The sequence below is a fragment of the Hevea brasiliensis genome, chromosome 7, assembly GCF_030052815.1.
Source record: "Hevea brasiliensis isolate MT/VB/25A 57/8 chromosome 7, ASM3005281v1, whole genome shotgun sequence".
In the NCBI taxonomy this organism is placed as follows: Eukaryota; Viridiplantae; Streptophyta; class Magnoliopsida; order Malpighiales; family Euphorbiaceae; genus Hevea; species Hevea brasiliensis.
Window position 1 is genome coordinate 103,681,549 of NC_079499.1, and position 72,089 is coordinate 103,753,637.

General features: G+C 32.5%; 2 protein-coding genes, 1 non-coding gene and 1 pseudogene across 4 annotated transcripts; 3 read left to right on the forward strand and 1 right to left on the reverse strand.

Moving 5' to 3' along the window:
* The first annotated feature begins 13,184 nt into the window (after positions 1 to 13,184).
* On the forward strand, positions 13,185 to 18,037 carry LOC110673558 (terpene synthase 10). 2 transcript variants are annotated; one of them, XM_058150391.1, is made up of 7 exons: positions 13,185 to 13,491; positions 13,594 to 13,861; positions 15,143 to 15,518; positions 15,633 to 15,851; positions 16,750 to 16,888; positions 17,287 to 17,535; positions 17,644 to 18,037. In XM_058150391.1, exons 1-7 carry the CDS (start codon positions 13,267 to 13,269, stop codon positions 17,959 to 17,961), a joined length of 1,794 nt encoding a protein of 597 aa, XP_058006374.1. In that variant the 5' UTR covers positions 13,185 to 13,266; the 3' UTR covers positions 17,962 to 18,037. The 2 variants fall into 2 exon arrangements, with proteins under 2 accessions (XP_058006374.1, XP_058006375.1); XM_058150392.1 differs by having other exon boundaries at positions 13,212 to 13,491; positions 16,849 to 16,888.
* Positions 18,038 to 20,943: 2,906 nt separating this feature from the next.
* LOC110673547 (terpene synthase 10-like) lies at positions 20,944 to 42,594 on the forward strand (annotated as a pseudogene).
* Positions 36,896 to 37,002, forward strand: LOC131181750 (small nucleolar RNA R71). Its single transcript, XR_009150229.1, has one exon. It is a non-coding gene; the product is annotated as a small nucleolar RNA R71 (small nucleolar RNA).
* A 2,946-nt stretch (positions 42,595 to 45,540) lies between the features above and the next one.
* LOC110673560 (WAT1-related protein At5g64700) lies at positions 45,541 to 49,126 on the reverse strand. The gene is made up of 7 exons (XM_021836698.2): positions 48,804 to 49,126; positions 48,649 to 48,711; positions 48,419 to 48,535; positions 46,705 to 46,957; positions 46,286 to 46,444; positions 45,998 to 46,149; positions 45,541 to 45,858 (listed from the first exon to the last, which is right to left on the reverse strand). Exons 1-7 carry the CDS (start codon positions 48,974 to 48,976, stop codon positions 45,690 to 45,692), a joined length of 1,086 nt encoding a protein of 361 aa, XP_021692390.2. The 5' UTR covers positions 48,977 to 49,126; the 3' UTR covers positions 45,541 to 45,689.
* Positions 49,127 to 72,089: the final 22,963 nt, after the last annotated feature.

Consider the following 72,089-nt stretch of genomic DNA (forward strand, 5'->3'; position numbering starts at 1 on the left):
TGATAAAACTAGCAAAGAAAACATATAAAATATACTAAGAATAGAAAAACAAGGTGAAGAAGAGCCCAAAACTTTGAAAAACTGCTACTGAATGTTACTTGGCAGTAGCTCTCCAACAGAAATGATGTCCTTCCTTATCCTTTTTATTCTTTTTTTTTCCCCCTTTTTTCGTTATTCATTCTTTCTATTTACTTCTTCTTCTTCTTAGGGCAAAAACTAGAAAAATATGCTTTTATATGGTCCTAAAAGTTATCCTGATGTAGGTCTAAAAATGGACAAGGATAAATGAATGGATAGAAGATAAGGTATAAAAATTTCTATATTAGCATAATTTTTCATGTTTCTTAGTGTCTATTGATAGAGTTACTTAACCCTAAGCAACATCTTAAGCAAAGTTTCAGATGCTGCACTGTCTAACTGCACAGGGTAAGTAGGTTATTCAGCAAATCTCCACAGGTTTTGTATTGCAATGAATTTTTTACTATGTTTAACTTTCAGTTTAACCCGAGCCACATCTTAAACACCGCGATATACCCTAAGCAGAATCTTAAGTAATTTCTTATGCAAATTTCGACAGGTTTAGATTTCAAAACTAGATTTTTTTTTTTTATCTTTTTCCATTTTTCAAGTTTTCAAACCTTCTCAAATTATCTCCTAATACATTATAAACATTCAATTCACTATAAAAACCTATTAAAAATATCAAAACTTCAAAATTAAATATAAAGTAACTTAAATTAATAATTTAATTAAAAAATACTTAATTATAAGAGTGAAATAAATGTAAAATTATTTTAAAATACCTATATAAAGTGAATGCAACATAATTAAAAAGATAAAATGAGTAAGTTCATTTATTTTAGGATATAATAATAATAATAATAATAATATAATATAATATAATTACTCCACCTCTATTCCTTCATTTAAAAGATGTTTAATCATTTTTCAATGAAAGAGAAAGGGAGAATCTACGTTTACTGTGCTTTATAAGACTCAAGTAGATTATACTAGCTGTCAAAGAATTGACAAAGGCATTCAGCTATTGGGAAAATGATATGCATTTACATACATGAATCTTTTGCGTATTTTTATCACCGTACAGACAATTGACAAAGAAACACACATTCACCCCAGGAGAGAGTACGTAAGAGACAATTAGCCTTAAATTTTGTCTCCCCACACCTTCGGGAACATATATAAACATGTTAAATGTGAGGAAAAGAGTGATATAACTTTTGTTTTCCTATAATTTTTTTCCCAGAAGTCTGTCACTCTGCCAATATCTAGTTTTGATACAATCCAGAGCATACAAGCTTTTTCGGGGGGGAAAAAAAAAAAAAAAAGTATACAAGCTTTAAACACCGGGCATGGCTGCGGTTTTTATTTTTTTTATTTATTATATTAATATAATTAATAAAAATATAATAAATAAAAAAAATATTTATACTGAAAATATATCTAATTTTATTTAGTGATAATACAAAACATTATATATATATATATATATATATCTTATAAAAAGAAACTACCATATCAATAATTATTAAAATCATTTAATCAATTCAATTAAGGTAAAATTTTAATCATTCACTATATTGCATAATTTTTTATGTATATATAATTTAGCTTAAGATAAACAAATATTAATAATATAAAATTTATTATTTACTTATTAAAATATAATAAATAAAAAATAATTTTTTTAAAAAAATATTTAATTATATAATATAGTTAAAAAAGATAATAATAATACAGATTAAAAAAAATAAATTAATTAATCCATTGAAAAAACTAACACTACTATTCTTTTGGTAATAGGTTTAGCATATAAAAATAACATATATGCACATACTTTTAAATATTTTTTATTATTGAAAATAAATTAATATATTATAATGATATTAAAATTTAAGAGTAAATCAAATTTAATTATTTACTACTTATAAACTATATTTATAAATTTATTAGATTAACATCTCTAATAAATATTTTGAAAAGTTTATAAATATTATTTTTTTAATATTATGAGAGAAAAATTCTTGAATTGGACTATAACAAATAATAGAAGAATAGGTGACTTTATGATTTTAGCTAGAAAATACTTTTTAAATAAACTCAGTACTAAAAGAAATATATTCTTATATTAAAAAATAACAATTTATATTTTAATTTTTGACACTTTCTAATTAAAAAATTATAGTAATTTGAACATAATAAATAATTCATTCATTAAAAAAAATTAAAAAGTAAAAATAACAAAATAATTATTAATAAATGGAAAAAACCATTGATTTGAAAGTTGAGTTTATTTTTTTTATAAATATTATTTAGTTTACTATTTTTATTTTTCTAAAATTTAATAAGTTTTTAAGTTGATAAAGATATCCCTTATGAATTGAATATATATATATATATATATATATATATATATATATATATATATATATATATATATATATATATATATATATATATATATATATATATATTTTACTTTTCTTATAAATATTTGTTTTTAGTACAATTATTTTTTTTCTTTTGTCATTGATTTCTTTTAATTTATAAAAATAATTTTTAATAATTATTGATATTTTTAAATTAATAATATTTCACTAATTTAATGACATAATATTTTAAATTAATTTGTAAGTGTAATAATAACACTATTGTTCTCTCAAGAGATTTTTCACTGGCGTTTGTAAATCAAGTGTAAGAGCAAAAGGACAAAATGTCATTAGAAAACACTTTTACTGTTCTTTGAAAGAGTAAAAGTGTTTGCTGTTTTAGTATAATAGTATAATTTTAATATATTGTAAGCTTTAAAGATTCGTAAAAGAAAAAATTTATATTGAAAACATAAATAAAAATTTTATTTTCTAATAATATAAATTATTAAATTTATATCTTATAAATAAAATTATTATGTATCAATAATTATTAAAATCATTTAATTAATTTAATTGAAATAAAATTTTAATCATTTATTATATATAATTTAGTTTAAGACTAATTAATATTAATAACACAATATTTATTATTTATTTATTATAATGCATTGAATAAAATATAATTTAATAATAAATATTTAAACGTAAAGTCTTCTTGCGCAGAGTTTTTTCATCTGTATCATTTATGGAAAAGAAAGATTTCTTCATCAAACTTTCTTTTAAGCTTAATTTAGCAATATTAATTAAAAAAAATTAAATTAATTAACCTATAAAAAAAAGCCTAATGTTATTTTTATGATAAATAGGTTTCGTATATTAAAATAGTGTAAATGCATATTATTTTAAAATATTTTTAATTATTAAAAATAAACTAAATGTTTTGTAATTACATTAGAATTTAAGAGTGATATATGCACTTCATATAGTCATTCAGGTTAAGTTCATAGTCATTCTATCCATTTATTAGTCATTTTGAGTCAATTTTATTACTTATTTACTTAATTTCACATATTTGTCAAATTTTGGAATAATTTGTAACTTTGCTTTTGTTTTGTAAACAAAATGGTGTTTTGAGGGACCAAAAGGTAATTTTGCAAGTGAGAGTGAATTCCAAGGTCTAAAAGTGCAAAAATTGAAGCATAAAATTGAAGATTTTTGAAGACATAAGGAGTTGCATAGTCTATGCAGCTTATGCTCAGAAAATCAAAGAAATTGTTAAGTTGCCGAAAGTTGCGTAGCCTAGCGCATAGGCTATGCACCATCTTATGCAAGAGACCGGAGAAGCATTGCAAGTCTGCTAAAATGTGCATGGCTTCCTGCATAGCTTATGCACTTTCACGGAGGATGAATTCAAGCTTGTCAAAATCTACATGGCTTCATGCATAGATTATGCAATAGCTTATGCAACTGATCGGAAAATCTCACAATCTTGTCGAAATGTGCAAAACCTTTTGCATAGCTTATGCACCTTCAGTGAAACTCTCTGAAGTCTACCAAAACATGCATAGGGATGTGCATGGCCATGCAAACCTATCTTCACTCAATCTTTCCAGTTCTGACTATGCATAAGATGCTGCATGGGCAGAGTTTCACCCATGCAATTCCTCATTAATTGACAGAAGAGACAAGATTTTGTCACACGTGTACGACCTCACTAAACACCATTTTAGTCCATTTTTAGGGTTGATGTCAGGGTATATAAAAAGGATTATTACCTCATTCTGAAAAAGGGGGAGGAAAAGGAAAGAAAGATTGAGAGGGCAGGAGACAAAGGAGCCGCCAATCTCAATATTTTCCATCTGAAGCTCTAATTCTTCTTCTCCACCATTTTCTACGCTTCTTTCATCGGGTTTCTTCAATTTTAATTCTCTTTTTATTTTTTATTTCCTTATTTTGCTAAAATCATTATAGCAAACATGAGTAGTGAGTAGTTCTTTTTAGATTCTGGAGTTGGGTATGTAATATTTGAGATATCTTGAGGATTTGAGTTCATTTATCCAGATTTTGTAGGTATTATGAGGTTTTATCAATTTCTTGTGTGCCTAATAACATGCTTAGTGTAGGATCCCATTAAGTATTATTCTTAATCCTTGGTTGAAGCACTGAAACCCAGTGATAGATAATCAAGAAATTAGACTTAATTAACTTATATCTAGAAATAGACTAAGGATTAAGAGGATTAATATATTGATTAAGGAACCTAATGGGTCTTAATTAATTTCAACTCCACGAAAATAGGATTGAGTTAATTAAGGTACTCTTTGTCTCACGCGAAAGAGTATTTAAAGGATTTAAGAATTAATCTCTTCGAAACCTATAACTTCCATTTGTTCGGATAATCAATTTAAAATCCCAAAATAGCTTAAATATTAAACCCAAAACTCCGGAATCACCCTTTTATCATTGTTAATCGTTAATTTTTATTGTTCATTACTTTAATTCTTGCCTTATTTCATTTTGATGAATCTATTTCCTATAATTTCAGTTAAATTTTTCATATAGATAATTTCTTTGTTGAATTTGTAAATATACCTTTCAATTCCTAATCTCTTCATTTAATTACTTTTTGGTTTAGATTTAGTTAAAAGTAGTTTATTTCTATATCAAAAATTCAATCATTTACACAACTCTTCGAGGGAATATTATCTTATCTATACTACTTGTACGACCCGTGCGCCACATCAAGTTTTTGGTGCTGTTGCCAGGGCGTTGTTTTTTTAAGACTGAATTCATGATTATTTCAGCTGTTTATAGTTTTTATCTTTATTATCTTTTCATTTGTGTTTGTTTGTTCCTTTTTTTAGGTACTTTTTGATCTTTTATGAGAAGAGCCAAAAGCACAAGTGACACATCTCTATTGTTTAATCCTGAAATTGAGAAGTTTTGTAGAGCCAACAAGAAAGAAGCCAAACGAAGAAAAAAAACTTTAAGAGCAGCTGAAATTGAACCAGAAATGACTGAAGAAAGAGTTAGAATTAGTGGTGGTAATGGTGTAAACAATCGAAATAATGAGGATGAAGCTCATGGGGAAAAAGTTGTCAATGCTAATGTGCCTAGGGATAGTATGATGGATCATGCATTCCCTCATTTTGATGACTTGAGAGAGAGTATAGCAAGATCAAGGATTGATGCAAATAGTTATAAGATGGATTTTGGGGTACTGCAAATGATTTAGAATTCTCAATTTGGAGGTCATCCTTAAGAAAATCCTCAAACTTATCTTAACAAGTTTGCTATGATTTGTGATATGCAAAAGAAACCTAGAGTATCAGATGATGTAGTAAGGTTGAAATTATTTCCATTCTCTTTGAAAGATAGGGCACTAGATCTAATGAATGAAAGGTCCGAGGATTAATCCAGACTGATCTAAGAGATCGGAAAATACTCGACTTATTAATGAGATCAAAAAAATAACGTGAAGTAGAGATAGGCTAGAGCGCTAACAAGAGAGGTTGGATTAATCGTAATTACTCAAGTTATGACTTTAAAGGTCGGCCGAAATATGGTGTCTACACACTATATGAGGTTCAGATCAATTATGCAACTACTGAAAAGGAATTCCTAGCAAATGTTTTTGCATTAGAAAATTTTAGACCTTACATCACTGATTCAAAGGTGGTTGTATTTTCAGATCATGCAGCCATTAGGCATTTGCTCCATAAGAAGGAGGCTAAACGTAGGCTTATTAGGTGGATTCTACTACTGTAAGAGTTTGATTTGGAAATTAGAGATGAAAATGGAGCTGAAAATGTAGTTATAGACAATCTAAGTAGGTTGAAGGTGGATAATGAGGAAATGGATGCAATTCTTATTTATGAGTTTTTCTTAGATGAGCAACTTTTCTCTCTTGTTGCTAAATTGCCATGGTATGCAGATTTTGGTGAATTGTCTATCTTGTGGAGTGTTATCCCCATAAATGAAATGGCAAAAGAAGAAGAGGCTTCTACATGAAGCAAAATTTTACACTTGGGATGAGCCCTTGCTGTTCCGTAGATGTGAGGATGGATTGATAAGAAGATGCATCCTTGAGGAAGAAATTGAGAATGTCATGCATCACTATCATGCATCAGATTATGGAGGGCACTTTGGAGTTTTAAAAACTACTGATAAAATTTTACAAGTTGATTTCTTTTGGCCAAATTTTTTCAAGGATGTTAAAGAATTTGTGTCAAAATGTGATAAGCTATAAGGTTTAAAACTAATATTTTTCAAAAATTATCCAAACCAACTTCAAAAATTCTATAAACGTGCCTCGCAATCTTTAACGATTCTATTAAGCTATTGCAAAAGGAATCATAATTTTATGGCAACCCATGAATATTTTATAAATTTTATTCTAACCCGATATTAGGCAATTTAAAGTTCGGATTTATCTACGTCAATTTTGACACTAGGAATGCGTTCGGGGCATCTAAAAATGGTGAAAAGGATTATAGTATTGACCCACTTTTAAAATGGATCCAGTAGCTCATCTGTCCAGCCTGAAAATATAATACCAGTCACTAATAGAATTTTCGCGAAACGAGAACACCTACGTAAAGCTCACAATACCAGGAGTTAGAATATAATTTTTATTTAATTAAATAGACTCAATAAAGGCTCAAAAAAACACTACAAAATTCATGGGACCCACCAAAATTTTGGTATTAGAAAATTTTGAAATTTATGTCGTTGTGAAGCTCTCGCTGAGTCGAGTTGTTGGGGACTAGACCTAGTTCGATTGGCGGCCGAATCAGCCAAATTTGGTCCGGGAAGCCTTAAACTGTGCACTGCACAAGGGGGTCTTTTGGCGCATTTTTTTAGCCATTGGGGAAGGCGGCCAGTGACGAGGAAATAGGTCAGAGGGGAGCCAACCGAGGTGGGGGTGGGGGGGGGGGGGGGAGGGTGTTTGGGCGGCAATGAGGTGGTGCGTGCGGGAGAAGAGGGAGGGGAAAAAAAGAAAGTCGGTCTAATTCGACTTGTTCGATTCGATTGATTCGATTCAAAGGACCTGAAATTTAATTTTTTTAACTTTGCCTTCAGACCCAAAATAAGGCTTGAAAATTTTGAAAAAATTACAAAAAAATTCAAAAAAAAATTGTGGAGTCCAAATATATTTTTAAACTTGTCATGTGGTCTTTAAATTAATTTTTAATTTTAAAAAATTGACAAAATTAATTGTCTTGAAAAAATCGAAACAAGATTTTGAAAATCCAAAAAATTTTAATTTAATTTCTATAATATTTAATACAATAAATATTATAATTTATATATAAAATAATTATTAAAAAATTTGGGTGTTGCGAACAGACAGTATTAACTCACCCAACCTATAAATATAAAATAACATAATTTAGGGAGCTCAGCTCGCCCTCACAATCCTCAAAGCAAATAAATATTCAAATGGGAGCTCAGCTCCCTCATCCAAGAAAGTACTCATCTCATGCATCCAAGCATATCCATATAATAAGTATACAACACCGAAGGATTAAGTTATTGCAATCCAAGAAAAGGTTAATATACAACAGGTCCATGCAGAGTTCTAGAATATGAATCAAGGAAAATGAAATACAAATAAGCTACTGTTGGTAAACCTACAAGAAAGGAAGCAGGTTATTCATAAAAAGTCCACCTATCACCCTAGGAAAAATATTTGAATAGGGGTGAGCGTTTGACTCATAGAGTAAGATATTGATTTTAAATACAATTTCTATAATTATCTAGAACTTATGCATTGCCTGAATATGAAATGCAGCATAGTCACATAGTATCAAATAATTCAAGCAATATTCAAACAAAAGATAATTTGGAGCAAGCACCCACCCGAGTGTCACATCAACATATATATGTGGGAGTTGATCCCCTATATAGCTCTCTTAATTTCAATACCTGCCAAAGAGGTCAACTCAAGCCGGACTTTCACTTAAAAATCTAAGTGCAGGGGTTAGCGAGATCAACTCAAAGCCGTACTCACCCTGACTTATCCATATATATAAGGATCAGGTCCTAGTGAGTCAAGCTTCAGCCATGACTACCTATCCTACCCATATCCATATCCTCGCCACATGCAAGCTGACATACGCACACAGCTCCAAATTACCTTAGAACGACATCTATAATAATTTTATCAAATAATTATACAATTCAAGGTGTGCCTAGTATTTAACTATATACATATATTCATAAGTGAATACATGAGTATGCCTTGAACATATAATAATATTAAAATTATAAATAAAATCAATATCTACTCATAGATCAATTAAAAATCATTGTGGCAGCTATGCTGAGGAGGAAGGCTGACTCTGATCCCCTAAAAATTATATGTATGAATTTTATTAGTATTAATTCAAAACAAGAATTTAAAGAGTCAAGGACATCCCATTTTAAGCTTGAAATCTAGCAGAGTTTTCCTATACCTAGAATCTACCCAGCCTGCAAAGCAACTTAAACAACTCTTCAAATTCCAAATGCCCTGGCCCACTTCACAGCAACATCATATGGTCCTTCTTAGGCCCGCCAAAACAGACAATTCTCAAGTAACTATACAATTCAGCTATAAGACTTAAAATTAGCATTTTTCAAAAACCATCTAAACCAACTTCAAAAATTCTATAAACATGTCTCGCAGTCCTTAACGATGCTATAATACTATTACAAAAAGAATTACAATTTTTTTGCTACCCATGAATATTTTATGAATTTTTATTATAAACCCGACATAAGGTAAAAAAAGAAATTTGGAGTTCGGGTTTACCTATACCAATTTTGATACATGGAATGCGTCCGAGTTGAAAATGGTGGGAAGCACTGTAATATTGATCCACTTCCGAAGTGGGTCCAGCAACTCACCTCTCTGGCCCAAAAATGCAATATCGGTCATCGGTGGAATTTCCACGAAACTAGAATACCTATGTGAAGCTCACAACACCAGGAGTTAGAATATAATTTTTATTTAATTAAACACTCATTAAAAACTTGAAAAATTACTACGAAGTTCATGGCACCCACCAAATTTTCGATGTCGAAAAAATTCTAAATTGGTGTCATTGTGAAGCTCTCACCAACTGGAGGGTGCAGGTGGTCTCGGAATCTTGGTGAGGTTCATGGTTTGAGAGAAATCTAGCCCAAAGTCGAAATGGGCTAAAATTTCTCGGGCTTGATTTGCACAAATCGCCCGATAAAAATTGATGAAATAAGTGTTTATGGAAAGCTCTCAAAGAGTAGGACACAAAGAAAACTGGAACCGGTTCGATTGGTGACTCGAAAGGCCGGAATCGAGCTGAGAAGTTGAAGCATCGCACGGAGGAGAGAGAAACTTCCTCGCACGCTTCTGGCCGGACAGTGGAGCGGCAGCAGTGAGGGAGACCAGCCGGAGGCACGAGGGGGAGTAGGGGAGGTGGTCGGCAGGCAGTGGGGAAGGGAGGAGAGAGAGAGAAAAAGAAGAGAGAAGGTGAGAGGCTGCAACACGCGAGAAGGAGGGGAAGGAAAAGGAAGAAGACCTGTCTGATTCAATTGGTTCGATTTGATCCGATTCATTTTAGGAGACCCAAAATTTGATTTTTACTCTACCTTGGGATCCAAAACGAAACCCAAAAATTTCAAAAAAATTACACAAAACTAAAAAAAAAATTATAGAGTCTAAATATATTTTTAAGCTTACCATGTAGTCTTTAAATTAATTTTTAAAAATTATCAAATTCAATTGTCTCAAAAATAAAAACCTGAATTTTTGAAAACCCAGAAAATTTAACTTAAATACCATAATATTTACTACATTAAAATATTATAATTTATATATAAAATAATTATTTAAAAATTCGATGTGTTATATAACTAAATTATTCCAACTAGACAAAACTTATAAGGAAAGAGAAGAGTGAACATATTACTTATTAGATAAATTTTACTATATATTAATTTTCCAAATTGAATTTGTTGAGAGGTAAGCCAGTATTTTTGTAAAAAAAAACAATAAAAAAAACTTGAAGGAAAAAAAGCTATCAAAATCATAGTTCCTTTAGTAATTATTATTAATTTTTCAATTCATATTTGTTGGTAGGTAAAACATAATTTATTATTTTTTTGCAAGTAGGCCATTTATAAATTAATTATTGTTATCACTAAAAATTAGAGACTAATTACGCTATTCTTTTTTTGAATTTTTTGATTTACTAGAAGTCTTGTGTTATGTTGAGCTATTTATAGTCTTATAAATTTTTACATAATTATTATTATTATTTGTTAAAAATAATGTGGTTTAGCCTTAGTTTTTTTTTTTTTTTATATAGCCTTAGTTTTTTTTTTAAATGATAATAAATATAGAGATTTCTTTATATAATCTATTAATTACTATTGACTATTAATATTTGTTAAAAATAATATAGAGAGGGATTCGTTGTGCAGGGCTGGAAATAGGATGATGGCAGGGTTGGAAATAGGATGATGTTTGATTTAAATTCTCTGCATTCTAAAAAGTTAACTTTTTATAAAATAATTTATCATCACGAGGATAAGTAAGTTACTTCTTGAGAAGTGAAAGAAGCAATTGTTGTTTCACGTAAAGAGTTGATTGGATTCCTGTACCAAGAGTAGGTGAAAAATTGAGAAGTGTGTGTGTGTTTTTGGGTTACTGTCGCAGGAGTAGGTGAAAAATATAAGTGTGTTTTTGGGTTGCTATCCCCAAAGAAGGTGAAAAACAAACTGAGTGTGTGTGTGTCAAGAGAGGGATAGGCTAGGCGAGGTTGGAACTAGGATGATATTTGGTTTAAAATCTCTATTTTCTGAAAAGTTAATTTTTTATAAAGTAATTTATCATCACGAGGATAAGTAAGTTACTTCTTAATAAGTGAGAAAAGCAATTCCTTCTCTTTCTAAGAAATTGAAGTAAAATATCAATCAAATAAGATAGATTTTTATACTTTAAGAGAACTTAAAATTCTCTAGCTAAATTATTCCAACTAAACAGAACTTATAAAGAAAGAGAAGAGTGAACATATTATTTATTAGATAAATTTTATTATATATTAATTTCCCAAATTGAATTTGTTGAGAGGATTTAAAAAAAAAAAAAAAACGTTTAAGGAAAAAAAAAGATATCAAAATCATAGTCCCTTCAGTAATTATTATTAATTTTTCAATTCATATTTGTTGGTAGGTAAAACATAATTTATTATTTTTTTGCAAGTAGGCCATTTATAAATTAATTATTGTTATCACTAAAAATTAGAGACTAATTACGCTATTCTTTCTTTGAATTTTTTGATTTACTAGAAGTCCTGTGTTATCTTGAGCTATTTATAGTCTTATAAATTTTTACATAATTAGTATTATTATTTCTTAAAAATAATGTGGTTTACCTTAGTTTTTTTTTTCTATTTTTAAATGGTAATAAATAGAGAGATTTATTTATATAATCTATTAATTACTATTGACTATTAAACATTTATTAAATAAAAAAAAGGACGTGACGGATCACTTACCAGGATCAACTCCTATCCCTTTGGTTGAGAATAAGATTAATTCGAATCCATTGTAATCGCGGCTGTCTCTGCATAACAGCTTTCACTTCATTTTTTTTATTGCGATAAATATATATATCCACATGGATTTCATTAGTTCAATGCTTTCAATGAGTTTGATTTTTATATATTTAATTTGATATGTTATTCTTTTAATTCAATATGAAAATACAATCTCTCCCTTTGAAAACTAACATCTTCTAAAAATTTAATCCAAATGATTTCTTTTTGTCAATTATGATATTTAGAATGAAATAATTTAATTATTTTTAAATTATAAAAAATTTAAGTATATAAAAATTAAATGTGATTATATGAAAATTTAATATTTTTCTATAAATTATTTATTTTAAAAGAAGTCAATGAATTAAATATTAATTAACAAACTAATCTCCTTTATTTGATTTTTCTACTTATAGAAGACTAGCAGGCAAGTTACTTTTTTTTTTTTACCTCACTACCATTAGGCCAGACGTCAATTTCTAAAGCCTTGTTTGACATTGAGTTTCAGATTTTGAAATTGCTTTTCTGAATAAAAGTATTATTTTAGATGCTGTTGAAAAAAATAATTTAGAAAAAATTACTTTATTATTTTAATATTTTTATGACTAAAACTGATTAAATTTAATTTTTAATTATTTTTTAATAATCTCTAATTAATATATTTAAAAAAATAATTTTTTCAATAATAATTTTAATAGCAAGGCAAATTTAGCCAGTGTGGTGTTTTAAAGACAAAACTGATAATCATAGCGTTAGCGTCGGTTTTCATGCCAACACTCGTATCAGCTATTACACCTCTTGAAATTAAAAAAAGAAAAAAAAAAATATATATATATATATATTATTTAATTTATATATTTTAATAAAATTAATTATTTAATTTATTTATTTTAAAAAATATATTATTTAACCTTTTTATTTTTAATTAAAGATTTATTTAATTCTTCCTATCAATTTTTTTATTAGTTAAATTAATTAAAAAATATATAAACAGAAATTGAATAATTAATAAATTTAAAATTATAAAAATTAAATAACTGTATTATTCAAATAGATGACTAAATAATTAATTTTATTAAAATATAAAAATTAAATAGTATTTTTCTAAAGATAAATTATCTTGGCTGGTATGAAATCCACACCTGTTGAGGAAAAAAGAAAAAAATTCCCCTCCTCATATAAACTCAACTTCCCCTCCTCCACATATATTGTGATAAGGGTAACACCTTAGATCTTTCGAGTTTGCACATATATAAGGACATGAAGCTTTTGGAAATTAAGCACATTATCAAGAGCACAACAAAAAGTTCTCAATGGCCCTTCAATTGCTTGCTCCGTTTTCTAGTTGCTCTTTCCCTAAACAGCCACTAAGAAATCACAACCCATTCATATTATCAAAAAAGGGGAAAATTTCCAGCCCTCTTGGATGCATGGTTTGTCCAAAACTTGCCAAGAAAACTACTGTAAGACGATCTGCAAATTACCAGCCTCCCATTTGGGAATATGATTTTGTGCAGTCGCTGAAGAGTGAATATGGGGTATATATATATCTATAGTTATTTTATTCTCCTCCTTCTCCTGCTTCTTCTTCTTCTTCTTCTTCTTTTCTTCTCCATGCTCATGATTACTGTGCTATGCAGGGACATGTGTACACAAAACGGATCAATAAGCTGAAGGAAGAGGTGAGGGTGATGCTTAAGCAAGCTGTGAATCCTTTGGATCAGCTCCAGCTAATTGATACCCTGCAAAGACTTGGATTAGCTTATCACTTTGAAGATGAAATAAAGAGAATCTTGATGAGCATTTACACCCATAATAGCTATGATAATACACGGATGAGGGAGGATTTATATGCTACAGCTCTTGAATTTAGACTCCTGAGACAGCATGGATATAAAATACCCCAAGGTAAATAACTTCTCACTGGTCTCCTAATTTTATTTTAATTAATTGTATTCAATAATAAATCTAAATCTATTCTTTTGTTAGGGTTTTTTTTTAACTTATCATGATTTCCTTTTAGATTTAATTTTGCAGGGGACCTATTGGTCGGATATAGATTGAGAGCCTGTTTGGTTTAACTGTTGGATACAACTGATAGCTGTTAGCTGATAGCTGTTACTGTTAGCTTATAGCTGATAACTGATAGCTGATGATAGCTGTTTTATGTTAAGTGTTTGGTAAAATTATATTTAGCTGTTGCTGTTGATATGTGAAATGACTAATAAGGGTATATATCATATAATTTATTTAATTTTTAAATAAATATAAAATTATAAATTTATTACATTATATTATTTATTTTATTATTAAATTAAATATATAATTATTAATATATTATATTATATCATTTATTTTATTATTGAAATAAGAAAATAATTATTTTTTAAGATAATTAAATAATTTTAAAAATATAGATAAAATAATAAAATAATTATTATTGTTAATAGAAAAAGTTATAATTAATTTTAAATTTTTAGGTATAAATAAATATTTTATATTTTATGTTATTAATAAAAAATATTTTAACAAAGTTAAAATACGTTAATTAAAATATTAAAATTACAAATAAAAAATGAAAACATTAATAATATTAATTTTCAAGTTAAATAAAAAAGGATAATATGGTCAAAATAAAAAATAAAATCAAATCAGCTATCAGCTGATGAGAAACAGCTCTAAAAATAGAGCTGATACAAACTGCAGCTACAAACTGCAGCTGATGGGTATCATATCTGTTGCCCATCAGCTATCAGCTCTATTTTTTTAAGCTTGCCAAACACTATAATTTACCTGTTTTGGTGTCCATCAGTTATCAGCTGCACTTAACAGGTAAACCAAACACCCCCTGAGAGTCTTATACCAATTTTTTTTTTATTTAATAAAATATTTACTTATAAAAAAAATCTAAATATAATATATATATATATATATATATATATATATATATATATATATATATATATATATATATATATATAAGCAAAACAAACTTTGTTGAATGAAATGAAAAGCAAGGAAAAGGGCTCTAGACTACGCATGCCAGCAGACATACTGTACGATAATGTTGATATATTCATCAAGACTTTCTATAAAAATTATTCTTATATAAAATAATCTAGTCCCTAAGTTCTAAAAATACTAAAACAATGGTGTAGAAATATTTTAACTCGAGAGGGTGAATTGCAGAGATCTTCAATAGTTTCCGAGATGAAGAGGGAAACTTCAAAATGTACCTATGTGAGGATCGGGAGGCAATGCTATCTTTGTATGAGGCATCATTCCTTTCAGAGGAAGGTGAAAGTATCTTACAATATGCAAGAGATTTTACAACCACTTCTCTAAAGAAGTATGTTGAACAAAGTAAAGACCAAAACCTATCCATGTTAATAAGTCATGCACTGGAGCTCCCATTTCACTGGAGGATGCTACGGTTGGAGACCAGATGGTTTATATATGTATATGAGAGAAAACAAGACATGAATCCTCTTCTGCTAGAACTTGCTAAATTGGATTTCAACAGTGTACAAGCAACACACCAGGACGATCTAAAATACATGTCAAGGTATGTATAGTCTGGAGATGAAGTGGTAGACTAAGTTTTTATTAATTATCGTACTTCTATTTTCTTGTAGTTATGAGGATGCTCATGATATTGGCTTTTCTTGCTTTAAATTAGGTGGTGGAGAAATACAGGTTTCGGAGAAAAATTGGACTTTGCCAGAGATAGGATTATGGAGAACTACTTATGGACAATTGGGGAGATATTCGAGCCGCAATTCAGCAATTGTAGGAGAATGAGCACAAAGGTCCATGCACTAATAACAACAATCGATGATATATATGATGTGTATGGTACCTTGGATGAGCTTGAGCTGTTCACTAATGCTGTTCAAAGGTTGGTGGAATATATATTAGTTTATAAATAAATTTTTTCCCGTACTTTTATAAATAAATTAATTTTGGTTATTTATTACATTATTCATTGATGAAGCCAATAAATTATATCTATTAATTACAAAAACAAAAATTTAAGAGTAAAGCAGATTAAAAATGAAAGAAATAAAAATTTTGAAAGTAATAAACTAAAATAAAATGTCGAAAATGCACATAAATATTCATATACATTCATGAGGTTATTTTTTTTATAAGTAAGAAATTTTATTAAATAAAATCAAAATCAGATAAATTTTAAATTGAAGTTATTTAATCTTGAAGAAAATAGGGAATAAGTGAAATTCACATCAATTTTTTTTATGAAAGTAACTTGACAAATGCCCGTAGTGATTGATAAATTTGAATGGTTGATGAAATTTATATATATATATATATATATAGAGAGAGAGAGAGAGAGAGAGAGAGAGAGAGAGAGAGAGAGAGAGAGAGAGAGAGAGAGAGAGAGAGTCTGAATATCATAATCATATGATTTCTTAGTACACAATTTAATGTATGTGGTCCATATAGTTGGAAATATATATTTATCGAAATCATTTAGAATTTTATTTATATTTTATAATAATAAAATTAAAAGTAAGCAGGATAAATACATAATTTAATTAAATATATACAAAATGATTTATTGTATGACTTGACTCTATTTATTTTAATAATGAAACAATTATCTACAGCAACTTTATAAATATTCAAATCAAAATCAACTATATATTTTAAATCATAAACCAAATCAAACTATATTGCTTTGGTTCAATTTAATGGTTTTTAAATTGAAAAATGAATATATCCCTGTATATACTAACCAATAATTAACAAGCATAATTTTTATGGTGTGATTTCAGATGGGATGTTAATGCAACAGAGCAGCTTCCAGACTATATGAAATTATGTTTCCTTTGTCTCCATAACTCAATAAATGAAATAGCTTTTGATGTCCTTAGGGAGCAAGGAGTTCACATCATCCCCTACTTGAAGAAAGCCGTAAGTATTGATGATGCTTCTGACTAAATCATTTTGAGTTGTGGATTAATTTAGTTTATTCATCAAATTAATGTATAAAAGGGATTTCGAGTCAGAATATAATTAGATCTATGTAGGTTACGAGTCGTTTCGAATGAAATATTATTTTTTAAATTAAAATTTGAATTAATCAAATCGATTTCAAATCAAATTATTTAATTAACCTTCAATTTTACTATTTAGTTGGGTTCAGATTAAAAAAAATTACATATATTATTTTGAATTGAATAAGTTTAAATTTAATTGGTTTATTTCCTCCGACATTCTTCTCCCACATGAAAATTTCGAAAGTAAAAAAAGAAATTGTATTAATAGCAGCCCATTTAATTGCATTCTTATCCCATTTTTTATATTTTCAGTGGGCAGACATTTGCAAATCATACTTATTGGAGGCCAAGTGGTACCACAGTGGATATACACCAAGTTTACAAGAATATATTGACAACGCATGGATCTCTATATCAGCTCCTGTGATCCTAGTACATTCTTTTTTTCTTGTAAAATCTCCAATCACAAATGATGCCTTGAAATGCTTGGAAGAGTATTCTAATATAATTCGATGTTCATCCATGATTCTTAGACTTGCAGATGATCTTGGAACATCATCAGTATGCACTCCTTAATTCCTCTTCGTTCTCCTTTTCTTTTGAAATGTCTCATTCACTTCTTTATTGATTAGTTTTATTAATCATCTTATCTTGTTGATTATTCATCAGGATGAATTAAAGAGAGGTGATGTTCCGAAATCAATTCAATGTTACATGCATGAAACAGGAGCTTCAGAAGAAAAAGCTCGTGATCACATTCGATTTCTAATTAGCGAAACATGGAATGAAATGAATAAAGAAAGGGTTGCAGATTCTCCATTCTCAGAAACTTTTATTGGCGTAGCAATTAACCTAGCTAGAATGGCACAATGCATGTACCAATATGGAGATGGGCATGCGATTCAGACTCGTGAGACTAAGGACCGAGTTCTATCATTACTTGTTCAACCAATTCCATGTATGCAGCTTTCTTCTGCCTATCTGTAATCATTTAAGTGATGCAAATCTGAATAAAAAAAGAAACTATGGATTTGAGTACTAATAGAAAAAAAATTGTACCCTATGATAGTTTTAATTTGGTGATATTATTGATACTTGATATATAGTGATGAATAGAGAGCGTCGAAGCTAAAGAAATTGGATATTAAGTACCAAAAATACACACTAATTCTACTATTATCTAGACTACTGAATTAAAATATTACCTATATTTTTTTATAAGCAAAAAGATATTTTTTAAAAGCCAGAGATTCCAGAACAAATAGCAACAAAGATGCAGACTGGGAGCAACAAGCGAAAGCGAAAGGAAGAACACATCCTGAGATACTAAGAAAGCAAACTCTGCCAGGCTGAAAAAGAGAAGGAAACGAAGGGACTGGTCTGAGAAAGAGAGGAATTGCCATGAGCAACCGAGAATCATAAAAAAACAAAAGCTATAAAACTCAATCCTGAAAGAGCCTCCACTGATTAATGCCTTGAAATAGATTCATGTCATCCTTAATCTACTTTAAGAAGTATTGTGCTACCACCTCACAACGACTTTTTGCCATGCTTCCTGCCTTGGGTCAAGGTAAATGTCCGATGAGTCTTGCAAGCGAAGCCATTTTTTGTGGAACTTATTCATCCATTTAATGTCTCTATTGGATGGTCTTAAGACTTTTTAACCTTTTTTCTTCCCTCCTTAAGAGAGCTTTGGAGAAAAATCAAACAAATCCAAAAAAAATTTGCTTTTACGTCTTTGCTTAAGAAGACGAGACAGCTTCAACTTGTTGCTGAGGATAATAGACTTGCTCAGAGGAAGAGAAGGGGACAATAGCTAGATGATTTTGGGCCAAATGAGAGAATGGACTGTTGATTGAGGTTCTGGATAAATTTCCAAATTAAGGCCCGCTTCTAGCTTAAGCTGGCAGTGATGCAAGCCTTTTTTTTCTAGACCAAATAACGTGGGATTCAAAGGAGGGCAAAGATGCGCGCTAAAGTCTTCCATCGATCGATTGTTAAGATCCTGCAGTAAAAGGTGCTCAAGAAAAGAGACATGAAGTGGCTCAATGTAGATAGGAGAAGATGGTTGCACACACTCTGATCTGGAATGGCGAGCTCCAAAAGGGGGAAGCATCATTGATCATTAGAGACAGAAGAGCCTGAGGTGTGATTGTTGATCCAATGGGAGAGGGGGACAAAGCATATTGATGCAGATGCCCAAATTTTGGACTTATGCTTGTCAAACAGCAGTGTATTTGATAAATCGGTTGCCCACACTCATCCTTTTCCCACACCTCACCTTTCGAAGCTCTCTTTCACACCAAGCCCAACTATAATTCCTTGTGCATCTTTGGCTGCCATGCTATCCTTGGTTGAGACCTTATTCTCCACATAAATTATCTCCCAAATCTACTCCATGTGTGTTTCTTGGGTACTCTACCACTCATCACTGCTATAAGTGTTATGATCCTACAACCTCCAAACTTTATCTTTCTTGCCATGTTGTCTGTGCTGAAGATACATTCCCTTTTACCACTACACACGCTCACCTCCCTCGTCTTACTATTGCATATGATTTTTATATTAATCCTAATGTTGCTCAAATTGACAGCCATGATGGCGTCCCACAATTGAGTTCACCGATTTCTTTTGATGCCACTATTCTTCCTCCTACTTCCCAATCTACTGCCCCCATCTCACCATCTCCATCCTCTAGTCTTCTCCGATTACTGACTCCTCCATCTCTTGAGCTTTCTCCGGCCTTGGATGCATCTACCCCCTCTTCTCCTTCACTCGAGTTAAGTATCCCGGCCCCTTCGTCACTTCGCATTGTCACTCGCTCACAACATAATATCTTCAAACCTAAACATCCCACGGAGGGTGCCAAATTAGCCCAAGCCAATAGGTTTTCCCCAATATACCCAACCTAGGCAATTGATCGAATTGGTCTTATTGTCAATGATTGTATATCTCTAGCATCTAAGAGTTGGTGTTATTTTTAGTTGAGAAATTTATAATTTGATTTCTGAGTTTTACCACTAATCACTATTTTATCTCTATATTTTGAAAATCGAATAATTTAGTCCCTGAGTTTTACTTCATTTCTATATTTTGAAAATCGAATGATTTAGCCCTCGAATTTTACTTCATCTCTATATTTTGAAAATCGAACGATTTAGTCCCTGAGTTTTACTTCTATTTAAAATTAGTCTTCATTCCATTCAAAAAAATCATTAGTCAAGTGGTTCAAGGAGAGAAATTCTATAATGGCTAAAATACCCTTTCTCCATTATCTCTCCCCCCAACTCTCTCTCTCTCTCTCCTCCCCCACCTCCCAACCCCCCCCCCCTCCCCCCCCCCAAAAGAGTTTTCTCCTTTTCCCCTGTTTTTCATTTTCCATTAGAATGGAAATTATACGATGACAATCGGCTTTGGATAAGTTGGATAACAGATTCACATAATTTGACCATCCATCTTATTTAATCCATCAATCCAAACTTATAGGGGTGTAAAAGAATCGAGTCGAGCCGAGCTGAGTTTTAAAGAGTTGAAGTCTAGTTCATGAAATTTTTTTTGAACTTTAGCCGAGTTTGAGCTTAACTCATGCTGAACTTGAGCGGAACATCCATAAGTTTAAGCTTGACTCGTTTAGAAAATGAGCTCTAAATGAGCCGAGTCAAACTAAGCTTTTTATCAAACCGACTCTTCAACATTTTTCCTACTATTGCTACCACTGCAAGTATAAACATCAAAAGACAAGCTACCCATCGAGGGAAAAAAGAATCTGGGACCCCTGCTAGGTATGCATGTTTTTACACAAAAATTTTATAATTCTGGGACTACAGTCAAGGTGATACAAGTTTTTCTCAATGCTAAAAAAAAAAAAAAAAATTGAACAAACTCACATGAATTCTTCAATCAAGGGCTGGTAGAACAATTTACATGCCTCCATGACTTCAAGATTTCACATGGCTTCTCGATCTAAAAATGGTGAAAGATCAAGATTTCACGTGGCGTCTTTCAGTTACACACAGAGCAGCTTCAGCGCTGCTAGACTATAATCTATATCTCATCTCTGTGCATGCTGGCCTCGAAGAACCCAGCTTTATGATCGATTTGGACATCCGGCAATCGATGTTGGCATTAAAGGATTTGGACAAGGGAAACTTCATGTATGATCTAAATCTAGAGAGTAAAGGAAAAGAGGAGGGGGTTGTTTAACGGAAGAACTTAGAGCACCATTGTTGAATTTGTCGAGGAAGGTGGGGAGGGGGAGAGATGGCATTGACAGTAAATTAATTCAATTAAAGGTAATTTAGTCATCCCATCTGATATTAAGAGCCAAATCATTTAATTTTTAAAATATAGAAATTAAATAATAATTAATGATAAAATTTAGAGACTAAAATATAAATATCTCTTTTTAGTTTTGTTAGGAGGTCCGCGGATGTGGTTGTTCATGATCTTTTGGGGGACAACTCGTTCTGCGTCAGATCTAATGGAGTGGGAATATGTTCCTCCTCTTTTCATATGATGATATTATAATGAAATTTTTGTTTCTTCCAAAAAAAAAAAGTGGTCTGAAAAAATTTTAAACAACGCAACTTTATAATAAAAAAATGAAATTTCATAACACACAAAAATTTGATAGACTCTCATCCCATATTCCTGATATTTCCAACCACTAAAAAGGTTTGGCCTTCAGAATCCTACCAACAGGGATTCAATAGGAGCTTTTATTTTATTTTGAGCCATGACCTGGAAATAGCTCTCTGAATAGGACTTTTGATGCTGTTGAGGAAGCATGTTAGACAGTTTTACAGGGCAAGAAACTTAATTAGACATACTTTCTATGTTCTAGATGATGTTGTTGTAGATTTTTGCTAAATCAAATTAACGTTGGAAGTCGTTGTGTTACAAAATTTAATTTATGACAGATTAAGTCTCTCTCTTGCCCTTGATGTTACTCTCCTTTGTCTGTCCCCTTTATCTCCTCCACTTGAAACCATGGCAGTAGCCTCTCAGCGAGGCAAAGGGAAGGGGAACTAGGCGGCCAAACATTTATAAGAATTTCTTTTGTAGGTATAATATAATTTATCTTTATATATATATATATATATATATATATATATATATATATATATATATATATATATATATATATAATTATTCTCTTAAATTTTTTTATTGGCCCTCCAAATATTTATAAAAAATTTTTATAGGTGTAGTAAAAATTTGATTTTCTGTTAATTAGTAACTCAAATTTTGTAAGGGCCCTCATATTTATATAAAAAAAAATCATAAATAAATGTAGTAAATTTTAATTTTTTATTAATTGACAACCTCAAATTTTCTATTGGCTCATAATAATTTATAATTTATTTAATGTGATTTAAATTGAAACACCAAAATTACTTGGTTATCATTAAATAAATACAAAAATTCAATTAGAAATTAATTATCTAAACTTTTATATTTACAAATCAAAATTTGATTAATAATGGTTTTTCAAAAATTAAAAACAATAAGTCAATATAATAATTTCCTACAACAAAATCTCAAATCACATGAGACTTCTAATTAATTTGCATTTTTTTTTTCTTTTTTCTTCTTCGATAGATATAGTATAATTTTTTTTTTCATATCTTTCCTCTTATTTAATTTTCTTTTATTGGGAATATACAAGTATGGAATTCCCATATCGGAAGAAGATGAGATAAGTGAGAGACAAATAAGTGGGAATGACCAATAGACTCATTGTCTTAAGGTTTTGAGTTAGATGTGGTGTCAACCTTATGAATGTATTCTTTCATAAGACCCATCAAGAGGAATTTTCCTCAAACGCTTTCGGCTCTCAGATCTCTAACATCTTTCCTTTATATCATTCAAAATAAAAAATTATCTTATTTATATATCTACAAATAGACAAAATTAATGGTCTCTACTCTTAAGCAAATTTTGAAGCGATGAAGTTAAGTATACGGTTATTTTGTTTTATATGTTTACTTTGTTTATACATTTACTTTGTTTAATATGTTCACTTGTTGTTTTATTAATATCTAATTTTTATTTTTTTAATTTTTCGTGATTATTATTTTTTAATTTTGTACTATTATGCTATATAGTCTAGCTATTAGGGTTTATATTTATTATTATTATTTTTTTGTTTTTGGGTTGTGAATTTTACATAAAAAAAAAAAAACTGAATATTTGCTATAATAATTTGATGCAATTTTATATTATAAAATGTAATTACAGAAAGTATAATTGCGTAATAATTATATTTTTTATAGTAAGTTTTGTTCTAATTTTTTAACTGATAAAATTTTTTTTATAGTGTGATATATAAATATACACACAGACACGTGGACTCATGTTTGTGCTATTGATGTGCTATAATTGGCCCGCAAACAAAAGTTTTCTGATTCTGTCACTAGCCTCTTTCTGGAATGTAAAAATATTTTAACTTGAGAAGGTAATTGCAGAGATCTTCAATAGTTTCCGAGATAAGGAAGGAAACTTCAAAATGTGCCGATGTGAGGATTGGGAGGGAATGTTATTCATGCACAAGGCATCATTCCTTTTAGGAGAAGGTGAAAGCATCTTACAATTTGCAAGAGACTTTACAATCACTTCTCTAAAGAAGTATGTTGAACAAAGTAAAGACAAAATTCTATCCATGATAATAAGTCATGCACTGGAGCTCCCACTGCATTGGAGGATGCTAAGGTTGGAGACCAGATGGTATATAGATGTATGTGAGAGAAAACAAGGCATGAATCCTGTTCTGCTAGAACTTGCTAAATTGGATTTCAACAGTGTGCAAGCAACACACCAAGATATTCTAAAACACGCATGGTATGCGTAGTCTAGAGATGATGTGGTAGAGTACTAAGTTTTCATTAATTATCGCACTTCTAGTTTCTCGTATGAGGCTGGTCATGATATTGGTTTGTCTTGTTGTAAAATAAAGGTGGTGGAGGAATGCAGGTTTAGGAGAAAGTTGAGGTTTGCCAGGGACAGGATAACGGAGAACTTTTTATGGAATGTAGGAGTGATATTCGAGCCAAAATTCAGCTATTATAGGAGAATGATGATGTGGCCCAACCGCAAGTGCACGGGTCGTACAAGTAATACAGTAAAGATATCGTTCCCACGAGGAGTTGTGTTAATGATTGAATTTTTGATATAAAAAATTGACTAAATTGAACTAATTTCAGAATTAAAACAATAGATTGAATGGGTATTGGAGTATGAAATCTATATGTGCGAAATTAATAATCTATCCAACAATGTATTAATTCAACTAAAATTGCATCAAATTGAAATAAGCAAGTTCAAATATGGCAAGATTCTAAAATGGCAAGCAATTAAATTCAATTGAAAATTAGCAATGATAAAAAGGCGATTCCGGAGTTCGGGATTTCATATTCGAGCTATTTTGGGGTTTTAAATCGGTTATCCAATTTTGTGAAACTTATGGTTTTAAGGAGATTAATTCTTAAATCCTTTGAATACCCTTTCGAGTGAGACAAAGAGTGCCTTAATCAAACTAATCCTACTTTCGTGGAGTTAGAATTAATTAAGACCCATTAAGTTCTTTAATTAATCTGTTAATCCTGTTAATCCTTAGTCTATTTCTAGATCTAAGTTAATTAAGTCCAATTCCTTGATTATCTATCACAAGGCATTCTCCTTTCGGTGCCTCAACCATGGATTAAGAACATTGCTTAATGGGATCCTACACTAAGCATGTCATTAAGTACACAATAAATGAATAAAACTCATTAAGACCACAAAATATGGATTACCCAATCAAAATCCACAAAATATCTCAAATATTACAACCCTTACTCCAGAATCAAAAGTAAACTACTCACTATCCATAATGCTTACAAGATATTATGAGTTTATAAGGAAATAAAGCTTTAATCTAAGCTAAGAAACAAGAAATTAAACAATAGAAATGTAGGAAAAATGTAAGGAAGGAAAGAAATCTGCAAATCTTGGTTGAAAATGGTGTGGAAGGTGAAAGTGACTCTTCAAATTCTGCCTCTCTTCTCCTTTCCTTTTCTGCTCCTTTCTCCTCTTATTTTCTAAAAATGGGAAATGAGACTATTTATAGCATTTTTCTGACATAGAGCCCTAAAATGGTGTGTTCTAGGAGGAATTATCTGAGGGAATCTTCTGCCAGCTCATTAATGAACTCTTTATGGGACTGCAGATTTTCTGGTTCACTTATGCGCATGACTTGGTGTCACACCTCGGCTTAAAGCTCAAGCCCCTCTATGGGTGGCCTTCTTGCATTTTTCTAGAGGCGGACTGCGACTCACAGATCTGTCCGCTTTGTGGAATTAAATCCCTTCGCTTCTGTAGAGCTAGGATTCGAACCCTTATCACTCACGGGTTTGCTTCGCCTCTCACCAATTGAGCTGGTGAGAGGCGAAGCAAACCCGTGAGTGATAAGGGTTCGAATCCTAGCTCTGCAGGGCGAAGGGATTTAATTCCACAAAGCGGACAGTACCTTGTGAGTCGCAGGTCCGGCCTCTAGAAGGGTACGCTGGCAAGAAGGCCACCCATAGAGGGGCTTGAGCTGGGGCCCCCTAAGCCGGGGTGTGACATGGTGCATAGGTTATGCACAATTCCGTGAGAGTGCATAAGGGAGGCGTGAATGTGCATAAGCTATGCAGTCTCCTTATGCACATTTCGGCAGGTATTGGAACAGTGATTTTTCTCCTTATGCAGATCTGCATAGCTTATGCGGCAAGTTATGCACAATTTGGTCAATGCATATTTCAGCTTGAAAACTTGTTTTTGACATCTTTGGCTGTAGAAGTCACTCTTCAATGGCAAAATTTCTCTTCAGTCCTTCAAAAACACCATTTTTCCTACAAAACAAAGTAAAAATTACAAATTAATCCAAAATCGACAATTATGAAAAACTAACTAATTTACTAATGAAATTAGCTAAAAATAACTAATAATAGAATAAAATGGCTATGAAATTAGATCTAAATGACTATGCAAAATGTACGCATCAAATACCCCCAAACTCAAGCTTTTGCTTGTCCTCAAACAAACTTTAGAATGTGATGCAAAAATTTTTAGGGGTGCCTTATCCAAAGAGCTATGAAAATCACCTATTAAAGTAACTTAACACACCTTTAGCCATACCAACAATCCATATACCCATCCTTCAAAATGCAAAGAATTTAATGCTTATCCAAGCTTTCACCGCTTAGCCATCAAGTCAATTATCATTCAGAGTCCCCAAACCAACCAATCAAAAGAGAGAGTCATGCTCAAAAGGAATTCTAGGACCATCAATAACCAAAGTGTCTCTATATAGAATGATGGAATTAAATGAATGAATGGATAATTTTCCCAATCCCATAGGCAAATTCCCTACTCCTATCTCCACTAATGTAGCAAGCACTATCAAGAGATCAAAGGTCTTTTTAGGGATGTAATGGGGCCATGGGGATCAAAATGAGGCTAAGAAGAAAAATGGGTAAAAAGGGTTCAAAGCATGAGAATATTTCCAATCTTGACAATATAAGGCACACTTTATTATATATTTTTTTTCTTTTTCTCTTTTTTTTTATATATAGGAGAGAGAAATACACAATGAGGATTGTCAAGTGCTAGCATATTTTACAAAACACATAAAATGGAGGGACATTTTGATACTTTAAACTTGTATTTTGCATTTTCTTTTAATGCTTGTCCCTAAAATTTGCCACCCCCAAACTCATTTCTTTTAATACTTTGGGTGGATTTCTTTCATTTTAAATGACAATGGTGAAAAGCACATATATTAGCACTTTTTTACAAGATGACAAGCATTTCTTCTCCCTTTATTGTATTTATTTTTTCTTTTTTCTTCTTTTTTTTTTTATATGTGTACCTAATGTTGTAAATATTTATTCTCATGAAAAGGGTTGGAGTGTTTGGTTCATTGGCTAGGTAACAATAAGGATTTCAAGAAAAATTAGGGATGAAAAGGCTCATAGGGGTTTGCAAGGGTAAATTTTAATTGGGAAAAAGGGCCAAAGGTTTAAAATGAGAAGGTTTTAAATCAAAGAATGCCTAATCATCTCTCTCTTCAGGTACAAGCTGGTATTTCACCTTGAAAGGTTTAGAAAATTTGTTCTAGGATTGGTGAGACATCATTTGACTACCTTATATCCAATAATTCCCTCTAAACACTTCCATCTCCAAATGACTAGTTGGGTGGCTTTTTGGCTAAGAAGATATAGGCAAGGGATAGACACTTCAAAACCTTGCACCTCTTAGGAAACTTTCAGTCCACAAACCCAACTAAAGGGTTAGTCAAATCACTCTCATAGGCACATTTTCAATACTCAAGGGATTTGGCAAAAGATTTTAATGCATGGTGCATGATTCCTAAAATGAGTAATGTATTAACTAAATGGAGGAAGTCTATTTGTCTATTTGTGTGCAATGTGATGTATAATGTGTATGTAAATGTGTAATGTGTGTGTGTGTACGGATGTATATGTAAAATATTTACAATATATGTAAATGGAATGGGATGAGATGCTCCTATACTCAAAATGTGAAAAATAAAGCCAAAAATCAAAATGTGCACCCCCAAACTCAAAATTGGACATTGTCCCCAATGTCTCAAGTAGTAGATAACCAAAACTCAAAGCAAATAATATTGACCAGGAATTGTAAAGATTAAGAGCAAAAAGAAAGAGTTACCTGGTATGGGGCAGAGGGGAATTCAAGATATAAAGGGATGCATAAGAAGCTGCACAGGTTATGCAGAGTAAAATGCTGTCCAGATCAAGTGCATAAGTAGGGTGCATAAGCCGTGCGGTTTTGCATGAGTGGCAATATGGGTTGCATAGGCTATGCAGGACATTTGCATAAGGGGAATACAACCTGTGCAGTTCTGCATAAGTAGCAGAAAGGGTTGCACAGGCTATGCAGGATATTTGCATAAGGAAATTCATAGCCTGTGCAGTGTATACAAAAGCTGCTACATGATGATTAACAAGGGAAAATGTACAACCAGCAGTAGAAGCATTCAAATATATACAGAGTATGGGCAAATATGTATAAAAGGGCAATAAGTGCAATGAAAATCAAAGAAAACTAATGTAATAGCTATCCAATAAAACTTCAAAAAAAAAAAAAAACAGAATTTAAAACAAACTAATTCAAAACAAACAAACATAATTCAAAACAAACTATAAATGTTTGAACATATTTACAAAGGAAAAGTCCTACAAGTTTGAACAAAAGTAAAACAAAAACTAATCTAGTTCTATTGTTTTGCCCTTGTCCAAGGATGTTGCTAAGGGGCTGGTAGCTGCTGGTTGCTGTCGAAATGATGGTGCTGGAGGAGGTGATGGAGGTGGAGGTGGCATTCCCAGAAAGATCATGAGTTGCTTCACCATCTCCTTCAATTCTTTCTGCTTGTCCCTGGTTTCCATGACAAGGTCAAATAGTTGATCATGACGATCCTTGAGTGTATCAAGACCAGTGTCAAGTTTCCTATCCACAAAGTATATATCATCACTAAGCCTTTCAAGATAGGTGAATAAGGCTTTAGTGTTGAATGCAGGAGGGGCTGTGGATGAGGAAGGTTCAGCTGAAGGAGGTGTGGGCTTAGCGAAGGCTCTGGGGTCTCTGCTCGCATCGAGGGGTGGGGTAGGTTCGTGAGAGTCTTGTGGGACCGATGGAAAAGGTTGGGCTTACGGTTGTGCAATGGGCTCGATGGCTGCGGGTTGTGCAATGTCGAATGTGGCAAATCAACCTGCTTTTGGATAGGTGTGCAGTATCAAAATATAAGGTGTCCACAAGTGCTGGTATTGTGTGCTCTTCAGGATTAAAACCAAAATGCTTGGCTATAACTGTTATGAGCCCACCCAAGACAATGTCACCTATGGATTTGGTGGCAATATGCAACACATGCTCACAAAAGAAATAACCAGGAGAAACCTTGACCTTGTGAAATGCACACCATAACATAAATAATTCAGATTTCCCCACAAGACTGAACTAGTCCCTCTGCCCAATATAGTGCTAGCAATCAGCCTATGAATAAACCTAAGTGCAGGGTCTAGTATTTGAGAAGTTTTGGATCTCCCAGCAGAGAAAGTCTGAGGTTGGTTGGTGATGATTCTCCAGAATTGTGCAGCATTCCAAATACCCTTGTTTGCTACCTCTACTCCAGTATGTGGCACTTGAAATAACCCATCAATTGCAAAACCAAAAATGCTATGAAATTGGTCCAATGACAGCTCTCTATTTTGCCCCAAACATCTAAATTTCATAATTGGCTTGTGGTCTACATCATGCAATTTGAGGGTAGCAGAGAATGAAGAAATAAACTCCAAAACTAGAGTTGGATAAACTATCTCCTGCTTATGCACAAATTCCATCCAACCCATACCATCAAGATATGCAACTACATTGTCAAATAAACCAATAGATTGTAGAGAATCAGCAGAAATATACCTAGTGGGTTGTACCCTCCTATCCTTGAGTCTCTTAAAAGCTGCCTTTTGAATTGTATCAGGAAGAGGCCAAGGTAGCTTTGATACCTGTGAAGCTACTGAAATTGGCTTTTTGCTGGAAGAGGGTGTGGAGGCTGGAGTTTTTGGCTTTTTGGGTGGTGGTTCCGACAATGGGGTGGGTGGTTCTTTGCGTTTGGAAAGAGGAGGTGCAGAGGACATGGGTCGCACAGATTTCGACCTAACTTTCCGCTTATAGGTGGTTGTGGGAGGTGGTGGGGGTGTCTCTTGTGGAGGTAGCGTTGACAATGGCGACACCTGGAGAGGGGAAGTTTGAGGGGAATGGGGAGGTGATTCCATGGGTTTCCGATAGTGAGGATGGAGAAGATGAGGGCGAAAATGAAAATGCAGGGGGAAGTTAGGGTTTATGTGGTGAAAATGCAAGTGGAGAAGAAGGGGAGAGGAAGGGTTATGCGGGAATGAGGATCGTGAGAGAAGAAAAACAGTGAACAGGGATATCGGGGTGAAGGTGGGAAAAAATTTGCCGAAAAGAAAAGTTTGATTTAAACGGGTTTTGTAAAAACTGCATAAGGGAAAGTGAATGTGCATAGCTTATGCACTAGCTTATGCAAGTTTCGCCCTGTTTTGAAGTTCAGAAAAATATGTCATGCAGAAGTGCATAGGTCATGCACTCTGCTTATGCAGGTCTCGGCAACTTTTGAAATTTGAGGAGTGAAGTCATGCGGGAGTGCATAAGTCATGCACTTTGCTTATGCACTCTTCGGCAGATTTGGTTTTTCAGAGAATCGGGTCATGCAGAAGTGCATAGGTCATGCACTCTGCTCATGCAGACTTCGGCAACTTTTGGAATTTGGGATGGTGGTCATGCAGGTGTGCATAAGCTATGCACTCTGCTTATGCACTCTTCGGTGGGTTTTGAGATTCAGAGTGTGAGGTCATGCAGAAGTGCATAAGCTATGCACTCTGCTTATGCACCTCTCGACAGATTTGGAATTTTCGGATTTCTGGTTATGCAGAAGTGCATAAGTTATGCACTCTGCTTATGCAGACTTCGGCAGAGAGAGAAAATGAAGAATTTGAAGTTATGCAAATGTGCATAAGTCATGCACTCTGCTTATGCAGGTTTCGAAAGATATGAAATTTGACAAAATTAGGCTATGCAGAGTTGCATAAGCTATGCACTCTCCTTATGCACTTGCAATAAGGGTGAAAAATGGCAAGAATTGTGGTTATGCAGGATTGCATAAGCTATGCAGTTGCTTATGCACAATTCAACAAGATTAAGATTGCAATGGAACATGAATTGCAAGTGTGGAAAATACTCTAGAATGAGGAAATATAATTCCATGAAGCATAAACCATGAGAAATTTTCACCAAAAACACATCAATATATACAAAGTTCATAAAAAATGCATCACACAAGCATGTAGAAATGGATCCTGCATAAAAGACCTTTGTGAACCATGTCATTTTTACTCAAATTCTGTAAATCAACATTTAGCACAATATAAACTCAATAAAACCTGCATAAAGTTGCATCTATCCACAAATGATGAAATGAACTCTTCAAGTTATGCCAAGAGAATGCAATATTGTCCACCTTGAATTCCACAACCCAAATAATTTCAAAACTACAAAGATGACCAACTTACCACCATATTAATATTAAAAGCACATATACTTAAAAGTTACATATCCAACCTCACCAAAAACACAAGCCATTTGCTGCAGACACCCTTTTTGCTGCAGATTTCATTTTTCCTCTGCATAAACCAGATAACAGCTCCTGCACAGGTTATGCAGTAAGAACCAATCAGTTTTTGGGAGAGTTTGAAGAACAAAATTTTCAAGTTAAGAATCACTCCCCAGCAGTTCACCAGCCTTTCTTCATTGAAATACATCTACAAGGGACAAAGTTCAACAATGTCAAAAATTGAATATGGGGAGATTTAAGATAAAAACAAAAGCAATGAAAATAAAAGTAAATCAGCAAAATAAAAATAAAAGGACTTAGGATGCCTCCCAAGAGGGCTAATTTATAGTCCTTAGCTGGACTTTTCATGAATTTCACTGAAAAGAGGTGAGGGATTAGAGAGCTTATAACAGCTTGCTCCCTTTATCGGGTCTCCAGTTATGTAATGTTTCAATCTATGCCCATTGACCTTAAAATTCCCAGATTTTTCACTCCAAATTTCAATTACTCCATAAGGGAAAACCTTAGAAACTCTATATGGACCAGTCCACCTTGACTTAAGTTTTCCAGGGAACAATTTCAATCTTGAGTTGAACAACAAAACTAAATCACCTTCTTTGAATTCCTTTTTCCTAAGATGCTTATCATGCCAAACTTTAGTTCTTTCTTTGTAAATACGGGCACTTTCATAAGCATCCATCCTCAATTCCTCAAGCTCATTAAGTTGTAATAACATTTTCTCACCAGCTTGCTTAAGATCAAAATTCAAGGTCTGAATAGCCCAATATGTTCTATGTTCTAGCTCCACAGGTAAATGACAAGACTTACCATACACCAACCTAAAGGGAGTAGTTCCTATAGGGGTTTTGTAAGTAGTCCTATATGCCCATAAAGCATCATCTAGTTTGATAGACCAATCTTTCCGAGAATTTTTCACTATTTTCTCCAAGATATGTTTGAGTTCTCTGTTAGAAATTTCAACTTGTCCTGAAGTTTGAGGGTGGTATGGGGTAGCTATCTTGTGTACTACACCATACTTCCTCATTAAGCTTTCAAATTGCTTATTGCAAAAATGGGAACCCCCATCACTAATTATAGCCCTAGGAGCTCCAAATCTACTCAAGACAAATTTCTTCAAGAATTTTACTACAACTCTAGCATCATTAGTTGGAGTTGCAATAGCTTCCACCCACTTTGACACATAGTCAACTCCAACTAGGATGTATCTATTACCAAATGAAAGAGGAAATGGCCCCATAAAATCTATTCCCCAAACATCGAATAATTCCACTTCAAGAATATCATTTAGGGGCATTTGATCTCTTTTTGACAAATTTCCACTCCTTTGGCATTTATCACATTCCAACACAAATTTCCTCACATCCTTAAAAAGATTTGGCCAAAAAAAACCAGCTTGCAAAATTTTACTAGCTGTTTTAGAGATTCCAAAATGTCCTCCATAATCAGAAGCATGGCAATGATGCATAATACTCTGTATCTCCTCTTCAGGAATACATCTCCTTATTAAACCATCACAGCATCTCCTAAAGAGTAAAGGGTCATCCCATCTATAAAACTTCACCTCATGCAAAAACTTTTTCTTTTGTTGCCATTTCATTCCTAGAGGTAAAACTCCACAAGATAGATAATTCACAAAGTCTGCATACCAAGGTAGTTTAGCAACAAGAGAGAAAAGTTGTTCATCCAAGAAAAACTCATCAATAGGGATTTCATCCAATTCTTCATCATCCAATTTCAACCTACTAAGATTATCTGCAACTACATTTTCAGCTCCCTTCTTATCTCTAATCTCCAAATCAAACTCTTGTAGCATCAGAATCCACCTAATGAGCCTAGGTTTAGCCTCCTTTTACTGAGCAAATACACGATGGTCGCATGATCTGAAAATATAACCACCTTTGAGTCAATAATGTAAGGTCTGAACTTTTCTAATGCAAAGACAATTGCTAAAAATTCCTTTTCAGTTGTTGCATAATTTGTTTGAGCCTCATCCAGTGTTCTACTAGCATAATAAATAGCATAAGCCTTTTTGTCCTTTCTTTGACCAAGAACAGCTCCAATTGCATAGTTGCTAGCATTACACATAATTTCAAAAGGTAGGCTCCAATCAGGTGGTTGCATGATTGGTGCAGTGATAAGAGCTTGCTTCAACCTGCAAAAGGCATCCAAACACTCTTGGTCAAATACAAATGGTGTGTCATGACTTAACAAATTAGACAAAGGTTTAGCTATTTTAGAAAAATCCTTGATAAAGCGTCTGTAGAACCCGGCATGTCCTAGAAAACTTCGAATTCCCTTGACATTGGTAGGAGGAGCCATCTTCTCTATCACTTCAACCTTGGCTTTATCAACCTCTATTCCTCTGTTAGACACCAAATGTCCAAGCACTATCCCTTCCTGAACCATGAAATGACACTTTTTGTCACGACCCAGGGATGGGGTTGGGACGTGCTTGTTCAACCAGTTACGCACTGGGGTGAAAACTTCGTGTCCCACATCGGAAACGGGAAGAAAAGATTTGGGCCATATATGTGGGAGTCTTCCTCACCTGGTCAGCACGCTTTTGGGAATGAAACCTCCCAAGGGACAAATCCGTGAGGCCCATGGGCCAAAGCGGACAATACTAACTGGAGAAGGATCGGGCTATTACAATTTTGGTATCAGAGCTGGACTCCCTCTAGTACGGTGTGTGGTGCAAGGACGCACCAGGCGGAAGCTGGTGTGCTTGTCACGACCCAGGGATGGGGTTAGGACGTGCTTGTTCAACCAGTTACGCACTGGGGTGAAAACTTCGTGTCCCACATCGGAAACGGGAAGAAAAGATTTGGGCCATATATGTGGGAGTCTTCCTCACCTGGTCAGCGCGCTTTTGGGAATGAAACCTCCCAAGGGACAAATCCGTGAGGCCCATGGGCCAAAGCGGACAATACTAACTGGAGAAGGATCGGCCTATTACACTTTTCCCAGTTTAACACAAGGTCAGTATCTGCACATCGCTGCAAAACTTTAGAAAGGTTAGCCAAGCATATGTCAAATGAAGATCCATAAACAGAAAAATCGTCCATAAAAACCTCCATTATGTCTTCAATGAAATCTGAGAAGATTGCCATCATGCACCTTTGAAAAGTGGCTGGTGCATTACACAACCCAAATGGCATCCTCTTATAAGCAAAGGTTCCATATGGACAAGTAAAAGTAGTTTTCTCTTGATCATTTGGATGGATAGGGATTTGAAAAAAACCTGAATATCCATCTAAATAGCAAAAATAAGAATGCCTAGCCAGTCTTTCTAACATCTGATCAATGAAGGGAAGTGGAAAATGATCTTTTCTAGTGGCAACATTTAGTTTTCTGTAGTCTATGCACATTCGCCAACTAGTCACTATTCTGGTGGGAATTAATTCATTATTTTCATTTTTGACCACTTTCATTCCACCCTTTTTTGGGACAACATGTACTAGGCTCACCCAAGTACTGTCTGAGATAGGATATATGATCCCTGCATCAAGCAATTTCAAAATTTCCTTTTTAACAACTTCTTTCATATTTGGGTTCAACCTCCTCTGATGTTTAATAGATGGTTTACAATTTTCTTCCAAACTGATTCTATACATGCAAAAGTGCGGGCTTATTCCCTTAATGTCATCTATGGTATATCCTAAGACTTTCCTAAATTGTCTCAACACTCTTAACAACTTATCAGCCTCTAAGGTACTCAAGTTTCCATTTACAATTACTGGATAAGTGTTATTAGTGCCAAGAAATTCATACCTGAGCTGAGAAGGAAGTTGCTTAAGTTCTACCTTAGGTGCATCTTCTTCCTTGAATGATGGTTGCTTAGATTCTGCTTTTTCCTCTTGTGTGAGCTGAAAAACTGGAGCAGAAATGAATGGTGGACTACCCTCTAAATGTTGAGCATATGCAGCCACATGAGGGTTGTCATAGTTTATGCCTTCTCCATGAACCAAACAATTTTCAAGTGGATCTTCTAGATATTTCTTTCTGAAGTGTTCTTCAACCAGCTCATCAATGATATCAACTCTCAAGCAAGTATCAGCTTCAGAATGATGCTTCTTCATAGTGTTATTAATATTGAAAACCAATTGCTCTTCACCAACTCTAAGAGTCAATTTTTCTCCCTTAACATCAATCAATGCTCCTGCTGTAGCTAGAAAGGGTCTTCCCAAGATGATTGGGATATTAAAATCTTCCTCCATGTCCAAGATGACAAAGTCAACAGGTATATAGAACTTTCCAACCTTCAAAGGCACATTTTCCAAAATCCCTTCAGGATACTTGATTGATCTATCAGCTAACTGAAGAGAAATATGGGTTGGCTTTAGATCTCCCATATTGAGCTTCTCATAAATGGAAAGGGGCATAAGGCTAACACTAGCCCCTAAATCACATAAAGCTTTTATAGAACATGATTCCCCAATGTGGCATGGGATTGAAAAACTCCCTGGATCCTTGAGCTTTGGAGGAAGTTTCCTTTGGAGGATAGCACTACATTCTTCTGTCAAAGCTACAGTTTCATCATCTTCAAGTTTCCTCTTGTTTGAGAGAATTTCTTTCAAGAATTTTGCATAAGAGGGCATTTGTGAAAGAGCATCAACAAAAGGCACATTTATGTAAAGCTTCTTCAAGACTTCTAAGAACTTCCCAAATTGCTTATCAAGCTTGGCTTTGTGAAATCTTTGTGGGAAAGGAAGTTGTGGCTTGTAGGGCTCAGGAGGTATATACTTCTCTTCCTTCTCTTCAATTTTCTTTTTACATTTTTCTGCACTCTCTTGTTTTTCACTCTCATCAGTTTCTTTCTCATTTTCTCTCTTCTCACTATTTTCACTCTTCTCATCATTTACAACTTTCCCACTTCTTAAAGTAATAGCTTGACACTGCTCTCTTGGGTTTTCTGGTTGACTTGGAAGTTTTACAAAAGACTTGATACCTGAGGAAGATGCTTATTGTGCAATCTGATTTTCCAGCATTCTGTTATGTGTTTGCATCTGTTCCAGCCTTGCTTTCATCTCTCTCATCTCCTCATCATGCTTATTTTGGTTAGTAAGAATCTGTTGCAATAAAGCTTCAGTGGTGGAATTTTGTTCTTGCTGTTTTGGTGGAGGATTCATATTTTTCTGCTGAAAATTAGGCAATGGTTGCCTATTTTGCTGATATGGAACTCCTTGTTGCTGTTGTGGTTGAAAATTCTGATTTGGAACTTGACTTTGTTGATTTCCCCATAAAAAGTTGGGATGATTCCTCCAATTTGGATTATAGGTTTGAGAATAAGGATTCCCCATTTGCTTGTTTCCATAATTACCAACATATGCTGCTTGCTCTCCAAAGTCTACTCCACAGCTGGTAGTTCCTTCTGCATAAGCCACTTGTTGTGAACTTCCAGATGATGATGATGAACTAACCAACATACTCAAATCTTCCATCTTCTTAGCTAAGACATTTGTAAGTGCATCAAATTTTGCATTAATCATGTTGAATGGATCAAGATCATACATTCCAGCAGCTTGCCTCTTCTGAGTTGGAGCTGGTCCTCTTGGACTACTCCAAAGATGAGTATTCTTTGCAATTTTCTCCAATAGCTCATAAGCTTCATCTTCATGCTTCATAATAAATTCTCCTCCTGTTTGAGCATCAATAATCCCTCTAATTGCAGGAGTGACATTTGTGTAGAAATTCTGGTTTATCATCCATTTCGGAATGGCATGATGTGGGCATTGTCTCTCTAATTCCTTCCATCTCATCCATGACTCATAGAGAGTTTCATCTTCTCTTGGTCTGAAAGCTGTCATTTGATTCCTCAATTCTTGAGTTTTTTCAGGTGGAAAATATTGTGCAAGAAATGCATCAGTGAGTTGCTCCCAATTTGTAATGGAGTTGTGAGGTAAAGAATCAAGCCAATCTAATGCTCTATCTTTCAAAGAGAATGGGAATAGCTTCAATCTTGCTGCATCATCAGACACTCCAGGTTGTTTTTGCATGTCACAAATCATAGCAAACTTCTTCAGGTGTGTGTGTGGATTTTCAGAAGGATGTCCTCCAAATTGAGAATTTTGAATTATTTAAAGAACTCCAAAATCCATCTTGTAGCTATTTGCATCAATTCTTGGTCTTGCTATGCTCTCTCTCAAGTCATCAAAACGAGGAAAAGCATGATCCATCATACTTCCCCTAGGTAAATTAGCATTTACTACCTCTTCACCATGGGCTGCATTTTCATTGTTTCGATCATTTTCAGCATTACCAACAATTCTAATTCTTTCATCAGCCATGTCTGCTTCTAATTCAGTTTCTCTCAAAGCTTCTTTTCTTTTTCTGGTTTCTTTCTTGTTGGCTTTACAAAATTTCTCAATTTCAGGATTGAATAATAAGGATGTATCACTTGTGCTTCTAGCTCTTCTCATAAAAGATTAAAAGTACCTGAAAAAGGACAAACAAACACAAAATGAAAATATAACAAAAATAAAACTATAAACAACTAAAATAATCAAGAATTCAATCTTAAACAAACAACTCCCCGGCAACGGCGCCAAAAACTTGATGTGGCCCAACCGCAAGTGCACGGGTCGTACAAGTAATACAGTAAAGATATCGTTCCCACGAGGAGTTGTGTTAATGATTGAATTTTTGATATAAAAAGTTGACTAAATTGAACTAATTTCAGAATTAAAACAATAGATTGAATGGGTATTGGAGTATGAAATCTATATGTGCGAAATTAATAATCTATCCAACAATGTATTAATTAAACTAAAATTGCATCAAATTGAAATAAGCAAGTTCAAATATGGCAAGATTCTAAAATGGCAAGCAATTAAATTCAATTGAAAATTAGCAATGATAAAAAGGCGATTCCAGAGTTCGGGATTTCATATTCGAGCTATTTTGGGCATTTAAATCGGTTATCCAATTTTGTGAAACTTATGGTTTTAAGGAGATTAATTCTTAAATCCTTTGAATACCCTTTCGAGTGAGACAAAGAGTGCCTTAATCAAACTAATCCTACTTTCGTGGAGTTAGAATTAATTAAGACCCATTAAGTTCTTTAATTAATCTGTGAATCCTCTTAATCCTTAATCTATTTCTAGATCTAAGTTAATTAAGTCCAATTCGTTGATTATCTATCACAAGGCCTTCTCCTTTCGGTGCCTCAACCATGGATTAAGAACATTGCTTAATGGGATCCTACACTAAGCATGTCATTAAGTACACAAGAAATGAATAAAACTCATTAAGACCACAAAATATGGATTACCCAATCAAAATCCACAAAATATCTCAAATATTACAACCCTTACTCCAGAATCAAAAGTAAACTACTCACTATCCATAATGCTTACAAGATATTATGAGTTTATAAGGAAATAAAGCTTTAATCTAAGCTAAGAAACAAGAAATTAAATAATAGAAATGTAGGAAAAATGTAAGGAAGGAAAGAAATCTGCAAATCTTGGTTGAAAATGGTGTGGAAGGTGAAAGTGACTCTTCAAATTCTGCCTCTCTTCTCCTTTCCTTTTCTGCTCCTTTCTCCTCTTTTTTTTCTAAAAATGGGAAATGATACTATTTATAGCATTTTTCTGACATGGAGCCCTAAAATGGTGTGTTCTAGGAGGAATTATCTGAGGGAATCTTCTGCCAGCTCATTAATGAACTCTTTATGGATCAGATAAGTGGATCGCATAAGTTATGCATCCCTTATGCGATTTCTACTGGTTCTGGTTCACTTATGCGAAACTGTATGACTTGGTGCATAGGTTATGCACAATTTCGTGAGAGTGCATAAGGGAGGCGTGAATGTGCATAAGCTATGCAGTCTCCTTATGCACATTTCGGCAGGTATTGGAACAGTGATTTTTCTCCTTATGCAGATCTGCATAGCTTATGCGGCAAGTTATGCACAATTTGGTCAATGCATATTTCAGCTTGAAAACTTGTTTTTGACATCTTTGGCTGTAGAAGTCACTCTTCAATGGCAAAATTTCTCTTCAGTCCTTCAAAAACACCATTTTTCCTACAAAACAAAGTAAAAATTACAAATTAATCCAAAATCGACAATTATGAAAAACTAACTAATTTACTAATGAAATTAGCTAAAAATAACTAATAATAGAATAAAATGGCTATGAAATTAGATTTAAATGACTATGCAAAATGTACGCATCAAATGAGCTCAAAGGTCTATGCACTAATAACAACAATTGATGATATCTATGATGTGTATGGCACCTTGGATGAGCTTCAGCTGTTTACTGATGTTGTTCAAAGGTGGTTGGTGTTGATACCCCATCCCACAAGTTCATATTATATATAAAATAGCCTTATTATCATAACCATATGACTTAATTCACAATTTAATGCATATATTTATGGAAAACATTTAGATTTTTTAACATTTTATTATAATAAAATTAAAAGTAAGTGATACATGCATTTTGCATAGTCATTTAGGTTTAATTTCATAGCCATTTCATTTATTTGTTAGTCACTTTTAGCTAATTTTATTAGTTATTTAGATAGTTTTTTATAATTGTCAATTTTTGGGTTAAATTGTAATTTTATTTTATTTTGTAGGTAAAATGATATTTTTGAGGGACTAAAAAGAAATTGTGCCAGTGAAGAGTGATTCCCAGGCACAAAATAATCAAAATAAAGCTTGAAAGTTAAAAAATGCAAAGTGGCCGAAATGTGCATAACCTGCTGCACAAGTTGTGCAGTTCTACACAAGAAGAAAAAATAATTTTCCAAACCTGCTGAAACTTGCATAAGTTACTGCATGACTTATGCAGATTCACTCCTTGCTTATTCAGCTTCACGGAATCCTGTATGACTTGCTGCATAACTTATGCAGTTCTACTCCCGACTTATGCAGCTTCACGAAAAGAGCTCTCAAACCTGCCGAAATCTGTATAAGAGCATGCATAACTTATACAGTCCACTTATACAGTTTCACAAAGGACTCGAAAGCTTGAAAAACCTGCACAACCAGCCTGCATAATTTATGCAATATCACGGAAAGCACCTGGAACCACCAATTTTGCATAAAACCTGTATAAGAAGCTTGCACAACTTGTGCAAATTCTTCATAATGAGCTGGTAGAAAGATTCTCACACGTGAACTTCACCTCAAACACACAATTTTAGGGTTTACTTGTCAGAGAATATAAATAGTGTCCTTATCTCATTTTGAAAAAGAGAAAGGAAGGAAGGAAGAAAGAGGAAAAGCAGAGGAAACGTCAAAAAAAACACAGAGCAAGAGGGGTGTCACTTCCCTTTTCTGCATTAGATTTGGATTCTTCCTCTTTTTTTCACTATTTTCTACCTTTCTTGTATTGGGTTTCTTAGTTCTTAACATAGTTTCAAGTTTTATTTCCATATTTACTCAAAATTTTTTGTAATTATTATGAATAGTGAGTAGTTTTTCATAGATTCTGGAGTTGGGATGTAATATTTGAGATATTTTATGGATTTTGATTAGGTAAACCATATTTTATGGTTTTTATGAGGTTTTGTTCATTTGTTGTGTACCTAATGACATGCCTAGTGTAGGATCTCATTAAGTATTATTTTTAATCCATGGTTGAAGCACTGAAAGGAGAAAACCCTACGATAGATAATCAAGAAATTGGACTTAATTAATTTAGATCTAGAAATAGATTAAGGATTAAGAGGATTCACAGATTAATTAAGGAACCTAATGGATCTTGATTAATTTTAACTCCACAAAAGTAGAATTAGATTAATTAAGGCACTCTTTGTCTTACTCGAAAGAGTATTCAAAAGATTTAAGAATTAATCTTCTTAAAACCCATAATTTCCATAAGATTGGATAACCAATTTTAAAAATCCCAAAATAGCTTGAATATGAATTCTCAAACTCCGGAATCGCCCTGTTATCATTATTAATTTTTAATCGAATTTAATTTCTTGTCATTTTAATTCTTGTCATATTTTAGTTTGCTTATTTCAATTTACCGCAAATTTAGTTGCATCTTCATATTGGTAATTAGATTATTAATTTTACATATATAGATTTCATAGCTCAATTTCTATCAATTTATCGCTAGAATTTCAAAATTAGCTTGAATTAGTCAATTTTTATATTAAAAATTCAATCATTAACACAACTCTTCGAGGAAATGATAACTTTTTTATATTACTTGTACGACCCGTGCACTTGCAGTTGGGCCACATCAGTAAGCAGTATAAATTAAATACACAATTTAATTTTATATATACATGCAAAATAATTTATTTTATGGTTTGATTCTGTTTATTTTTAATAATAAAAAAAATTATTTACAACAATTTTAATTTATAAATAATCAAACTAAAATGATCAATATATTTTAAATCAAAAACCAAATCAAACTATATTGCTTCGGTTCAATTTTATTGTTTGAATTGAAAAATGAATATACCCCTATATATATAAATCAATCCCATCAATATTTAACATGTATAATTTTTGTGTTGTGATTTCAGATGGGATGTCAATGGAATAGAACAGCTTCCAGACTACATGAAGCTATGTTTCCTTTCCCTCCATAATTCAATAAATGAAATAGCTTTCGATGTGCTTAAGGAACAAGGATTTCACATCATCCTCTACTTGAAGAAAGCCGTATGTATTGATGATGGTTCTGAAGTTTTCATATCATCAATTTCCCTCCTCACTATTAATAGCAATTCATCTAATTGCATGCTTATCCCATTTTTAAATTTTCCAGCGGGCAGATTTATGCAAATCGTACTTATTGGCAGGTGGTACCACAGTGGATCTACACCAAGTTTACAAGAATATATTGACAACGCATGGATCTCTATATCTGGTCCTGTCATCCTAGTCCATTCCTATTTTCTTGGAAAGTCTCCAATCACAAATTATGCCTTAAGATGCTTGGAAGAGTATCCCAATATAATTCAAAGCTCCTCCATGATTCTTAGACATGCGAATGATCTTGGGACATCATCAGTATGCACTCCTTCCTCTTTGTCCTCATTTTTTTTAAACATGTCTCATTCTTTTTTTTTTTTGGGTTGATTAGTGTTATAATCATCTTATCTTGTTGATTATTCATTAGGATGAATTAAAGAGAGGATATGTTCCGAAATCAATTCAATGTTATATGCATGAAACTGGAGCTTCAGAAGCAAAAGCTCGTGATCACATTCGATTTTTAATTAGCGAAACACGGAAGAAAATGAATAAAGAAAGGGTTGCAGATTCTCCATTCTCAAAAACTTTTATTGGCGTAGCAATTAACCTAGCTAGAATGGCACAATGCATGTATCAATATGGAGATGGGCATGGGATTGAGAACAGCGAGACTAAGGACAGGGTTCTATCATTGCTTGTTCAACCAATTCCCCGTATGCAGCTTTCTTCTTCCTATAAGTAACCATGTAAGTGATGCATATCTAAATATATAGTAGATGGAGATTCTAATAAAGTTTTGTCAGGTTGGAGTATGGAAATCATTTGGGATTATTGTAAATTGATCATGAACTCTATTTTTAAAATGTTCTTATGTTTTTTAGTTTAAGTTTCAAGCTAGCTAGAAGAAATTCTTGCTCATAGATCCAAGAAACAAATATGTAGAACCATTTATTTACTGGGTGGATCCTATCATACATCTTGTGTCATAGATTCATGATAGACCCGATCTATGATAGCACTTTTCTCAAGCTAGAATAAAATTGCATAGTTAGATCGATCATATTGAAATTGATTTGATTCAATTTAAATTAGAATTGAGCTGATTTTGTTCAAATTTGTATTTTTTTTCCCTTAAGATGGTTGAAAATTTTTCAATCATTAAATTATTTCAAATCAAGTTGAATCGAAATCAAGCCTGAATTAAATTTGAAAGGACTTGATAGTCCAATCCCAAACCCTTGATTCCAATCACTAGCCACCCCTATCCTCTGTCCGCAAACAATTGTTTCTTCAACCTTTGAATTTACAAAACAAAATCTGGGTGTGGCTGCAAAGTTATATAAAGGTTTCAACATTTATTTTTCCCTTTTTCTTACCCAAATTGAGTTTCAGTGAGGCCCAACCATAAATCCTATAGTTTGATCCAAGCTCCCCCAAGATTTATTATTATTTTTTTTTTAACATGTATATGGGCTAGAATAAAATTTCACAGTTAGACTGGCTACAGTTCAATTTAGATCGAAATTGACTTTATTCAACTTAGATTGAAATTTAAATAAATTGAAATTTTATGGATCTAAACTAAAATTGAGACACTCTTCTATTTTTATTGAATCAGATTGGAACCAAGCTGATTTAGTTTAAACCTGCATTTTTTTTTCTTAAAAAAATTCTCAACCAAAATTAAGCTTGAATCAAAACCAAAATGACTCGACAATTTGATTCTAAACCCTTGATTCTGATCCAGAACCAAACTGTCCGCAAACCAGTGACAATCTCAACAAAAGCTTTCAAATTAAGAAGAAGATCAATTGTGTATAATTAAGTATATTTTCTCTATTTTATTTTGCTTTTATTTATAATTTTTTTTATAATTATTTGGATATTAATGTGAGTTTATGCTAATAATTATTTATTTTCACATGTTATATATTCTTAATTATTTTATATATGCCTTTTAATAATTTGTATAATATTAAAATTGTATTTTTTTATTATAATTGATTACTATTAATTTTAAATATAAAATATTAATAATTTAATTATTAAAATTAAAAATTAATAAATTTATGTGCTAAATTTTACACATTTATAATAAATTTTAAAAACATAAATAGATAAAAATATTTAAAAATTAAAATAATTGAATAAATGAAATCGCTTTTGATGCCCTTAGGGAATAAGAATTCAAGGGCTAATTATTAATTGCATTGGGAGTACTAAAAAATAATGCTCATTTTCTCACAAAAAAATAAGTCATTCCTACAATATGAAGAATGAGTCCCACATGATTATGAGAAATAGTACATGTGCACCGGGTACACCCAATAATTTCTCGGATTTAAGTGCACTCCTTCCTCTTTTTCTTTTGAAATGTCCCATTCACTTCTTTATTAACAAGAAAAACATGAACAAGTCACTAGAAAACATGATCAGGGAAACGTGAATAAAAATATGGCCTTAAAAGTAAATAACAATAATAATAAGAAAAACTTATTAAAATTGTTAAAAACATATTAAAATTAATTAAAACAATTAATAACAAAAAAAAATACAAAATTTAAACAATTATCTATAATATCAATAAAATATTTTATAAATTCTTATTAATATTTGATTTGATTCACACCCTTTCAATAAACAAACAATTAAAATCAATAACTAAACATACACGAGATCAAAGGAATTGCACAAAATTATCATTTCTGATTATTTGTAATTGGGACCTTGAAGGGAATAGAATGCTCTTATATTATTATTATTATTATTATTATTATTATTATTATTATTATTATTATTATTATTATTATTATTATTGTACCTAAACATTTTATAAATTATGATGTCCTCGTACGAGGTCATATAAATTAGGACACTTCTTAACCTTTCTTCTACACACATTATACTTCATCACTGCATACATCAAGGTTTGAGTGAAATGGATCCTAAAAGATTCTAAACCAGAACTAGGGAAGAGGTGTAAAGTCCAAAACTAATAGAGTCCTAGTCATCTTTCAAAGCACTCCCTGAAGATTAATACAACCAGTAGGATCCGCGTGCATCAAGAATGGTAAACCGAAGGAAACTTCACATCGGCACTAAGGTAAGCAAAGTACATTAAACGGTGAGATTCTTTAGCATCCCACTCAGACCTTTCAGATCACATATTGCATCCCACGAGCAATTCTATAATCTGGACTAGTCCAGATTCCAAAATCATGGTTTTGAGTTTCAGTGAGGCCCAACCATAAATTGGGGCCTATATTTTGATCGAAGCTCGACCCAATAATTCTATGTGTATATATATACAAGAATAATTGATATGCCAAGAATGGCTTGCCTATGGGAGAGACTAGAACAATCGTTCACAGTTAGATTAGGCTATGGTCCAATTCGAATCGAAACTGATTTTATTCAACTTAGATTAGAATGTGATGGATTTTCGTGAATCTAACTAAAATTGAATAGTCCTTTGTTTTTTTAATTGAATAAGACTGAAATCGAACTGATTCAGTTTAAATTTGTAATTTTTTTCTTTTAAAACAAATTGAAAAAAAATAATTGAAGAATTGATTTAAATCAAATCGAACCAAAATCAATCTTGAATTGAATTCAAAGGACTCAGTAATCTGATCAATCCCAAATCCTTGATTCCGATCCAGAACCGAACTGGCCTTACTCACTAGCCTATCCATTTCTAATGTCTTTATTTTTCCTTTTAATCTTCATGGAAAAATGAGGGGTAAGCAAGAAAGACATGGAAAGAAGCAATGGATTCCACTTGCGCGACAATAGCAATCAAATGAGAAATTAAAGGAAGAATATGCATTGTCTAAGTTAAACAGGCAATTGTCCCTTATTGGCCACGGGAATGACTTGTTTCAACTCCAAGCATCCTTTTTCAGCATCCACTATTATGCAATTTTTATCATTCATTTTCTCTTCTTTATTTTTCCCCCATAAGACACTGTAGAGGCCTCCAACCAACAACACTCCACCCATAAGGCTGCAACAATAACAAGAGTAAACTAATAAGTTGTTAAAATCAATGAAAAAGTTTTAATTTACTAGTATTAAATTTATTTTTGGAACTGTAGAATCTTGAATTTAAGACACAATCAAAGAAGTGATTATATATTGAATACCTTCCCAAACTGATGATTTCACATAGGAGAATTGCAGAACAGACCATCGTGAAGACCAAATTTAATGGTGTAGACATGGCCAAGAAGACTGGCCCTTTCTTCTCTATAACCCATGCTTGCACATAAAAGGTAACACCAGTGACCATAATTCCCTATCACAAAGTCAAACTCTCAATTATTGATAATATTATTTTGGAATTATGAACTAATTACTACTAATTGAAGGAGCTTAACATTTGTTGATGCTAGTTTAGAAGACATAAGAGTAGATAATAGAAGAGAGCTTACACAATAAATTACAGCCAAAAGTCTAACGTTCCAACCAAGCATCCACTCGTGAGGATCTCTTACCAAAACAATGGCAATGACAAATGATTGGATTGAGCTTAGAAAGCACTGTAGCGTAGTGAAGAGAAGTTTTGATGGATAGTTCTTTAAAATTCCAGCCTGCATCACGAACATTTTAAGGATAAAATCAACTACTCTTTAAAGTAAATGTTTTATTCTATACAAATAAATACTAAGATAAAAAGTTCTAATTATGGACCTAGCGATGGGATAGAGTTAAATTCTGATCCTAATAAGAGCCAAATCAATAATATATATATATATATATATATATATATATATATATATATATATATATATATATATAATTAGCAAGTTAACTACAATTGCTTATTAAAAAAAATGGGGGGGCAAGTTACCTGCAACACAAGCCACAAACCCCAAAAGCTGTTGGACATGAGCATGAGGAAGCAACCCTTTATCCAAGTTTTCCCAGAAGAAACATGTCCTGCAAGCTCTTGGCTGTCGTTGGATCCAAAAATTTGATGGTGGCATAAGAGTTTGAAATGGGGGCCTTTGAAAAATGCAAGGGTTGCTGCTCCAGCCATGCATGCTGCTATGCCTATAAGCTTTGCAATACCTGAAGATGTCCTCAACCTCAACACCTCCATCCTGTAATCCAGAATTTGATAAGCACACCACCTATGAGTAGCCACATTTGTTTTTTGGACTTTAAATTAAATAATTATAAAGCCACATTGAATTAAAATTTATTGATCGATCATATTTTTTTTGGAATATTAACTTAAGTATTAATATATAAATGCTAATATAGTTGATAAAAATGAGAATTCTCCATACTTATTAATATTAATTAGGGTTGGCATATTGAAGGTTCTTTAAAATTATTTATTTAAATGCACTATATAAATATGAAAAAAATGCATTCTTAAAATAATAAAAAAAAATAAAGAAAAAGTACACGTGGGAAATTTTGATTTTCAATGGGACCAAGAGGAAGCAGAATATCTATTGTGTATGGTCATTGATTGAATATGGGTTCTCCAAGCACGTTTCTTGGAAGGCTCGATCGAGGCAGATGTGTGGGTTACTCAATTAAGATCACATGGTAAGACTGGATATTTAGCTTTCCATGGTTCTCATTTATTCATCCATTAAACAAAAATATCATGACACTGTCACGTTGTGAATTCAAGCTCCCATTAGAATTTCATATACCCCTTTATCTTATTTGAAATATTTTTTGTTATTTTTATTAAAATATTCTTTTAAATTTTGGTATTTAAAATAATTTAAAAAAGAATAATATCATTTTTGCCAATAATTTATTCATATTAGACGCATGAATGTGCAACAGTGCAAGATAATTAATAGTAATGAAATATTCCTGCCTAAAAAATAATTTAATAATTTTTAAATTGAATATTTATATCTATATTTATATAAAATCAATTAAAATATAAAATAATGAATATATAAATTCATATTTAATATAAAATTATTAATATATATATATATATATTATCGGAGATATCAGAACTTTTTTTAATACTAATTATATTTTTTATATCTTTAATTAGATGTATTCATGAAAAGTTTAAACTTATACGAAAATAAGTTTATTCATCGTTAGATTGATTTTTTGCATATAGATTTGTGCACATTTTATATATACATTAATAATTCTATACATATGTCGATATAAATATTTAATTTAATAGTAATTAAACTCGTTCTCGTATGAGTTAAAATTTATATTAAATGCATCTTTTTTAACTTGTATATTTTTTAAATTAAATACTTTTCATGAATTTTGCATTTAAAATCATTATTGTAATTTTAAATTCGTGACACTAACTTTTAAAAACAACTCAAAATTAAAGCTTATTCAACAGATTAGATTTATTCCAAGAAAAATTCACTCTCAACTTTCAACTAAATAAATAGAATATATTTATTTATTAGTATTAAAATCATTTCCAAAATTATAAAATAAATCTTAAAATGAACTAAAATAAAAAAAAATTACTTAATATGATATAATAATCTAGCTCGTATCTTTTGAAAGAGGAAATTTTTAACTAGAATGAGAAATATACATAGATTAATTACCTGAGCAAAAGGGCTAAGAAGAAAGTGATAACAGGAAGGCAATTTGTAGTTGCAGCAGCCAAAGTTGCAGAAGTGTAAACAAGCGCGATTCCATAGATATCCAAACTCAAAGTAATCCTAAAATTGAAAAAGAATTTGAAGTTTTCCGTGGATTTCAAATATCAGTGGAAGAAGCAAAGAAAGCATTATTCAAAGATATGAATTGAAGAAATTGAATCAAACATACATACCCACATAAAGAGAGCAGAAAAATCTTGCAGAAAGTCACGAATGGTAGAGGCGGCCTATTTTTCCTATAAATTTAGATCAAGAATATGATGATCATTACAGAAGATGAAACATGACTACATAATTAAAGAATCAAGAAGATCAAGATGAAAGTTACCATTCTAAGAGCAGTGTCAGAGGAGCCAAGAAAAGAGTTGCAACAGCCTGTCTATAAAAGATGAACACAAAATTGTTCATACCACCGTTGAAGGCTGCTTTTGAGACTAAGAACATACCAGCATAGATTGATTGTACTAAGATCACTGCTAAGTAAGGCTTCTTTTCACCCATCGTTACCACTGAGGAAGAATTGCTACAAATTTAATCAACCCTTTTGAACCCTTCTCTTTGTTCTCTGCAGATTCAACAACTTCTAGCAATGGTAGTGGAAGGGGTCAAGTCTATTTTAAGCTGAAAGTTCATTAAGGTTTATATAAGTTCAGCATGGAAGGGCAATAATGAGAATGTCAAATGAGAAACACAAGGGCAACTTCTATTGGGACGTGTGTGGCCAAAGATGGTATAAGCTTTTGCTTTAACGTGAGGACCACCAAAAGCTAATGGTGGTGTCTCTATTTAAGACTCGTGCGGTAATTTCTTTTGGTAAATTGTCACCTTGATAGCAACTGGGAGGGTGCCTCTTTTGAGGGGTATATACTAGTTTTCTTTTTTAGGTCTATTTTTGTAAAAAGGTGGCACGTATCAATCATTCACATTATATTACAGTAGTGTTACGTGCCGTTACAGATTATCAATAAAAAACGGAAGAAAAATAGCCATTTGATCACTAAAAAATTAAAATCCATATGTTTTCACCCGTGATACTTGTAAATTAGGCTAAAAAACAAAGGATTGTAACTACTTGTGTACCTGCGTACCTTTTCAGCAAGGTTATATATACATGTATATACACTAAATTATATAATTGGAGTTTAAAGTATTTTTATATATGAATAAAAATATCCACAGTAATTATTGAGTTATTAATTCATTAATTTAATATTTATCTCTTAATATAAGTTAAGGATTCAAATTCTAATAATCTTTTTTCTTTTTAAGAAGGTTTTCTACCATTGAGATTTCATTACTTAATGACTATATGATTAAAAAAATTTATTTATATTGTGCATTATATGCAATTGAATGATATGAATAAAATTAAGGTAACGGGTTTGAATTCTGAAGTCGCCCTTATTGAGAGGACATTATCTGAATACAACTACTGGCCCGATAATGGATTAATCTATTTATATGTGTGGGTAAGAATATATTAAGTGTATAATAATTAATAATCATTCATTGATTAATATATAATGCGTTGTTAATTCATTTATCCTCTATTCTTCAATCATGTATTATTTATCACAAACTTCAAAAATTGAAAGATATGAATTGAGGAATGAGAAATTTTTGAATAGAAAAGAAAAATTACATTGCTAAATAGACATCACTAAAATAATAATAATAATAATAAATCCCTTGTTCTGGGATCGAATTTTTCTTATTAGAAGTGCAATTTTTTGATATTGATTAATGGCTTTTAAACTTTCTTATTTATATAATTAAATAAATCATAAACGTTGTTAAATAAAAAAAATGAGTAAATTCAATTGTGTTTATTGGACAATAAACGTGTTAGAAAATCGATTTTGTCTTAAAAATTATGGTTCTAAACGTGGATTTCCCATGTTTCAGTAAATAGAATTCTAAATTTATTATGATCTCCATAACTTGTTATTTTTGTGGCTTAGATTTTGGATATATTTTTTCATGGACCTGAATTGTGATCCGACCCGAGAGTTTTCGCGCTGTGACCCAATTGGGATAAAAAGTGAGATCTGTGGTGGTAGCGGAGGGCACGGGCTGATCTTCTACCCTTTGTGGTAGAGTTGTGAGATATTCGGGAAACACACTGGGGTTAGGGTTTCAGAGTTCTGATTGATTGTATCTTGTTCTTTTCATCATAGTGGAATTTTTTTTCTCTTGTCTTGCCCGTGAACGTAGACCTTACAGTTGAACCACGTTAAATCCTGTGTTATTCTTCTTCTCTTTTCAATACTGTATGATTGTGTGATTTGTGTGTGTACCTTAGATTTGCGTGCTTGTTATAACAAACTAGCATCAGAGCTTTATGCGTAAAACCTAGGGTTTACAGATGGCGTTATCTTCAACGAAGTATGAGATGGAGAAGTTTGAGGGTGGATCGAGTTTCAGTCTGTGAAAGATTAAAATTAAATCTTCCTTGATCCTAGAAGGTCTATGGAAGACAATCAAGGATAACTTTCCAAAAGGTAGGAAAGAGGTGGAGAAGGCTGATCTAAAGAAGAGAGCCTTGAGTGCGATTTTCATTAGCATAATTGATAATGTCCTACGCGAGATTATTGGTGAAAGCTCAGCATCTGCAGCATGGAAGAAATTAGAGGAGTTATACTCTGCCAAATCGCTAACCAACCGCTTGTATATGAAGAAAAGACTTTACAATCTGAGAATGAGCGAAGGTATGCCCATTAAAGAATATTTGGATGAAATCAATTCAATCATTATAGATCTGAAGAATATTGATATTAAGATTGATAGTGAGGATCAGGCCCTTCTTGTGTTATGTTCTTTGCCACCCTCCTATGAAACTTTTGTTGATACTCTGTTGTATGGGAAAGATAGTATTTCACTAGATGATGTTAGTAATTCTCTAAAATCGAAGGAGTTGAAAAAGAAATTTCCAGATAATAGAGAAAGATTTGAGGGGGGAAGGTTTGGTGAGCAAGGGAAGAACACATTCAAGGGAGGGTTCTTCCAGCAGGAAGAAATCTAAGGCCAGATCTAAGTCAAGAATGAAAAAGGCCAACTACTTTGAGTGCAGAGAGCAAGGTCACTACAAGAGAGACTGCCCCAAGTTGAAAAATAAAAAGGGAAAGCAACCAGAAATTTCTGCGAATGTGGTTAATAATTTTATTCATTCTGATGGTGATGACAGTGCTGGAAAAATTTTATCCGTGGGTTCAGATCATGGACAAAATTCCTGGATTCTTGATACTAATGCTACTTATAAGATGTGTCCACACAAAAACTGGTTTGTCACTTACAAACAGATGAGTGGCAAGGTGTTTCTGGGCAATGATCGTGCATTATCTATTGAAGGAATTGGTAACATCAGATTGAGGATGTTTGATGGCATTGTCAGAACTATAGAGTGTTGCCATGTTCCAGGACTGAAGAAGAACTTGATTTCTCTTGGGACACTTGACTCTTATGGATTCAGATACCATGCAGAGAATGGAGTTCTCAAAGTGTGCAAGGGCTTTATGGTACTCATGAAGAGTAGTTTGGTTTTAAGATTGTATTTTCTTCAGGACAGTACAGTTTCAGAGGAAGCTGTAGTAGCATCTAGAAGTAATAATCAGAATCAGACTCAATTATGGCATATGCGTCTTGGTCATATGAGTGAAAGAGGATTATCTGTGTTAAGCAAACGGGATTTATTGGACTGGCAGAAAACAAAATCTTTGGACTTTTGTGAACATTGTGTGTTTGGCAAACAGACCAGGGTGAACTTTGATAAAAAGGCAGTGTGCAAGACCAAAGGAACGGTGGATTATATCCATTCAGATCTATGGGGTCCTAACAGAATCCCTTCCAAGAGCCGTGCTAGGTACTTCATGACTTTAATTGATGATTACTCTCGGATGGTGTGGGTGTATTTTCTGAAAACAAAAGATGAGGCATTTGCAACCTTTGTAAAGTGAAAAACGATGATTGAGAAGTAGACAGAAAAAAAGGTCAAGCGTCTTAGAACTGATAACAGGTTGGAATTTTGGCAATCGTGAGTTTGATGAATTCTGTAGCAATGAAGGTATAGTGAGACATCGCACTTGTACAATGACACCACAACAGAATGGTATTGCAGAACGCATGAACAGAACACTTTGTGATAAAGCACGAAGCATGCTCTCACATTCAGGATTGGGAAAGGATTTCTAATATGAAGCAATTAATACAACCTGTTTCTTGGTTAATAGATCTCCATCTACAGCTATTGAGTGCAAAACTCCTTTTGAGATCTGGTTCGGTTCACTTGCTAATTACTCTTAGCTGAGAGTATTTGGTTGCCCTGCTTATGCTCATGTGAGAGATGGTAAGCTTGAGCCGAGGGCAAGAAAATGCATATTTCTAGGGTATGCATCTGGAGTGAAAGGCTACAGGTTGTGTTGCAATGATCCAAAGTCTCCAGGATTAATTATCAGCAGGGATGTGACATTTAATGAGTATGCTTCATTGGATAGTCAGAGGGAGAAGTCAATAGCAGAATCAGATCACGGTGTCAGAGAATAGGTGGAGCTTGATATTGATACTTTAGCAGTTCAGTCCAATGATTCAGAGGATGAGGTGCAAGATCCTGATCAACAAGAGGATGCACCTGAGCAACAGCAACAGGAACCATATAGCATTGCAAATGGTAGAGAGAGAACACAGATTAGACCACCGCAAAGATATGCATGTACAGATCTAATTGCGTTTGCCTTGTCAGTTGCTGAAACAATTGATATGCATGAACCCAGCAATTATAGAGAAGCTATTTCTTGTTCAGATGCAGATCAGTGGGTGTAACACCCCTTACCCGTCTGTAGTGTAGCCGAGCAAGGCATGCCGGAGCACTTAGTCTGTGATTATATTATTTTCTGAATACTCAATTTGGTTTAGGAAACCGTTGTGTGAAATTTACATCATGATTATTTATTATTTTATGTTTTGATAAAACTGAGTGTTGCAAAATATTTAATAAAAATTCGACAAAGTGTCATCTATAAATTGGACAAACAGTCCTTCTGCACCTGTTAAAAAGAGTCTCAATTTCTCAGTAAATTCAATAGACTTTCATAGTCATTAAACAGTTCCATAATATAGTCCATAATAACTCAAATACATCCAGAAAATCTCCATGTTATTTAATATGTATAAATTATTACAAACTTTAAAGCTTTCATAATATTACAAAATACAGGGCCAAATTTCAAAATACAACAGAAGTACAAAATACAAGATATCCTAAGTCCTACCATGTATGCAATGCAGTGCAGATGACTCTGGACTCCCGTGCAGATCTGATGTCTCACCCGGTCGTAGGTCTGCTGGGCTCCACAGTTGTGTCTCCAATACCTACGCGTTACAAAAGCACCGCGCTAAGCAATTCTGCTTAGTGGTGCCAATTATAAAGAGAAATAAATTAAAATAAAATAAAATAATTATTTATGATTTTTGATACCAATAGTTTTTGCAGACTAATTCTTCAGTAATCTTTAATAAGATTGTTCTTCTAAAGCTTTTCATGTTTTTATTGAGCATACTTCATTTATACTTAATTTAGTTGTACTGCATGTCAATACACTTAGTTTAACTGTCTGAATTTAATAATACTTAAATTAACTGCCCATGTAGCCTATACATTGACCAGACTGAATAAACGGATATACTAGCTCTGGGTACCTAGTACCTTGGTCCGACACACTATCGGTCACAAAGTATCTCCCAGTGTGCAAACAGTGGATAAACTAGCACTGGGTACCTAGTACCTCGGGCCATCACACAATCGGTCACAAAAGTATCTCCCGGTATGCAAACAGCAGGGCTAAGAAGCCATATAATCAATCAGGCAATAAACCGAGTATAATAACATAATCCGTATAGCTATAGGCTATTAAAATCATAGTGCGACATAATAAGCCATAAAACACAATATGGCATGATGCCATTTACAATACAGCTGTCAGAACCCCATTGGCATGCCAACCTGTCCAAACTAGTCAACTAGGCAAACTAGGGCATATTATAAGATTAAATATTTAATTCTTTATTTTTAGGGTTTACTGGTCATTATACAATTCACTGATCAATGAAAATGTTGACCTTTGTATACATCATGGATAAGTTGATTCTAGCATCAATATATTACAATTCGCATTTTAATATGCTGCCAGTATAGTGCAATTTACAATTCTCACAAGTTGACATTTATTGCCAAATTATTTCTAGGCTTCATTGCATATTATTGTCAATTTTTTAGTTTTAGTGTGGTAGATTGTTCTAGCTAAATGTCATATTTCCATTATTTTTTAGATTCTGGCCAAAGAAGCAAATTTGTAGCTCTATGTCTTATTGAACTTTTAGCACAGATTTCAGGTCATTCTGGGTTATATAGACCAAGATATGGTCAATTTACTAAAGCTGGACAGATTGTATTTTCAATGCAACTTTAGGTCATTTTTAGGTCAACTTCAATTTTGGTAGATTTAGTACCCTAACTTGGGCAATCAATTTGAATTGGTTCTAGTCATTTCTGGGCTTTGGTTTCTTCACAAGAGTTATAGCTCTATGTCTAAGCTTTCCATTGATATGAATTTCAGGTCATTTGGACCTGTTTTGAGTGAGTTATGGCCAATTGAATGGCTACTATTCATATGGTCAATTTCTGGGTTCTCAAAGTTGCACTTCTGGATTAGGTCAGTTTCCGAACAGGATTTCAGCAATATTTCTACATAAAAGTTGGCCTATTTTATGTCTAGTTTTACCTTTAATTGGCCTCATACCAATTGAGGTCACAATTTTGCACTTATAACACAATTTAGGTACTGCCAACAATACACAACCTGCACATGAAAATTTCACTTCCAATTTGGCAATTCTCCTCCTCCCAATACTACAATATTGTACTCATGGCACTTCTATATCATTCAACACAATTCAATCAAGGCAATTTGAGCAGAATACTCATGTGCTCAATGCACACATTACACCCTTAATTCTCAAAATTTATTTCAACCCAAAATTAATACAAATCATCACCTAATTTATACATACACTTTCATTATCAATCATACATACTACCCTCAAATCATCACCACCAGAATTCATCAATAAATTTCATGAAATCACACATAAATTCATGAGTTTAAAGGTTGCCAAAAATGGCAGTTTACTAAGGTATTAAATTTCCCTTTCAAACCCCTAATTTCAAGTACTAACATACACATACATGGACGTTAATTTGCTACAACTTCAAATTGACTTATTCAACCCAAATTTCCATCCATTAGAGGTAGGAAAATCTCAAGCACATCAAGCTTTCATGGCTGCCGAAATTGGCTCAATCCAATTACTCAATAATTCATCAATTTTTCTTCACCGAATATCATCCCTCAACTTAAACATCAATTTGCCTAAAGAAAGGAAGAGTAATTGGACACTTACCTCAAGTTGAACTTGTCAAAACTTCTCCAAATCTCTCTCTTTTTCAGCTGCCAATATCCTTCCCCAAGTGTGGTGATCAACTTTAATGAAGCAATCAAGTGGAAAGGAGGCTCACTTCATAGTTGCATGGAGGTCCATCAAGGTTCGGCTGTGGAGTTCTCTTTGGGAGGTTTCGGCTGGTGTAATTGCTGGAGATTAAAGATGAATTATGCTATCCCATTTAGCTTATATAGGTGTCCAAGGATTGAGTTAGTGGAGCACTTACATGATTTTTAATGTTTCTTTATTCCAACTTTCCTAAATTACATTTTATGCCTCAATTTTCATTATTTATATTATGTACCACATTTTTTTATTTTTCATGACATTTTCAAAGTGTAATACCACTTATTTTTAATGGACATCAAGGTCAAATGGAAACTCTAGGTGTCAAATGATCAAAATGCCCCTCTTCGGGTTACATTCCTGATTTTTCGGTAACACCGATTTTTGTCGGTTTCTTGATTTTTTCATTTTTTATTTGTACTAATTCATTAATTTTTCTTTGAAATTTCTGATGTCAATTACACTTTATTAGGCTTTTAATTATGTCTCGAATTTTTATTCCTAGGGTTCCCTGTAGTCCTGGGGTCGGTCATTGCCTGTGCCGTAACTTCTCAGTGCGGTCACCCATCGCTATGGTGTCGACTCGTTTAACCTAGTTTCATTTTCTTTCTTTTATTTTTCTTTAATTTTTTTTGTATTTTTTTTATTTATTTCATCAATTTATGTCTGTTCACTATCACCGAAGTGTAGTTCCAGGCATTTCTGACTGTCTGTATTTTGGCTGTCTGTCCAGACAACCTCAGTCATCGAAATAGTATAACGTACAAACTACGGAAGTGAGGATGTTACAACTCTTTTCTTCTAAAAAGGAATTTCGTCCTCGAAATTTATCTAGTGTAAATAATCGAGGGACCACTATCTCCTTGTCTTTTAGCTTTTTCGTATTATAATACTTTACTTTCTCTTTAATCTGTCTCACTAGTCTTAGTTTTATAATTTTATCCTTATTTTAATTTACTATCGAAAATACGTAGCTCTATACAATAGTCCTAAGTTCATACTGTAATCTACAGCTTACAGCACAAACATCGAGAATATTGCATATTTACCACGGTATATCCCAATAGATCAAATTTTTTAACATCTTATCTTTCTTGACTTCACTTTTTAGATCTGAGTTACATTTTAATGTTTACTATTCCGCTCAACTTAACATTCCTAATTACTATCTTCTAAAAATCCACTCTAATTTTATCAGTTAATATAAATATTTTCAGAAACCAGATTCTATTCCCCATCATACTGTGGTCTAAATGGTGTATAACTAAAATATCTTATTCAGATTTATCCATTTGATCTCCTTTCTTTAATAATGCATAGGTCTATAAACCAGATTCTATTCCCCATCATACTGTGGTCTAAATGGTGTATAACTAAAATATCTTATTCAGATTTATCCATTTGATCTCCTTTCTTTAATAATGCATAGGTCTATAATATCATAAAAAAAATAAATACTTTACCTCAACTTCCCATCTGAAGCATCTTACTCTTCTCTGGCTTGGGTAACATTTGCAGGTGATGTTACTCTTGCCTCTGGTCCTCCTACAGTCTCAATTGCAAGCTTCACAGTACTCCCTATTGCCTCAGATCCCTCCAAACTGCTGTCACTCTGTGTAGTGGGAGGAAATTCCTCTGTCCGTGTCTGTGGCAATTTCCCCTTAGGACAATTTTTTACACGATGGTTCATAGCCTCACATCTGTAACAGGCTCTAGTCAACCACCTACATTCTCCTTTATGCCAATTTTTACAATGTTCACATTTTCTTGCTAGTCCCAGTGCACACTAGTGTCTCTGATTGAACTATTCTGGGTACAGGCCTGGGTCTCAGTCTCTTACTCTGATCAGATGTCTGACTTAAGGGTTCTCTAGGCCTCTTATTACTAGACTATCCAATTACCTCCTTTTGCTGATCTCCACTCCTATTTTGTTCCTTTTTATGACAGCTAATATATTCCTTTTTGAATTATATTAGAAAGAAATCCCAAGTCACTTTAGCTGGAGACATTACTTTAGTTATAGTATCCCACTATCGATAAGCAGCTTCTTGTAGCAGTGAGATTGCACATTCTAAACTCTGTTCTGGTGTGCATTGTAGTTGCTGCAAGACTCTTTCAGTCCTTTATAACCAATACTCTGTAGCTGTAGGATCATCTTCCTTTCTGCCATTGAAATCTACAGTCCCATACTTTCTGATTCTTCTCAAAGGTGACTTCTGCTGAGGCTGTAATGGTGGAATTACCCCAGCAATTTGTCTAAAGTACTTAATCATCTGTTCAAACAATGCCTGTTGGTGTTGCGCAGGCACCTCTTTCACTAATGGAGCAGGATCCCCCCCCCCCCCCCGCCCCACATCTCTAGCATTACTCTCAGTCGAATTACGGCTTTCTACTTCTTTCTCTATTGTCCTCTTCGATTCTGGATCCATATTCTAATCAAAATAACAAATCAAAAGATCTGCATTAGAGTCACCTTGACACTTACAAATGCAATGCATGGTATGCAATCTATCTAGGTCCAGAAATGCCTAAACCGTGCTCTGATACCATTAAATGTAACACCCCTCACCCGTCTATAGTGTAGTCGAGTAAGGCGTGCCGGAGCACCTAGTCTATGATTATATTATTTTCTGAATACTATATTTGGTTTAGGAAACTGTTGTGTGAAATTTACATCATGATTGTTTATTATTTTATGTTTTAATAAAACTGAGTGTTGCAAAATATTTAACAAAAATCCGACAAAGTGCCATCTGTAAATTGGACAAACAGTCCTTCTGCACCTGTTAAAAATAGTCTCAATTTCTCAGTAAAGTCAATAGACTTTCACAGTCATTAAACAGTTCCATAATACAGTCCATAATAATTCAAATACATCCAGAAAATCTTCATGTTATTTAATATGTACAAATTATTATAAACATTAGAGCTTTCATAATATTACAAAATACAAGGCCAAATTTCAAAATATAACAAAAGTATAAAATACAAGATATCCTAAGTCCTACCATGTATGCAATGCAGTGCAGTGCAGATGACTCTAGACTCCTGTGCAGATCTAATGTCTCACCCGGTCGTAGGTCTGCTGGGCTCTCCAGCTATGTCTCCAATACCTACGCATTATAAAAGCAACGCGCTAAACAATTCTGCTTAGTGGTGCCAATTATAAAGAGAAATAAATTAAAATAAAATAAATTAATTGTTTATGATTTTCGATACCAATAGTCTTTGCAGACTAATTCTTCAGTAATCTTTAATAAGATTGTTCTTCTAAAGCTTTTCATGTTTTTATTTAGCATTTTTCATTTATACTTAATTTAGTTGTACTGCATGCCAATACACTTAGTTTAACTGTCTGATTTTAATAATACTTAAATTAACTGCCCGTGTAGCTTATACACTGATCAAACTGGATAAACGGATATACTAGCTATGGGTACCTAGTACCTCAGACCGTCACACCATCGGTCACAAAGTATCTACCGGTGTGCAAACAGTGGATAAACTAGCAATGGGTGCCTAGTACCTCAGGTCGTCACACCGGGAGATATCTCCTGGTGTGTAAACAGTGGGGCTAAAAAGCCATATAATCAATCAGGCAATAAGCCGAGTATAATAATATAATCCGTATAGCCATAGGCTATTAAAATCATAGTGCGGCATAATAAGCCATAAAACACAATGTGGCACAATGCCATTTACAATACAGCTGTCAGAACCCTATTGGTATGCCAACCTATCCAAACTAGTCAACTAGGCAAACTAGGGCATATTACAAGATTAAATATTTAATTCTTTATTTTTAGGGTTTACTGGTCATTATACAATTCACTGGTCAATGAAAATATTGATCTTTGTATACATCATGGATAAGTTGATTCCAGTATCAACATGTCACAATTCGCATTTCAATATGCTGCAAGTATAGTGCAATTTACAATTCTCACAAGTTGGCATTTATTGCCAAATTATTTCTAGGCTTCATTGCATATTATTGTCAATTTTTCAGTTTTAGTGTGTTAGATTGGTCTAGCTTAATGTCCTATTTTCATTGGTTTTTAGCTTATGGTCAAAGAAGCAAATTTATAGCTCTATGTCTTATTGAACTTTTGGCATAGATTTTAGGTCATTCTGAGTTGTATAGACCAAGATATGGTCAATTTAATAAAGCTGGACAGATTACATTTTTAATGCAACTTTAGGTCATTTTTAAGTCAAGTTCAATTTTGACAGATTTGGTACCCTAATTTGGGCAATCAATTTGACTTGGTTCTAGTCATTTCTGGGCTTTGGTTTCTTCATAAAAGTTATAACTCTATGTCTAAGCTTTCCATTGATATGAATTTCAGGTCATTTGGACCTGTTTTGAGTGAGTTATGGCTAATTGAATGGCTACTGTTCATATGGTCAATTTCTGGGTTCTCAAAGTTGCACTTCCAGATTAGGTCAATTTAAGGATCATTTTCCGGACAGGATTTCGACAACATTTCTACATAAAAGTTGGCCTATTTTATGTCTAGTTTCACCTCTAATTGGCCTCATACCAATTGGAGTCACAATTTTGCACTTATAACATAATTTAGGTACTGCCAATAATACACAACCTGCACATGAAAATTTCACTTCCAATTTGGCAATTCTCCTCCTTCCAATACTTCAATATTGTACTCATGGCACTTCTATATCATTCAACACAATTCAATCAAGGCAATTTGAGCAAAATACTCATGTGCTCAATGCACACATTACACCCTTAATTCTCAAAATTTATTTCAACCCAAAATTAATACAAATCATCACCTAATTTATACATGCACTTTCATTATCAATCATACATACTACCCTCAAATCATCACCACCAGAATTCATCAATAAATTTCATGAAATCACACATAAATTCATGTGTTTAAAGGCTGCCAAAAATGGCAGTTTACTAAGGTATTAAATTTCCCTTTCAAACCCCTAATTTCAAGTACTAACATACACATACATGGACATTAATTTGCTACAACTTCAAATTGACTTATTCAACCCAAATTTTCATCCGTTAGAGGTAGGAAAATCTCAAGGACATGAAGCTTTCATGGCTGCCGAAATTGGCTCAATCCAATTACTCAATAATTCATCAATTTTTCTTCACCAAACAACATCCCTCAACTTAAACATGAATTTGCCTAAATAAAGGAAGAGTAATTGGACACTTACCTCAAGTTAAACTTGTCAAAACTTCTCCAAATCTCTCTCTTTCAGCTGCTAATATCCTTCCCCAAGTGTGGTGATCAACTTTAATGAAGCAATCAAGTGGAAAGGAGGCTCACTTCATGGTTACATGGAGGTCTATCAAGGTTCGACTATGGAGTTCTCTTTGGGAGGTTTCAGCTAGTGTTATTGTTGGAGGTTGAAGATGAATTCTGCTATCCCATTTAGCTTATATAGGTGTCCAAGGATTGAGTTAGTGGAGCACTTACATGATTTTTAATGTTTCTTTATTCCAACTTTCCTAAATTACATTTTATGCCTCAATTTTCATTATTTATATTATGTACCACATTTTTTTAATTTTAATGACATTTTCAAAGTGTAATACCATTTATTTTTAATGGACATCAAGGTCAAATGGAAACTACAGGTGTTAAATGACCAAAATGTCCCTCTTTGGGTTGCATTCCCGATTTTCGGTAACACCGATTTTTGTCGGTTCTTGATTTTTTCATTTTTTATTTGTACTAATTCATTAATTTTCTTTGACATTTCTAATGTCAATTACACTTCATTAGGCTTTTAATTATGTCTCGAATTTTTATTCCGAGGGTTCCCCGCAGTCCTAAGGTCGGCCATTGCCTACGTCGTAACTTCCCAGTGCGGTCACCCATCACTACGATGTCGGCTCGTTTAACCTAGTTTCATTTTCTTTCTTTTATTTTTCTTTAATTTTTCTTGTATTTTCTTTTTATTTATTTCATCAATTTATGTTTGTTCACTATCACCGAAGTGTAGTTCTAGGCATTTCTGACTGTCTATATTCTGGCTGTCTGTCCGGACAACCTCAGTCATCGAAACAGTATAACGTACAAACTACGTAAGTGAGGATGTTACAGTGGGTCGGTGCTATGAGTGAAGAAATTGAATCTCTTCACAAGAATCAGACTTGGGAGCTTGTAACATTGCCTAATGGACAAAAAGTGGTAGGTTGCAAATGGGTGTTCAAGAAAAAGGAAAGCACTCCTGGGGTTGAAGCACCTCAATATAAGGCACTATTGGTAGCAAAAGGCTTTACTCAAAGGGAGGGGATTGACTTTGATGAAGTGTTTTCTCCAGTTGTGAAGCACAGTTCTATCAGAGTCTTACTTGCTATGGTTGCTCTTCATGATCTAGAGCTTGAGCAACTAGATGTGAAGACAACATTTTTGCATGGTGAGTTGGAGGAGCAAATTTATATGAGTCAACCTGAGGGATTTCTCATTCCAGGTATGGAAAACCGTGTTTGCTTACTTAAGAAATCTTTATATGGTCTGAAACAGTTTCCTAGGCAGTGGTACAAAAGATTTGATACATTCATGTTTCATAATAGCTTTAATCGTAGTTCATATGATAGTTGTGTGTATCATAAGAAGCTTTCAAATGATTCTTTTGTTTATTTGCTGTTGTATGTGGATGACATGCTTATTGCTGCCAAAAGCATGTCACAAATTAATATTTTGAAAAAACAGTTGAGTGATGAGTTTGAGATGAAAGAGTTGGGTGCTATAAAGAAGATATTGGAAATGGAAATTACCAAGGATAGAAGTGTTGGGAAGTTTTTCTTGTCTCAATAGGCCTATGTTGAGAAAGTGCTTAAGCATTTCAACATGAATAATGCTAAGCCTGTGACTGTTCCGTTTACTGTCCATTTCAAGTTATCTGCAGACATATCACCCAAAACAGATAAGGAGATGGAGCACATATCCAGTGTTCCCTATTCGAGTGCTATTGGTAGCATCATGTATGCTATGGTATGCACCCAACCTAACATTTCCATGCAGTTAGTGTTATGAGTAGATACATGGCATGTCCTAGGAAAGAGCATTGGCAGGCAGTGAAATGGATTTTCAGGTATTTGAAGGGCACTATAGATGTTGGTCTGACATTTGATGGGGCCAAGATGAGTGATTCAGTTGTTAGCTATGTGGATTCAGATTTTGCAAGGGACTTAGACAAGAGGAGATCTTTGATAGGTTATTTGTTTACTCTTCCTGGAAGTGTTATCAGTTGGAAGGCAACATTGCAAGCTACAGTTGCTTTGTCTACCATAGAGGCTGAATATATAGCCTTAGTAGAGGCAGTAAAGGAAGTTTTATGGTTACAAGGTTTGGTGAGTGATCTTGGGTTGATACAGAACAAGGTAACAGTGTTTTGTGACAGCCAGAGTGTAATACATCTCACAAAAAATCAGATGTACCATGAGTGAACTAAGCACATTGATGTCAGATATCACTTTATTCGGGACATTGTATCTCAGGGAACTGTAGTTTTGCAGAAAGTATCTACACATGATAATCTAGCAGATATGATGAGCAAGGGAGTCCCAGTTAGCAAGTTTAGGCATTGCCTAGACTTGGTTGGTGTTTGTAATGCTCAGTAATGCCTTTGCGAGGGTATATGGCAAAACAGAGTATTTTTGTAGTTATATTGTTGATGATAAAGGGAATTCAAGCCAAGGGGAAGAATTGTTATTTTTATGGCTTGAATTTTGTATATATTTTTTCATAGACCCGAATTGTGATCCGACCCAAAAGTTTTCACTCTGCGACCCAATTGGGATAAAAAGTGAAATCAGTGGTGGTAGCGGAGGGCACGGGCCGATATTATACCTTTGTGGTAAAGTTATGAGATATTCGGGAAACACTCTGAGGTTAGAGTTTGAGAGTTCTGATTGATTGTATCTTGCTCTTTTCATCATAGTGGAACTTTTTTTCTCTTTTCTTGCCCGTTGACGTAGACCTTACGATTGAATCACGTTAAATCCTGTATTATTCTTCTTCTCTTTTCAATACTGTATGATTGTGTGATTTATATGTGTGCCTTAAATTTGTGTGCTTGTTATAACATAACTCAATGTCCTTTTTTTTTTTAATTTGGATTTCATTTAGCTCAAACTCATAGTTAATTAATTTTCAAAAGCATTTCAATATTATTAAATTAAAACTCTTTAAATTTTTTTTAATTGCACTAAAATGATAATATCAAGGATTATATTATGCTTACTTTTTCAAGCACCTCTAAAAATAGATTTTACAGAACAATATCATAAGATTTAAGATAAGAATACCTCTTTCGAGTTTGGTATTTTCTTTCTTTGTAAAGGCTATTTTTTTTAAAAAAAAATTAGGATGAACAATCTGCATTAATACGATCAAACGTAAGAGAGAAATTTAATTAATATTGTTGAAATTATAGAGACCTTACCCTCATAATAGGACATTTCAAAATGAATCAAGATAAGGCTCTATTATGGAGAACAAAGTCTATATAATAAAAGAAATTATGTTTTTCCTCAACGGTATTAATTGGGTTGATAAAGATGTAAGCTCCTTTTTTCATTAATTTAGATTCAACCCTGCTAACTAACACTCCAGTATTATTTATCTTAAATGCACCAAGTCGATGTAAATGTACCTTAAACTCACTTGGATAAAAAAATTTAGTATTGGTATGTATGATTAAATTAAGTATGTGTAATTTGATGTTCATATTGGAGTATAATATATAAAAATTAACTTGTGTTATTAAAAAGTATATTAACTACAAAATTTAAACTTTAACAATCAATAATTAATATAATAAATACATTCAACATATCTTTTCATAAATTCCATTAATTTCCCCAGCTTAGTGAGAATAGGATTTGAAGATTAAAATTTATCAAAATTTCAAGATTTTAAGTCATATTATCCATAAATTACAGAAGAAAAACTCCATCGATCCATAAAACTGAATATAATTTACTTATCGAATGTCATCTATTCTATTTTTCAGTGTCGATATCAACTTGCTTTTCTGCATAAAATATTAATATTGATTACATGATTCTTCCATCTATCACATATTATTTAACTCATAAAATAGAAACTCTCTCGGTGAAGGTTCTACTTTATTGGATATTAATAACTTATTTAATTGTGCATGATCTTGACAAAGTAAAGATTAAAATTCTTGGTTCTCCTTTTAATGTGTACCCCCTTCTTTAATCCACCTCATGGATAACTTTACAGGTTTAATTACTGAATTATTAATTTCAGAAGGGTCAATCAAAGCATCACACAAAGAACTTTAGCTTACTCAAAGCAGAAACATGATCATGATGCCTAGCTATTTCACATACTTATCGAACATTATAGCCCTATTTCCCATTTGATAATGCATCTAGAGGTTTCATTGAATGATTGGGGATCACATATATCTTTTTCTTTTTTTTTTCATTTGATTTTAATGGGATTCGAATTTGAGATATCATTGAATTTAATGACGAACAAAGACTTAGACTAATTAGGGCATCAAATCCTTTTTTTTTTTTTTTACTATGAGCATCAAATCTCTCTTTTGTAAAAATGTCGTAAAGTGGACTAAATCTTGTTAATTTGTAATGTCAACTTATGCATGTGTTCTATATTTGTTAGTGAAAAAACATGGTACTTATGCTTGGTATACCATTTAAGGTTATACATGTTAAAAGCAAAATCATCAATATTCTTCAAAATCATTAGCGGTTTGAGATTTTCTAGCTATTAATTAATCTAATTAATATTAATTGGCATAATAAACAGAAAGATTCTTCTAAAAGATAGATTAATTTTTCTTTTTACTCTTAAAATATTAATTTAGCCTCACCTGGTGGCCACAGTATGCAAATTCCCTCAAGAATCATAGGCTTCCACTTTATACCAAATTCATATGAAAGATTCTCAATAGATAATATAAAAACCGCTCTATATCTATAATCAATTTATATGAATTTAAAAATTATTTATTGAATTAATTAAAAAAAATCTCCTTTATGATTTATCTTAACATGATTTTTGGTTCATGTTGCTATTTTAAATTAGAGCTTCTTGTATATGAGGCTTATTAATAAAATGATTTTAATTCTTAAAATTTGAAATTATGAAATTTTAGAAAATTTTCTTTCCCTCTTTCATCTTTCTCGTCATTTGTCCTCTCCTATCTCTTTTTCTCCTTTTGACATCCTATTATTCACTGATGATAATCCTTCCCCTCTCTTTTTTATTAGTTTTTTTTAAATAATTTTTTTAATAACTCTTATATTTTTGTTCATTTGAAATAATTACGAATATATCGTATCACATTTATTATTATTAATAAATTTTGAGTGAATAAATTTTTTAATCTGTTTTTATTGATAAATCTTGAATGTATATGTTACCTTTTAAAAAAGGGGTTGTGTTATGTTTTCTTTATTTAATAAAATTATATTAATTGCATGAATATTTTTCAGGATTCGATGATTATAGGTACTTTACTTGAATTGACCAAATTCCACTTGAAAGAAAGTTGCTAGTATTTTTACATGCATATAAATGTGATTATTAGGTACCATTAAATAGTAAATTTGTCACGATACCGACCATTTCTAATCCTCTTTTATCAAATGATATACATCCATATGTTAGCCATTTGCTTGTAAGAGACTATCCTGCTATACCAATATCTTACGTAATGATTTTTTTTTTTTTTTTATACATCGGAAAGAAATACATAATGATGGCAAGTGATAATGACTATTCTGCTGTTTATTTTTATGAATTTATCTTATCTAAGTTTAACCTATCATGAATTTAAGACACAATATATATGATGAGATTTATTTATTAAATATATAAGTTTTACGTATGATTAGAGATTGAGTCCAAAATGAACCCATCTAGGCAAGAATTTCCCCATTTTTAGTAGCAAAATGCCATGACATCAAAGGTAAAAATTAAAATAAAAATCATCAATTCATTATTTTTCTCTTAATCTTACTTTAAAATTAAAATTTAAATTATATTAATAAATATTTAAAAATTTTAATAAAAATATTTTAAAAATTTTTCCTTAAAAAATATTTTAAAAAATTCTTAAAAAAATATTAAGACTTAAAATTCTGAATTCTCACACAATTCTAAATAAATTAACTCATTTTATCAATTCAAAAAATTAATTAACTTAATTTTTTTGTTTTAATTAAATTTACTTACGATTTACAATTAAAATGAGGTAGCAAACTGACATTTCATCCAGAGAAAAATAAAACTTGAACGATCAAACAACTTCCTTCAAAGCTAGGAATCATGGCGACTTAAGCATACAATGATTAAATATTGTCCAAATAAAGAAAAGGTGAAAAAATTAAAAAGCATGAGCACTTCACCTTTTCCACAAAACCAAACCAAAGGGTTTTGTTCTATTCAAGATTTAATTGAACAGTAAAGGCATATGCTTGGATCTCCCAATAATAGCTTTCTGAATTTGGATTCTTTTTTTTTTTCTTTAATCTTTATTCTTTTTAAATGGTGACAGTGAGAGGTTCTGATGGTTACATAACAGCTTTATTATAATTTAAAAGCAGAAGAAGATGTTGATAACTCGATATGTATATCATTTTCCAAGAGGATGTTATAATATATAGCAAAGGAAGTGAATTGAATTCTTTCTTTTTTGATAGTTGAACTGGAAGAAGCCTATTAAATAAACTCTTGTGATTTGCATGTGCATGCATGAAATAAAACTATATATCGCAGAAGTTGCATGGAAAGCTTACACGTGATGACCTAAAATCAACAAACGTGGAATCCATGGAGGACGAGATGCTTGTTTCCAATGATCTTGTATATGTTCATTTGGGCTCCACTCCGAGCCTACTTTCTCCAACAACTTATATTTTGAAAACTTGAAAGATAAGCTTTAATTTGGGGAAACTTTCAAGAAATTTTTGTGATTAATTTACAATTTGCAGTTGTAAGACAGTTTCAACTATAATTATAAATATTTATAAACTTAGGGAAAAAAAATCTTAATTTTATTTTTTTTTAATTTACGTGACTAATTGAAATTATTAAACTGAAATCAGAATCCCACTTTAATTAGGGGCGGAGCCTTTATAAAAGGTCTCCTGGCCCCCTCCAAATTTTTTATTGTAATTAATAATAATAAATTTATAGAGTTAAAATGTTATCACGCTAAAAAAATATTTTAAAAGTAAATAAAATAATGATAATAATTAAATATTATAAAATCTAAATATCTATTTAGAGTAAAAATAGGAAAAATGAGAAATTACAAGAGAAAAAAGATCAAGCCAACAATTTATTATTATACATATTCTTTGGTGTCTCCCTAGTTGATTTGCTCCTTAGCTCAATTCTCAATTTTCGATGCTCATAATTTTCATCCTCAATTTATAGGTCGTGGTTTGTAATTAGATAGAAAAAATTTAAATAACTACAAAAAAAAAAATCAGTTTTACAATTGATTTTGACAACCAACTGAAATCAGTTGTTATTTGCAATTAATTTTGTAACCGATTTGAAATTTTAATTTTTTTTAAATAACATAGTTAATTTTTAAGAATTTAGCAACTGATTCAAGAATCAGTTATTAAATCGATTGCTATTAACAACTGATTTATAATTGGTTGCTAATCAATATTGGAAAAACTTTAAATATACAATTGACAACCGATTTTAAAATTTGTTGCTATAGAGAATCGGTTGCTAAATTAAAAAATTATTTTAATTGACTCCAAAATTTATAACTGATTTGCAATTGATTATAAAAATCAGTTGCTAATAGCAATTGATTTGCAATCATTTGTTAAAATCTGTTGTTATTTATAATCAATTCCTTGTCAGTTGCTAATAATAACCAATTTTTTCAACTAATTGTAAATCGATTATTAAATTTTTCCTCCTAAAAATTCTTGCTTAATTTTTTGTTTTCTTTTTTTTTTATTTTGATGCGTCCCAACCGCAAGTGCACGGGTCGTACAAGTAGTATAGAAAAATATCGATCCCACGAGGAGTTGTGTTAATGATTGAATTTTCGATATAAAAGTTGACTAAATTGAGGTATTTATGAAATTAAAATAATGAATTAATGGGTAATGGAGTATGAAATCTAAATGTGCAAATTTAATATTCTATTCAACAATGTATTAATTAAACTAAAATTGCATCAAATAGAAATAAGCAAGTTCAAATATGGCAATATTTAAAATGGTAAGCAATTAATTTCGATTAGAAATTAACAATGGTAAAAAGGTGATTCCGAAGTTCGGGATTTCATATTCGAGCTATTTTGGGATTTTAAATTGGTTATCCAATCTTATGAAACTTATGGGTTTTAAGGAGATTAATTCTTAAATCCTTTGAATTCCCTTTCGAGTGAGACAAAGAGTGCCTTAATCAAACTAATCCTACTTTCGTGGAGTTAGAATTAATTAAGACCCATTAAGTTCCTTAATTAATCTGTGAATCCTCTTAATCCTTAGCCTATTTCTAGGTCTAAGTTAATTAAGTCCAATTTCTTGATTATCTATCACAAGGCCTTCTCCTTTCGGTGCTTCAACCATGGATTAAGAACATTACTCAATGGGATCCTACATTAAGCATGTCATTAAGCATACAAGAAATGAATAAAACTCATTAAGACCACAAAATATGGATTACCCAATCAAAATCCGCAAAATATCTCAAATATTACAACCCTTACTCCAGAATCAAAAGTAAACTACTCACTATCCATAATGCTTACAAGATATGATGAGTTTAAATGGAAATAAAGCTTTAATCTAAGCTAAGAAGTAAGAAATTAAACACTAGAAATGTAGAAAAATGTAAAAGAAGGAAGAAATCTGCAAATCTTAGTTGAAAATGGTGTGGAAGGTGAAAATGACTCCTCAAATTCTGCTTAGCCTCCTCCTTTTCTTCTTTGCTCCTTGTCTCCCCTTTTTAAATGGGAAAATGAGACTATATATAGCATTTTTCTGACATGGAGCCCTAAAATAGTATGTTCTAGGAGGAATTATTTGAGGGAATCTCCTGCCAGCTCATTAATGAACTCTTCAAGGGACTGCATAAGTTATGCAGCCCCTTATGCAGTTTTCGGCTGGTTCTGGGTCACTTATGCGAAGCTGCATGACTTGGTGCATAGGTTATGCACAATTTCGTGAATGTGCATAAGGGAGGCGAGAATGTGCATAGGCTATGCAGTCTCCTTATGCACATTTCGGTTGGTTCTGGAACAGTGATCTTTCTCCTTATGCAGATCTGCATAGCTTATGCGGCAAGTTATGCACAGTTTGGTCAATGCATATTTCAGCTTGAAAACTTGTTTTTGACATCTTTGGGCTGTGGAAGGCACTCCTCAATGGCAAAATTCTCTTCAGTCCTTCAAAAACACCATTTTTCCTACAAAACAAAGTAAAAATTACAAATTAATCCAAAATTGACAATTATGGAAAACTAACTAAATAACTAATGAAATTAGCTAAAAGTGACTAATAATCAAATAAAATAGCTATGAAATTAGACCTAAATGACTATGCAAAATGTGTGCATCAAATACCCCCAAACTCAAGCTTTTGCTTGTCCTCAAGCAAACTTTAAAATGTGGTGCAAAGTTTTTAGGGGTGCCTTATCCAAAGAGTTATGAAAATCACTCATTAAGGTAACTTAACACACCTTTAGCCATACCAACAATCCATATACCCATCCTTCAAAATGCAAAGAATTTAATGCTTATCCAAGCTTTCACCGCTTAGCCATCAAGTCAATTATCATTCAAATCCCCAAACCAACCAATCAAAAGAGAGAGTCATGCTCAAAAGGAATTCTAGAACAATCAATAGTCAAAGTGTCTCTATATAGAATGATGGATTTGAATGAATGAATGAATAGTTCTCCAATCCCATAGGCAAATTCCCTACCCCTATCTCCACTAATGTAGCAAGTACTTTCAAGAGATCAAAGGTCTTTTTAGGGATGTAATGAGGCCATGGGGTTTAAAATGAGGCTAAGAAGAAAGATGGGTAAAAAGTATTCAAAGCATGAGAATATGTTGCAATTTTGAAACATAAGGTACACTTTATTATATATATATATATATATATATATATATATATATATTTTATATATGTGGGAGAGAGAAATACACAATGAGGATTGTCAAGTGCTAGCATAGTTTACAAAACACATAAAAATGGAGGGACATTTTGATACTTTAACTTGTATTTTGCATTTTCTTTTGATGATTGTCCCTAAAATTGCCACCCCCAAACTCATTTCTTTTAATACTTTGGGTGGATTTCTTTCATTTTGAATGACAATGGTGAAAAGCACATATACTAGCACTTTTACAAGGTGACAAGCATTTCTTCTCCCTTTTATTGTATTTTTTTTCTTTTCTTCTTTTTTTTTAATTAATTTTTTTTTTATGTACCTAATATTATGAATAATTATTCTCATGAAAAGGGTTGGAGTGTTTGGTTCATTGGCTAGGTAGCAATAAGGGTTTCAAGAAAAATTAGGGATAAAAAGGCTCAAAGGGGTTTTCAAAGGTCAATTTTAATTGGGAAAAAGGGCCAAAGGTTTAAAATGAGAAGGTTTTAAATCAAAGAATGCCTAATCATCTCTCTTTTCAAGTATAAGCTGATATTTCGCCTTGAAAGGTTTAGAAAATTTGTTCTAGGATTGGGGAGACATCATTTGACTACCTTATATCCAATAATTCCCTCTAAACACTTCCATCTCCAAATGACTAGTTGGGTGGCTTTTTGGCTAAGAAGATATAGGCAAGGGATAGACACTTCAAAACCTTGCACCTTTTAGGAAACTTTCAATCCACAAACCCAACTAAAAGGTGAGTCAAATCACTCTCATAGGCACATTTTCAATACTCAAGGGATTTGGCAAAAGATTTTAATGCATGGTGCATGATTCCTAAAATGAGTAATGCATGAACTAAATGGAAGGAGTCTATTTGTATGCAATTTGTACAATTTCTAAGTGATGTATAATGTGTG

Coding starts and splice junctions, on each gene's coding strand:
- LOC110673558 (XM_058150391.1), top strand. CDS start 13,267: ATGGCCCTTCAATTGCTTGCTCCGTTTTCTAGTTGCTCTTTCCCTAAA. Junction 13,862..15,142: donor TGGATATAAAATACCCCAAG/GTAAATAACTTC, acceptor GGTGAATTGCAG/AGATCTTCAATAGTTTCCGA. Junction 17,536..17,643: donor ATGATCTTGGAACATCATCA/GTATGCACTCCT, acceptor ATTATTCATCAG/GATGAATTAAAGAGAGGTGA.
- LOC110673560 (XM_021836698.2), bottom strand. CDS start 48,976: ATGGGTGAAAAGAAGCCTTACTTAGCAGTGATCTTAGTACAATCAATC. Junction 48,712..48,803: donor CTGACACTGCTCTTAGAATG/GTAACTTTCATC, acceptor CTAAATTTATAG/GAAAAATAGGCCGCCTCTAC. Junction 48,536..48,648: donor TTTCTGCTCTCTTTATGTGG/GTATGTATGTTT, acceptor TTTCAATTTTAG/GATTACTTTGAGTTTGGATA.